The sequence below is a fragment of the Nicotiana tomentosiformis genome, chromosome 7 (assembly GCF_000390325.3).
Source record: "Nicotiana tomentosiformis chromosome 7, ASM39032v3, whole genome shotgun sequence".
NCBI classification, from domain to species: domain Eukaryota; kingdom Viridiplantae; phylum Streptophyta; class Magnoliopsida; order Solanales; family Solanaceae; genus Nicotiana; species Nicotiana tomentosiformis.
In genome coordinates, this window is record NC_090818.1 from 115,175,840 (window position 1) to 115,247,928 (window position 72,089).

The window sequence follows — 72,089 nt, forward strand, 5'->3', positions numbered from 1 at the left end:
TTCTCGTATTCAGGCATACGCTCAGGGTGTAGAGGAGCGTAAGCAGAAGCAGAGGGCCGATCGTGAGCATGATAGGGCCCAGAATAAGAGAGCGAGGTCTTCGGGTCCTTCTGGTGAGTTTCGAGGTGGTTAGAGACAACAATACTTGAGGTATCCAGCCCATCCATCGGCTAGCGCACCCCTTCAGATTGGCGGTAAGAGATTTGATCGTTCCATATATTCACGGCCTGGTCAGAATTTTAGGGCCTCAGGTTCTTAGTATAGGGTGAGTCAAGTCAGATCAGGCCGCCCTTGCCACGGTGTGCTTAGTGTGGTAAGCAACGTGCCGGGCAATGCCGTATGGGGTTGGGTGTTTGTTATACTTGTGGTTATCTGGGCCACGTTATGAGGGATTGTCCGATGAGAGGTGATGCAAGTATAGCTCAGCCAGCGGGATCTGTAGTTAGTTCGTCATTATCAGTACGCCCCCTGGGCAAGGTTCACAAGCACCAATGAGTCGTGGTAGAGGTAGAGGCGGAGTATCTACCTCGAGCGGTCCTCAGAACCGCATTTATGCATTAGCAGGACGACAGGATCAAGAATCATCACCCGATGTTGTTACAGGTATATTATCAGTCTTCTCATATGATGTATATGCACTGATTGACCCAGGTTCCACCTTATCATATGTTACTCTGTTGGTTGCTAGTAAGTTTGGAATAAAACCTGAATTGGTTAAACCTTTTAAGGTGTCTACACCTATTGGGGACTCAGTGATAGCTAAGCGAGTATATAGAGGTTGCATAATAGTAGTTCATAGTCGATCTACCGTAGCGGACATAATCGAGTTAGATATGGTAGAATTTGATGTTATAATGGGTGTGGATTGGTTGGCTTCTTGTCATGCCAACGTTGATTGTAGATCGAAGATAGCCCGATTTTAATTTTTAGGGGAGCCTATTTTGGAATGGAAAGGTAATACGACATCGCCGAGAGGTAAATTTATTTCCTATCTCAAGGCAAGGAAGATGATCAGAAATGGCTATATTTATCACTTAGTTCGGGTTCGGGATGTGGAAGTAGAGTCACCAACCATTCAGTCCATCCCCGTGGTTAATGAGTTTCCCGATGTTTTCCTGATAAGCTTCCAGGTCTTCCGCCAGAGCGAGAAATTGAGTTTACTATTGACCTACTACCAGGTACTCATCCAATATCTATTCCTCCCTATAGAATGCCCCCCGCAGAGCTGAAAGAGTTGAAGCAACAACTAAAGGACTTGCTTTAAAAAGGCTTTATCAGACCTAGTACATCACCGTGGGGAGCACCGGTGAGGAAGAAAGATGGTTCCTTACGAATGTGTATTGATTATAGACAATTGAATAAGTTGACGATCAAGAATAAGTACCCGCTCCCGAGGATTGGTGATTTATTTGATCAGTTGCAGGTGGCAAATGTTTTTCAAAGATAGACTTGAGGTTCGGGTACCATCAGGTAAGGGTTAAGGAGAAAGATATTCTGAATACATCATTCAGGACCAGATACGGGCACTTTGAGTTTCGTGTTATGTCGTTCGGTTTAACCAATGCCCTAGCAGTATTCATGGATTTGATGAACCTTGTGTTCAGACCCTTTTTAGACATGTTCGTAATTGTATTTATTAACGATATATTGGTGTATTCTCGTTCAGAGGCTGAGCATGCAGATCATTTATGTACTGTGCTCAGAGTTCTACAAAAAGGGAAGTTGTATGCAAAATTCTCTAAATGTGAATTCTGGTTGAACTCTGTAAGTTTCCTTGGGAATATCATTTCGGGTGAAGGTATCCGGGTTGATACACAAAAGATTGAAGCAGTAAAAACTTGGCCTAGACTCACAACACCGACGGAGGTTCGTAGCTTTCTCGGTTTGGCAGGTTATTACAGGAGATTTGTAGAGGGATTTTCTTCCCTTTCGGCACCTTTGACAAAGTTGACTCAGAAGGGAGCAAAGTTTCAATGGACTGATGCTTGCGAACAGAGTTTTCAAGCATTGAAGGACAAATTAACTTCACCACCAGTTCTAACGCTCCCAGAAGGGACCAATGGTTATGTTATCTACTGTGACGCCTCGTGCATTAGATTGGGTTGTGTACTGATGCAGCATGGTAATGTTATAGCTTATGCTTCTAGACAACTAAGAAAACACGAGAATAATTACCCAACCCATGATTTAGAGTTAGCCGCAGTGATTCATGCACTAAAGATGTGGAGGCACTACTTGTATGGCATTCATGTTGATATCTATACGGATCATAGGAGCCTCCAATATATCGTCAAGCAAAAAGAATTGAATTTACGACAAAGGAGGTGGTTGGAGCTACTTAAAAATTATGACGTTGATATTTTATACCTTCCGGGGAAGGCGAACGTGGTAGCCGATGCCCTCAGCCGTAGATATATGGGTAGCATGTCATATTTACAGCCAGAGAAGAAGGGAATAGACCTTGAGCTTCATCATCTAGCTAGTCTTGGAGTTCGGTTACTGGACTTAGGTGATATTGGAATTACTATTCATGATATGATAACATCCTCTTTAGTAACTGAAGTAAAGGAACGCCAGTGCGAGGATCCCGTGTTAGTTCATTATAGGGATACAACCCCACAGAAGGAGAAGACACCATTTGAGGTTACAGAAGATGGGGTCCTCATATATCGAGGACGATTATGTGTCCCTAATGTTGCAGGGCTGCGTCGGCAGGTCATGAAAGAAACTCACTATTCTCGTTATTCTATCCATCCAGGAGCAACAAAGATATATCATGATATCAGGAAAGTATATTGGTTGGAAAAAATGAAAAAGGATATAGCGGAGTTTGTTGCTCAGTGCCCTAACTGTCAGCAGGTTAAGATTGAGCATCAAAAACCCGGTGGATTATTGTAGGCTATGGAGATTCCAGCTTGGAAATGGGAAGTAGTTAATATGGATTTCATCGTAGGCTTACCTCGTACCTAGCGTAAGTTCGATTCGATATGGGTGATTGTTGATAGGCTTACAAAGTCAGCCCATTTTCTGCCCATTAGGACTACATATTCTGCAGAGGATTATGCAAGGCTTTATATTAAGGAGATAGTACGACTGCATGGTGTCCCTGTATCTATTATCTCGGATAGAGGAGCTCAGTTTGTAGCTAATTTACGGAGGTCCTTCCAAAAAAGATTGGGGACTCAGGTAAATCTTAGTACAACATTTCATCCCCAGACAGACGGATAGGTTGAGCGTACTATTCAGACACTTGAGGATATGTTACGAGCTTGTGTGATAGACTTCAAAGGTAGCTGGGATGATCATCTGCCGCTTATTGAGTTCGCATATAATAATAGCTACCATTCTAGTATTCAGATGTCTCCATATGAAGCTCTTTACGGACGAAAGTGTAGGTCGCCTATAAGGTGGTTCGATGTTGGGGAAGCTACGTTAGTAGGACCAGAATTGGTACAACAGGCAATCGAGAAAATTAAGCTTATACAGGAAAGGCTATTAGCAGCACAAAGTCATCAGAAGTTTTATGCGGATAATCGACGGCGAGACTTGGAGTTTCAGGTTGACGACTGGGTATTCCTAAAGGTATCACTGATGAAAGGTGTTATGAGGTTCGGTAAGAAAGGAAAACTTAGCCCTCGGTACATTGGACCATATAGGATCATACACAAGGTAGGCCATGTAGCATATGAGTTAGACTTACCTCCGGACTTGGAGTCTGTACATCCAATCTTTCATGTGTCTATGCTCCGTAAATGTATCAGAGATCCTTCCAGAATCGTGTCAGTTGACGACGTTCAGGTCACAGAGAAGCTATCATATGAAGAAACTCCCATTGCTATATTAGACGTACAGGTTCGGAGATTGAGAACTAAAGATGTAGCTTCGGTGAAAGTACTTTGGAGAAACAACAATGTGGAAGAAATGACTTGGGAGGCCGAGGAAGACATGAAGTCTAGATATCCCTACTTATTTCCTCCTCCAGAGAAGGGTCCGACTGAGACATCACAACCTTAAGGTACGTGTATGGATCCTTGTGTTAGTTATTGATGATTGTGGTTCTATGTGGCGTTGAATCATTGAGTTTCTAGAGGAAGAGTTGGTAGTAGTATTGTTACAAAGGCGACTCTGCCAAAGTTATATAGATCCCGGGGAGTTAAACATTTGAGGACGAATGTTTCTAGGGGGGGATGTTACATCTCGTATTTTCGTACGTTAAAGTTTCGTTTTCAGTTAATCGACGTAGATTCGGGATGAGATTATCTTGAGGTTAACGTATTTATGCTATTTATAACAAGCGATAAATTAGTGCCATGAAGGGTAAAGGGTACACGAATTAAAGAAAATGAGTTTCGATATGACCGTGATAGTATGATGTATAAAGTATATTAAAAATGAGTAGTATTTTAAGTAATTTGAGATAATTCTTAATTATGTGGGTAATTGGTTAATTATCGGGTAGAGAGATATTACCTAATTAATTAATTGATTATAGGATAAGATTAACACCCCTCCCCCACCCCACGTGGCGGCAAGACACTAACCAAATAAATGACTCTTGGTCATTTGTGATTAGGTGGCAACCTAATATATTAATTTCAAGACACTTCATTTCTAGGATTTTGAATACAAACAACATTTCATTCTCAACCACTACAATCAAATTCCTACAATTCCTTACACAACACTACAATCAAGAACGTGAGCTTTAGCATATTAGCAACATAATTTCTTACAAATTCCTACAATTCCTACAAGTTCCTACAAATACACTACAACGTGATTTCTTCAACCAACGAGATTTCTTAGCACAATAGCAACGTGAAATTTTGTGGTTCTAAAGGAGTACGGTGCAACCTTTTCCAAGAATATCATACGAATTTTTCCCTACTCCAGGTATGTTAAGGTTATTCCTTCTTTCTTTTGGCATGATCTATACGACACGAACGAAACGAGCAAATGCACAATTTCCATAAATGACTCTATTCATAGAAATATAAGGGGTGTCTATATTCTTGATTCCCCATGTGAATTATTATTATATCTTCTGTTCATGGGTCTCAGAAAAATATGTATTTGATAAAATTTATCCGACAAGCATATTATTTTTATGACATTATGAGAAAATCTTATTAACGTATTTCTTATGCATTTCATGTATTTATACATGTGCATTGACACATGACCAGATGATATTATATACGCGTATATTATATGTATATGGGATATGGAAAAGATTATGGCGTTATATACGCACCACTACCTGATCAGTTGGTATATGTTGATGATTTTGTCCACAGTGGCCGAGATGATATGATGGGATGACCTTAGAGGCTTGATGATATTATGTACACCTATACCTATGCATGACACGACATTTTATACGCACGTGGATGACATTATAAATGTTTCAGGATTTACAAAGTTATTTAGACTTACAGGTGGAATACTTTATTCCATGTTTCATCTATGTCTTTTATGTACTGATTTGTATGCCTTACATTATCAGTACATTATTCGTACTGAAGCACTATTTCCCGGGGCCTGCGTTTCATGCCCGCAGGTGCAGGTAGAAAAGCCGACAGTCCCCCTTCTTAGGATCCTTAATCAGCGAGAGTTGGCATGCTCTATTTGATCCATAGCTGCTTTTGATTTTGGTATGATATGTTTGTATACATGTATGGGTATGACGTGGCCCAATCCCGTCCTTGTATAGTTGTATATTCTATTAGAGGTCTGTAGACAATATGTATAGTTGGATAGTATGTGGCCTCGCCGACTTCCAGTTTTGGATATATAGTTGTCTATAGCAGCCTTGCCGGCTCGCCCCACTGTATTCCGCATGTTTATGTATATATGTCTTTTGGAAAGGTTTCCCTCACGTACACTAATCATGTTTATATCTTAGACGCATGCTTAAAAGTGTTCGACGGGTAGGACTCGGGCATCCGTCGCGGCCCATCGGTTTGGCTCGTGACAAAATCTCTCAACCTTCCAAACCTTCAAATTTTTAACTTTCGCCAAAATGCATCAAATCAACCTACGAACCTCCAAATCCAAATTCGGACATACTCATATGCCTAAAATCACCATACGGAGCTATTTGAATCATTAAAATACTATTCCGGAGTCGTGCACACAAAAGTCAAACTGCAATCAATTCTTTTCACTTTAGCTTCTAAAACAGGAATTATTTTTCCAAATCAATCTCGAAACATCCAAAAACCGAACTCGACCACACAAGCAAATCATAATGCATGATACGAATATGCTCGAGGCCTTAAACCACCAAATGGAATGCTAATTATCAAAAAGACCGGCAGGGTCATTATAGTAAGCTCACAACTTAACAAAAAAATGCACAAGGACATGATAATAACATCAGCGTAAGGAGGGGTGTTCAACAATAAAGCATGATTATGGATAAGTCGAATTTAACAATTATGATCGCGTAGTCACAAAGTGGTTTAAGCATATTTCATATAAGTACATTATTAAATTAAGGCATATTAATAGCCTATGTTCTAATCCAGTAATAAGTCACACATAGCACCTGTGTACACACTCGTCACCTTTATGTACATGTTGCTTTTCACATAACACGAATAAGCAATTAAGGCCTAATCCTAAGGGGTATTCTTCAACACGAGGTTATGCAAGAAACTTACCTCAAACAAGTCAAATCAATGCTCTAACGATTAATCGGGGTTCAAATCCCTATCTTTTTATTTTAGAAAAGTTTTGCCAAAATCCCTAATTTTCTTCACTTAGATTCATTATTCAAATGCTAAAATCAAGGATGGAATCGTGAATAATAACCAAATTCGAATCAAAAACTGTCATGACCCAAAATTCCAAATACGAGATCATGATGTCTAACATCCGTTTGCTAGGCAAGCTGTAACGACTCGGCCAGTCGTTTCGAGAGTTATAACCCTATTTTCCCCATTCCTACTTCTTTTTGTGTTATTCAGCTATATTATATTATATTGGGTTAGTTGGTTCGAGTCCGGAAGGGACTCGGGGTAAAATGAGACACTTAGTCTCATAATTGAAAATTTTAAGTTAGAAAAATGGACCGGATATGGACCTATATGTAAACGACCTCGGATTTGAATTTTGATGATTCCAATATCTCTGTATGGTGATTTTGGGCTTAGGAGCGTGTCCGGAATATTATTTGGAAGTCCGTAGAGGAATTAGGCTTGAAATGCCGAAAGTTTTATTTTGAGAAGTTTGACCGGGGGGTTGACTTTTTGATATCGGGGTCGGAATCTGATTCTAAAAATTGGAATACCCCTGTTATGTTATTTAGGACTTGTGTGCAAAATTTGAGGTCAATCAGACGTGATTTGATAGGTTTCGGAGTTGTTTGTCGAAATTAGAAATTTCAAAGTTCATTAGGCTTGAATTGGGGTGTAATTCATGGTTTTAGCGTTGTTTGAGGTGATTTGAGGATTCGACTAAGTTCGTATGATGTTTTAGGACTTATTGGTATATTTGGTTGAGGTCCCGAGGGCCTCGGGTGAGTTTCGGATGGTTAACGGATCAAAAATTAAACTAGAACAGCTGCTGCAATTTCCTTCTGTTGGAAATTGCTTCTGCCCAGAATCGAGCCCAGATCGAGCTCAAGGTCGAGGGCCACGATCGAGCCTAGGGTCGAGGGTCACGATCGAAGGCACGATCGAGCCCAGGGTCGAGGGTCACGATCAAAGGCATGATCGAGCCCAGGGTCGAGGGTCACGATCGAAGGCATGATCGAGCCCAGGGTCGAGGATCACGATCGAAGGCATGATCGAGCCCAGGGTCTAGAGTCACGATCGAAGGCATGATCGGGCCCAGGGTCGAGGGTCACGATCGAAGGCTGGGAAGAAGACATAATCGAGAACCAGGATCGAGGACCTCGATCGAAGGCCAAGATCGAGGCAGAACCGAGGATGTCTGGGTAGAATTATAAAAATGGGAGCTTCGTCCCATTTGCCGTTTTTGACAAATTGGAGCTTGGGGAGAGGCGATTTTTGTTATATTTTCAAGGAAAACTTTAGGTAAGTCCCTTGTGATCATTTCTACTCCATAATATTGAATTATCATCGAGTAATCCGACTAGATTTCATGATTTTGAGGTGTAAATAAGAGATTGAAACTTAGAAATTTGGAAATAAGATTTGTAGATTTGAGGGTCGAGTTGAGGTCGGATTTTGGTAAAATTGGTATGGGTAGACTTTTGGTTGGATGGGCTTTCGGATTTTATAACTTTTGTCGGGTTCCGAGACGTGGGCCCCACAGGCAATTTTTGAGCCAATTTCGGGTTTTGGTCTAATTTTGAAGCTTTTCTTGTGGAATTCATTCCATTAGCATATATTGATGGTATTATACTGATTGTGAATAGATTTGGAGCATTTGGAGGCCAAGTCCAGAGGCAAGAGCCTTGCGGGGTAGAGATTTGACCGGTTTGAGGTAAGTAACGATTGTAAATCTAGTTCTGAGGGTATGAAACCCCGGATTTCGTATCATTCTATTATTTTGAGGTGACGCACATGCTAGGTGACGGGCGTGTGGGCGTGCACTGTTGGAGATTTATGACTTGGTCCGCCCCGTAGCAACTGTAAAGTTGCATACTTTGTTGAAACCATTGATACTTATATGATTTAGAAAGATTTTATGTAAATTAGGCTGAATGCCATGTTTGGGCCTTGCGCCAATGCTGTTTGGGCCCTTAGGGGCTGTTTCGTATCATCCTCTCACTGTTTTCGATTGAAAAATCTATACTCAGTCATGTTTATACTTGTTTACTACATAACTCAGTTTTATAACTCTATTTTGATGCATATAAATGTTTTGGGCCGAATGCCCTGTTTTACTGAAATGCCCGAGTGGCTTGATTTGTGAGGATGAGTGTGGATCGGGACTGCCCGCCTGCAGCATACTTGTGACTGAGTGAGGCCGAGGGCCTGATTGGTGAGGATGAGTGTGGATCGGGGCTGCCCGCCTGCAGCATATTTTATTATTATCGCACGTGAGTTGTCCGTGCAGATTATAGCGCTTGGGCTGAAGGAGCCCCTCCGGAGTCTGTACACACCCCCAGTGAGCGCAGGTACCTACTGAGTGCGAGTGCCGAGTGCTGAGTGACTGGGAGGCATGAGTGATTGTGAGGTATGCCCGAGTGGCAAGAGTGATTGTGAGGTATGCCCGAGTGGCAAGAGTGACTGTGAGGTTTGCCCGAGGGGTTGTTTATGATTTCATCATTTTGCTCACCTTTGCATTGAGCCTTTGTTTGAAAAAATGTTGGAAAAATGTCTTTAAATAATTTTTTCTGGAACTGGGTTTAAACGAGATGTTTGATTCAAATCCTGATTTTTAAGAGCATGTGGTATTTTACTGAGATTTCCTGATATGAACGTTATATGCTTTATTGCTCGTCACTACTGCTCAGTCTTTATTTATTGTTGTTACTTACTGAGTTGGCGTACGCACGTTACTCCCTGCACCTTGTGTGCAGATTCAGGTGTAGCTGGACACGGTAGCGGTTATTGAGTGTTCTGGTTGCAGATTTTCTTGGAGATAGCAAGGTAGCTGTTTGGCGATCGCAGCCCCTGCTCTTCTCCCTCTTATCTTCCTCTAGTAGTATTTAGCTATTTTTCAGGCTGAGTTAGCCTTGATATTGTTAGACAGATTATAGTAGATACTCATGACTAGTGACACCCCAATGTCGGGCTTTTCTTTTCCGCACTTCTATTTTTTTTTTGATTTGAACTCTTTAAATGGAGGTTTTATGTTAAATAACCTTGAAATTTTCTTTGAAATGAAAATATCGTTTTGTTTTGGAAATTAGTCGGCTTGCCTAGTTCCACGATAGGCGCCATCACGACAGGGGTTAGTTTTGGGTCGTGACACAAGCCAACATTAGCTATACAATTAATCAATTGAACAATTTAAAAGCAACATTTTAAGAAACTAAGACTGACATACTATGAAATATATATAATAAATCCATATACAATGTTGTCTAGACTTAATCCTAGAAACTGGTGTCACAAGTACATGAGCTACTGGATTACTACAAACACAGTCTGAAATGAAATACAATTGTCTGATACAAAATAAGCAGTAATATAAATAGGAAGGCGATTTCAGGGTCGCTGAGTAGCTCTACCTCAAGTCTCTTGAAAGGACGGGTTCAAGCAATCTCCGCTATGCGCCGCTGGACCAATATTAGGATCTGCACAAGAAGTGTAGAAGTATAGTATGAGTACAACCGACCCCATGTATTCTATAAGTGCCGAGCCTAATCTCGACGAAGTTGTGACGAGGCTTTGATAAGACGCTTACTATAAACCTGTGCGAATATAAGCAGAAAAGCGATAACGAAGTAGAGCGATAGCTAATTAACATGATAACCGAAATAAGAATAACGACAGAGGCCCCCAAAATATCACCACTTCTCAGTCTCACAATACAATAAGGTAACGGAAACCAACAACCAAAATATAACTATAATACAACATCTCAGTTGGGCGCGTAACCCGATCTACATATATAATACCAATACCATTACAGTGTGCAACCCAATCCCCCCCATATATATATATATATATATATAGATCGGAATGCACGCCGCAACACTATATTATATATGTGGATTTGGTTACACGCCGCAATAGTATTATATATATGGTGGGAGGGGGGGAGATCGGATTGCACGTTGCAACAATATATTATATATGTGGATTGGGTTGCACGCTGCAACAATATATTATATATGTGGATCGGGTTGCACGCCGTAACAATAATATATATATATATATATATATATATATATATATACTATTACGGTGTGTAACCAAATCCACATATATAATATAGTGTTGCGGCATGTAATCCGATTCATATATATAATAATAATAACTACCGACTACGACGTATCTCCCAACGTATAAAAAAAAGGGAGCTAACACACATAAACTCTCTAAGACAATCCAATAAAACATATTAAAGTAAGATAAGAAGTAAGTAAAGGCAATTAATCAAGTAAATGCATGAGACGAGTAATAACATCTATCTAATAACATGTAAAGTATAGAACAAGTAAAGATGGACAATAAAAAAAAGGCATGAATACATGAAAGCATGTAGCAAATAGAGGCATGTATTTAACAAGTAGAGACATGTAGTGATTAAGGCATGTAACAAATAATAACATGCAATAAATGAAGGCATGATATAATTGAAGACATGCAATTAAGTAGTCCACCCCACATGCTTAAACCCATGACAACGCATATACACTCGTCACCTTGCATATACACCGTCCCCACACATAAATCACGTAGCAAATAGACCTATCAAGTCTTAATTCTCTCAGGTCAAGGTTAACCATGACACTTACCTCTTTCCGAAAATAGGTCCATAATCCAACGCGTCTTTTCCTTTAGAACAAGCCTCTAAATCAATCGAATCTAGTCAAATATTATTCAAAAACAACAAAACAAGATTTAAAAACTACCCTTGTACGATAAAGGCTCAATCTTTAACATAATTGAAAAAGTCAAAAAAAGTCAAACCGGACCCATGCTGTCAAAATCCGAGATTAAGATCAAATTTCGATTACCCCATTCATCCCCCGAGCCCGGATATGTGATTTATTTCGAAATCCAACCTCAATTCGAGGTCTAAATCTCCATTTACAAAATTTCTAAATTCTATCCAAAACTCCCAATTTTTACTTTGAAATTCATAGATTTGATGATAAAATTCATGAAAAAGTAATTGAAATTGATTGAAAACAATTTAAAGTTGCTTACCAATGAATTTGGAAAGAAATTACTCTTCAAAAATCGCCTATATGGAGTTTAGGATTCCACAATGGCGTAAAATAAGCTAAGTCTCGAAATCCCAACATTTTACCCAGCTGCAAATGTCGCAATTATGAACTCTTGTTCGCAATTACGACCATCGCAAAAGCAAACCACTGATCGCAAATGCAATCAGAGTCCCAACCACACAGTTGTCGCAAATGTCGCATTTGCGAAGGCCCTCCAGATCGCAAATGCGGACCCAGGCATCGCAAAAGCGAAGCAACGTCCAGCCTTCCAGTGTCGCAAATGTGAACCCCGTCCAGCTCGCAACTGCGACGCTTTCTTTGCAAAAGCGAAGTCCTAGCCCCCAACTCATTTTTGCATTTGCGAGCTTGATATCGCAAATGCGAGGCTCGCAATTGCGATCAGGTCTTCGCAGATGCGAGACCTGCAAGTTCAACACACCAGATTTTTAACAGCGGTCCAAAATATTCCAAAACACATCCGAAACCCACTCGAACCCTCGGGGCACCAATCCGAACATTTACACATGTGTAATAACATAATGCAAACTCGCTTACTATCTCAAATAATTAAAATAACATTAATTATCAAGAATCGACCATCAAAACTCGAAATATCATACGAACCTACCGGAATCCCAACCAAACATGCGTACAAGCCCAAAAATATCATACGAACCTACCAGAATCGTCAAAATACCGATCAGAAGTTGTTTAGCAAAAACATTGACCACTGTCAACTCTAACCTCATTTTAAGTCAAAAATCACATTTTCTTTTTTATTCTGTTTAGTTAGAGGAAACCTACGTTCCTCTCATATATTTTACTTGTCCAAATCACTAGGCCTAATCCCCAGCCACTTGATATCCAAACTAGTCAAAATAGTCGATCCATTAAAATACTTAAACCCAAGAGGATCACTATCCACCAACGCCAAAATAGGGGAAAATTTTAAAAATAGCCAGATTTACAAGTGGTAATTGAAAAATAACCACAGTTTCAAAAGTAATCAAAATTTAGCCACTTTTCATGTAAAGATAAATCTGAACGAAAACACTGTTTAAAATCCGAAAAATATTCCAGCATAATATACTGGAGTTCCGATATAATATACCGATCCAGCATAATATGCTGGAAGTTCATACACATGTACTCCAATCTCCCGTATATTATGTTGGAACTTTCCGCGTGTTGGAGTTCCAGCATAATATGCTGGAAGTTCATACATAGATGCACCAATCTCCAGTATATTATGCTGAATCGGTCCGTATTGCAGTAAAATAATAGCTACTTTTTAATAACTTTTCAAACGGTGGCTATTTTTGAATTACCGGTTCAAAAACTGACTAGCTCGCGCTACTTTTATCCAAAATAGGCAAATTCAGCTCATCTTCATCTTCCTAAAAAACAATTGGGTTTCCACATCTAGTTTTCCCTTTACAATATAACAAGTATACAAGGAAATCTATTATAAAACCGATCTTCAGCCAACCTCACATAAGCGGCATTCTTTTCAACCGAGAGAATTATAATGCATCACTCTCCATATTCTCAACCCTATCATTAATCCGAGGAACACATACTCCTAAAGTTCCATTTGCAAAATTAACCGTATTACCATCTGCGGTATAAGTTAAGCTGCCAACAATCAACCCATTCAATTGAGGGGAAGGGACGATGGAGAGGCCAACGTCGGCGAGGGTTAGGGTTTCGGAAGTGGAGGCGGCAACGGAGGCCTTGAGGGTTTTTAGGGTTTCAAGGATGACGGAGTCAGGTTCGAGTTTGGATTCCATCAAGTCGAAAATGGAATCGCCGTTGTTTGCTCGCCGGACCGACGTTTGACGAATGGATTTGAAGAAAATGATACACTGGTTGCAGGTTAAGGAGTAAAAAGAGGGCAAAGGAGAGAAGAGACATTCATAACACCACTGTGAGTGGCGAAAATTTGATTTTTTTTTTTTTGTTCGAAAAAACAACCAACAGAAACAAAGTTTGAAACACTAAAAAGACGAAAATGCACAAAAAAAAAAGTTTCAAACTATAAATATCGAGATACAACAACTCTATTTTCCTCAGTTCAAACAAAATTTTGTAGCATGGTCCACATGGAGATCAAAAGTAAAATAATGAGATGAATGGGTAGTGTATTATATCAGCAATAGTAATATAGTCAATAATTCTCTTTTTTTTTCGTGATTGTTTATAAACAGTGGCGGAGCGCATTTGCATTAACGGAAGTCAAAATATAAAGAAATAAACTTATCAAAAAGTCAAATGGTGTCATTATATAGTATATATACATTTTAAAAAAAAATTGCCAAGCTAAACAATATCTTTTGAATTATTAATTATTGTGACTAACAATACTTTTTACGTAATTTTTAAATATGTAAATTTTATTTAAGATTTTTAAAGATTCTATGTCGAAATCATAATCAAAATTTAACTATCGAAATCCGAACAATGCCAAATAAATTGTGACCCAGAAAGTTATATTACAGTATGGTCACTGTTATCATGTGAAAAAAGAAAGCTTAAAATTTAAATCTTACGGTCAAAAGATCCAGCTCTTCAGCAATTGACTGTAATGGAGTTGGATTTAGAATTCAACCAGTATTTAATTACATTAGGAGATAGTACGAGGTTTTCGATTTCATTCTATTCTAAGCACGCAAAGTATTTGCATTCATACACACATAGGAATTATACGAGAAGATGAATATTTTGTTTTTTCTCCCCCTTTAATTTTTGCTTTAGTCGTGTTGGGCTTTAAAGTGCTTACTGCAATTGTAACGGTGGTTAAAGAAATAAGAAAAGAACTTCTCTTTGGCTGCAGTACTATAACTTCACTTCCAAGTTCATTCAAAGGCACCAGTGAATTTTTGGTAAGCAGTATCAATATTTGAAAAAACGAACGAATAAATAAATCACTATAATAACAAGTGACGTCATTTTTTATATTTATACCTAACATTTTTATTTTGTATTACTATCTATATATACATATTTAATAAAAATTTTGACGAAACGGTGTCACGTGACACCACTCGTCGTAAGGTGTATTCGCCCACGAGTGACGAGCCATTACCGACTGTCTGATGCTTCTAGAGTTTGCTAATATCGAATTGTCCAAAAGCTCACAGAAAATATCAAAGATTGTATGTATATGTTCATATTTCAGTATCATATATTGTTTCAGAATACACACATGTGCTAGTTCATAAAATAATGACTATTGAGGATAACAAGCTTTGCTACTATCTTCATTGTTTCAACAAAATTTTGATGAAATGCTTGTGCTAGTTCAGCTTCTTCTATCCTAACTTGCAATCACTAATTACGCATTAATTACCTCATTTATTGTGGAGGGAGACCCTTGTCTTGTCTGAAGATCGTATAAAATTTACGTAAACACCAACTAAATCTCAGAAGAAGACTGGACGAGCATTAGGAGATGTTTAGGTTGAGTTTTGAACCATATTTTCCTGAAGCAATGTGAGTAAAAAATGTGATCACATCTGCTATGGCGGGACGTTTGGTAGGTTGCTCTTGAACACACATTCCTGCGACTGTAAGAGCTTGTTGTAAACCTTTTGCTGGATAATTGCCTTGAAGCGTTGGATCTGCCATTTCTGAGAATTTCTGATCTTTTATCAAGTGTCTTGCCTAACATGCAAAATATCAATGTGTACATCAGAAAACTAAAAGTAGCACAAATTTGTATAGCAGAAACCAAGTTGGTTAATTAAAAACAATTCTTTCTTATAGATATGTTGCTCAAACTCTCCAGAAATACAGTTGCACCTGTGTCAAATCTTCCAAATATGCACTACTTTTGAAGGACTCGACACATGCATTTTGGAGGATTCGATACGTACTCAACGACATTTTTAAAGGAAAAAGACAATCATCCCATTGAAGTTTTGAGGATTATTATAAGAGCAAAAATATCTTACCCATTCAACCAGATTGTACTCTTCTCCATCTGTTGAATTTTCTATTGCTTTTCGCCCAGTAAGGATCTCCAGAAGGACAACTCCAAAGCTGTAAATATCGGACTTTACACTCAACTCACTGGTCATGACATACTCAGGTGCACTATACCCAATCGTACCCTCGAATTTCACATGTACATGGCGTTTGCTTCCCATAGGTCCTAGTTTGGCCAAGCTAAAACCAGATAGCTTGGCTTGATATCCCTCATCAAGCAAGATGTTAGAGCAGTTGATATTACGGTGTATTACAGGTGGCTGTGCTATATCATGTAAGAATTCCAATCCCTTTGCTACTTCAATGGCAATTTTCATTCTAGTGTCCCAATCAAGTTGTTTCTTACCAGGTGAAGGATCTGCACATAAATCAATAAATTTTAAAACCATATCTTTATCTAAAATAGGACGGGGAGCCTTGGCGTAACCGGTAAAGTTGCTGTCATGTGACCAGGAGGTCAGGGATTCGAGCCGTGGAAACAGCTTCTTGCAGAAATGCAGGGTAAAGCTACGTCTATTGTGGTCCGGCTCATCCCGGACCCCGCGCATAGCGGGAGCTTAGTACACCGGGCTGCCCTATTATCTTTATCTGAAGTAGTGAAAATTTACCATGAAGATAGTCTTTCAATGATCCTAGCGGCATGTAATTGTAAACCAGAAGTCTATGATCTCCGTCAGCACAGTAGCCGATTAGATTTACAATATTAGGATGGTGTAACAGATTTAGCATCAGCACTTCAACAAGAAATTTTCTGCTGCCATTTTGATCAACCTGCTTGATTGCAACAACCTGCACTAAATGAAGGGTCAACATTCAAATCAATGAAGCCTATTCTACAAAGAAATAACTGAATTAACAAGTGATCCTGGTGAACTAAAGTATTAACTTACTCTGTTCCATCCAATTGTTAAGGGGAAAATCATGGTAAAGTGCATCATAGAAGCCAAATAGCCCCACACAGCTCAGCTATGTCAGAATCTACTACTTTTTGTTTGTATCCTGTGCACGGGTATAACTTTGTTCTTAAAAATATTTTTCGTTGGAATACTTTTAACTTGTAACATATATGAATACCATCAATATCAATAATTGCCACTATACATAGCTCTCATATCACTATTATACATGTCTGCATTTTCTCTAGTCATGCATACGTCAAGTTGTACCTGAAAAGTATCTTCTATCCTAACTTGCAATCACTAATTACGCATTAATTACCTCATTTATTGTGGAGGGAGACCCTTGTCTTGTCTGAAGATCGTATAAAATTTACGTAAACACCAACTAAATCTCAGAAGAAGACTGGACGAGCATTAGGAGATGTTTAGGTTGAGTTTTGAACCATATTTTCCTGAAGCAATGTGAGTAAAAAATGTGATCACATCTGCTATGGCGGGACGTTTGGTAGGTTGCTCTTGAACACACATTCCTGCGACTGTAAGAGCTTGTTGTAAACCTTTTGCTGGATAATTGCCTTGAAGCGTTGGATCTGCCATTTCTGAGAATTTCTGATCTTTTATCAAGTGTCTTGCCTAACATGCAAAATATCAATGTGTACATCAGAAAACTAAAAGTAGCACAAATTTGTATAGCAGAAACCAAGTTGGTTAATTAAAAACAATTCGTTCTTATAGATATGTTGCTCAAACTCTCCAGAAATACAGTTGCACCTGTGTCAAATCTTCCAAATATGCACTACTTTTGAAGGACTCGACACATGCATTTTGGAGGATTCGATACGTACTCAACGACATTTTTAAAGGAAAAAGACAATCATCCCATTGAAGTTTTGAGGATTATTATAAGAGCAAAAATATCTTACCCATTCAACCAGATTGTACTCTTCTCCATCTGTTGAATTTTCTATTGCTTTTCTCCCAGTAAGGATCTCCAGAAGGACAACTCCAAAGCTGTAAATATCGGACTTTACACTCAACTCACTGGTCATGACATACTCAGGTGCACTATACCCAATCGTACCCTCGAATTTCACATGTACATGGCGTTTGCTTCCCATAGGTCCTAGTTTGGCCAAGCTAAAACCAGATAGCTTGGCTTGATATCCCTCATCAAGCAAGATGTTAGAGCAGTTGATATTACGGTGTATTACAGGTGGCTGTGCTATATCATGTAAGAATTCCAATCCCTTTGCTACTTCAATGGCAATTTTCATTCTAGTGTCCCAATCAAGTTGTTTCTTACAAGGTGAAGGATTTGCACATAAATCAATAAATTTTAAAACCATATCTTTATCTAAAATAGGACGGGGAGCCTTGGCGTAACTAATAAAGTTGCTGCCAGGTGACCAAGAGGTCACGGGTTCGAGTCGTGGAAGCAACCTCTTGCAGAAATGCAGGGTAAAGCTACGTCTATTGTGGTCCGGCTCATCCCGGACCCCGCGCATAGCGGGAGCTTAGTACACCGGGCTGCCCTATTATCTTTATCTGAAGTAGTGAAAATTTACCATGAAGATAGTCTTTCAATGATCCTAGCGGCATGTAATTGTAAACCAGAAGTCTATGATCTCCGTCAGCACAGTAGCCGATTAGATTTACAATATTAGGATGGTGTAACAGATTTAGCATCAGCACTTCAACAAGAAATTTCCTGCTGCCATTTTGATCAACCTGCTTGATTGCAACAACCTGCACTAAATGAAGGGTCAACATTCAAATCAATGAAGCCTATTCTACAAAGAAATAACTGAATTAACAAGTGATCCTGGTGAACTAAAGTATTAACTTACTCTGTTCCATCCAATTGTTAAGGGGAAAATCATGGTAAAGTGCATCATAGAAGCCAAATAGCCCCACACAGCTCAGCTATGTCAGAATCTACTACTTTTTGTTTGTATCCTGTGCACGGGTATAACTTTGTTCTTAAAAATATTTTTCGTTGGAAAATTACACCATGCAAATAGGGTAAGAACCATTTTTTTTGTTACACGTGAGCTATTGAATTCCCTTGACATGAAGAAAAAGTTTAAGTATTGTAGTGAAGGGGGTTCAAAAGTTGCTTTAGATCATAGGTTTAAACCCCAACTGTAACATCCTAAAAGTTTTTTGAATCCCCTTTTATAAATTTCTGATTCTACCACTGCTTTGAGCTCAGCGAGGTAAAGATTGTAAAGAAACGAAAAACATAAAAACATAAAAACTTGAGAGACAAGTCTGACAAAGGAGTTTACAAATTCATCAAGGCTGAGAATGTTATTAATTCTAAGGATTAAGATATTTACGAAAAAACACTACTTTACCTGTTCGTCAAGGTGCCCCTTGTATACTCTTCTACTGCTTCCTTCTCCTAGAAGACAATCATCTCGAAAGTTTCTGGTTACATTGGCTAATTCCTCGAATGTAAAAGTCTTTGCAACAATGTTACTGGATCCTGCAATATCAACAGACTCCATAAGGTATATTATTGAGTTCTTAGCCTAATGTGACAAAGGGTTTTAACATGTCAAGAGTAGAAATACTAACAAAATGTCAAAATGACAACTATTTTCAGCATTCAGCTTCTCATTGGTCCAATTGTTGGAAGAAAGGTTACCTCTGAATGTGACATTTATCTTCCCTTTACTTTTTTGAACAGGTCCAACCGGTCCACTATTCCAAATTAGTCAAATCACAAATAGTGGTAGAGCCAAGAATCCTAACAAGGAAATTCAAGAAAATGCAAAAGTGCTATACAAAGAAGCTTCCCTTATTTTAATTGGATTAAACAATGTATATTTAACGTACTTACACAGTATAATTTAATACTAAGGGGATTCAATTGAACCATCTTCTTACTATCAGCTAAGACAATGGCCCCAAATTCTCATAAGACATACGTAGGGACTTTAACATACAATTGTCATTAAAAACATTTTTTTTAATCTCTGATGCTTCCGGTTCCGGAAAAAGGGATAGTTTTCAATCTATAATTTTTACAGACCATATTTTACCTTAGCAGAAAAATTAATAATATTTGGTTTTTACTGGTCCTTGCCAGTGAATTTTATTCAATCAACCAACCTGAGTTAATTAAAATAATATTCTTCTTTTTTTGTTAAACATTTCACGTCCAAGAATTTATGAAGTCCAAGTAGCATCTTCCTCCTAAAAAAAATTAACAGCCCTAAATATGAAATTATCTTCATGCGCAAATGCTTTCACCTCAAACAAATAAGGCAACATGTTAATATGTGATTCAACATAAAACAAGATTTCTAAGCATATGAAAAGAAAAACAAGTCAAATTAAGGGCAGGTTCAAGATCATCAGAATAGGTGAAATGACATAACTTTGCCATAAACACACATGTAAAATTGAAAGATCATGAAAAGCTGCTTCGTATTTATAGGTCGCTGCCCTAGGAATTGAGCCGCTATCCAATTAATTGCTATATACTTTTCTTTTATTTCCTCGAATTCGTACTCCTCTGACCATCCTTGGAGAAGAATCTCTTGACTTAGGAACACTTGAATCTATTCTTTCTGTGTCCCACATCCGTTTATGTTAAAATCGGTGAAAGAAAATGCTACACATGGATCAAAAAAGGAAAGCTAGTGCCTCGTCAAAAAGAATTAATTCGTCGAGTAAAGGCTTTTGCCCAAGATATTGGTTTTATGCGGGAAAGAAGAAAAAACAAAAAGGAGAATAAATTTAAATATGTAGGATTATTATATACCAGAAATGGTTTTTCTCTTCTTTGTCGTTTTCTTAAACAGTCCAGCGCATGACAAGCAATTCGCTAGCTTTGGACATAAATTTAATTAAAACTTGAAAAAAAAAAATTAAATTGTGTTGAACAATAATTTTTGAAAGTTAAAGTTGAGTTTGTATATGTATTTTATTTGAAGAAAAATTAAAATTTTGTGAGCGGAAGAAAAAAATTTCATCACAGTTTTTGGGAACTTGAAAAATTTTGAAGTTATTTTTCCCAAAACATGATCATATTTCATAAACAAATAATATTTTTAAAAAAAAATTAAAAAGATAAAGCCAAAATCTATGACCAAACGGGAGCGAATCATCTCAAGAAAAAAAAATGAGAAAAAGAGCGGCAAATAAAAAAGAAAAAAAGTACAGATTAATGCTTTTGCGTGGCAAATTAATAAATCATCGTCGTGTACTTTTTTTTTTCAATTTAGGTGTCAATCGTCAACGTCAACTACGTAGTAAGAGCTCGGTCTCATGATTAAAATATCACAAGTGTGTTTTCCATTGCATAATTGATTATATTCAGCAGAATATTTCTTATTTCCATGCCATCAATCCTTAAATGATGTTTCGCATGTCAAATTTCATGTCCAAATGGTTTGCATCTTCACTCCACAGTCGCAACCAAACACAATTGAGCAAAGTTTCAACAGGGATATAATTTGATACTCAATATTAAGCAAACGCAGGATAAACAGACAGCAATTAAGAGAGAACTAATATATTAAGACATTCAATAATCGTCAAAGTACCCGCCGCTCTAGAATGCATAGACACTATACATTTCTCTAAATCTAATTCTATCCTGCAAAACTGTTTTTTAATAACTGTGGTGCCTAGGCCAGTTAGAGCACACCTCGACTAATTCTACAGGATACCTGCTACCTCCCACCAGCAACTAGTACTAGATAACTCTATCCACCACCAAGGGTTGGATAGATGGGAAGAAATCATATCGTATTTTTTGTCTCCGCTGGAATTGAACCTGAGTTATCATGGTTCTAACCCACTTCATTGACCATTAGGCCACACCCTTGCAAAAAAAAAAAAAAAAAAAAAAGCACACGATCCTACTAAATTGTTACCGGTAGAATTCAAAAGAATTCGAGAGTGCCAGTTATAGTGACCGGTGGATTTATATCAATTCGAGTAGCCTTCCCTTGTGAAAGTAATTGTGGCAGTGTATTGGTTTCTCTGGCAGCAACTCCTTCGCGGGTCCATACTGTGACATGAGGCCATTGGTTTTCGGAATTGACCTTTTCACCTTCAACGGAGCCAGGCTCAGCTTCCAGTGCAGCTAGTTTTTCGGAGAACAACAAAGCAACCAACTCGACCGGCACCTTTTGGTCAAGAAAGGAAGCGTATAGGGCAACTGCAGTGACACCGTGATTTCTCTTGTGAGCCAAGGTCAAATGGGCCTTCTGAATGCAGCTCTCTAAGCTTTTGTCCTTCAAGAAAGCACCAACTTTCGAATCTTTCTGGGCTAGCTGTCCACAAAATAATGACAAGCATGAGATAACATAGTTGGGTCCTTTATGCGAATACTTTATTCATATGAAGGACTTTTATAGCTTGTTTGGCCAAGCTTTTAAAATCTGCTTATTTTGAGAAGTGTTTTTTTCAAAAGTGCTTTTCAAAAAAGTACTTTTGGTGAGAATCGGTTTGTGTTTGGCTAATTATATTGAAAAGGACTTTTGAGCAGTAATTAGTGTTTGGCCAAGTTTTTGAAAACTGCTTCTAAGTGTATTTTTCTCAAAAGTGCTTCTCAGAAAAGTGCTTTTGGAGAAAAACTACATTTTTCTGCTTCTCAAAATCTGCTTCTGCTTCTCCTCAAAAATACTTTTTTTTCCTTCTAAAAGCTTGGCCAAACACCTCAATTTTTGGCCAAAAGCACTTTTGGCCAAAAAGAAGTACTTTTGGCCCCCAAAAAAATCTTGGCCAAACAGGCTATTAAACGAAATGCAGAAATTTCAGATGAGATAGGAAATCACTAAGATTGAGAGGACAATAGAGCGGAAGCAGAATATTTGCTTTTCTCGGATAAAGAGATTATTAATTGAACGAAACAGAAGGCAACAATCAGATAAACAAGAAAGACTATCATTCTCTTCAACCTGCCAAGAAAACAATTTAGCCACAAGGAATAATATATTGTTTTGTGCACAAACCCTTAAGTATGATAAGAGCATAGACCACTAACTACAACTAGCAAGATAAAAAATTTCCAGCCATCAAAGACTCCATAAGTGCAACTTATAAGTTTGCAAATTTACTTACATCATTCAGAAGACCTAGAACTTCTGGAACTGGCAGGCTGACAGCAGCAAACACAATAGATCCTAGCTTCCTCTTCTCAGAGGTAGGTGCTGCATACTCGCCCCTTGCAATAGCTCTAAGTTGTTCCAAGACTTCTTTAACAGCAAATTCAAATGGAACCTGAAATAGAAGTTTGCAGAATCACTAGCCAAATATTTTCCTACCAAAATGTGGCCAATTTCTTTCGAACTGTCACTACTCTTCTGTGCCTTGGGGTTCACGGGGGACGGGGGGACGGGGGGGGTTGCTGATCATGGAATATTAAATCATCCAACTAACCCCAATAACAGAAAGGCATTGCTCATGCAGCATGTATGATCATCTTTGGCATACCAGCTCACTTTAAGGCAAGTAATTCATTCTTTTTCTACAGACATGGCTTCCTACCTAAGCCACTCTTTCCTCAAAATTCCTACTCCCTCCCCATGTCAAAGAAGAGTTACATAGAGAAAAAACACATATGTGCAAACAGTGCAGGTAAAGAAGCTTCTGTGCTTTGTCATTGGCTATGTTATATGGACTCGTTTACGGGTATATATATCCTATATGGGTGAGTCTAAGTATCTGGTATGGGCGCCAAATTTGTTGCTGATTTTTGGCGTATTTGAAGAACCCACACAAAGTACCCCCAATCTTTACCACACAATTCCTACACATGTACGTCAATTCAAATAAAGTATGCATGTAGTACATCTACGTGTCATGGGTAACATCTGAAGTGAAGGGCTTGAATAAAATTATAGCAATCATAATTTTATTTCCAGTAGAAGGTAAGATCAGAGAATTACGTGCCTTGAGAGATCTAACAGCACTGAGCTAAGCTGCACAAACTTACCTGTATTGAATTGAGATAGTCCGCATTTCCAAGTAGAATATCCCTCAATTGCTTCTCCCATTTCACCCACTCTTTTGCATATGTCCCTTTTGTAGACTCCAATCTACAGGATTGAATGTAAAAAGTCACACATAACGAGAAAAACTCATTAGTAACAATCAATCAACTCGAAACACCATTACCTTAGAACATTTTTAATCAAGAAAAAATTTGTATATATAGGATGGTGGGTGAACTTAGCTTTTGGTCATGAACGTATCACTCAAATACCCAAAATGAACTTTATCAATGTGTAACCAAACATCAGACTTTCTTGTCCTCCAACTACTAATATCGAGGATTCTACATGGTTGAGAAAACACATCTTATAGCCCCAAAAGAAAAAGCATATAAGTGGTCTTAAACCTACTGAAACATGCAGACAAAATGCAGGCTCATATTCATGTTGCAATTAATTTAGTGCACTATATTTGTGTATACATGCGTATGTGGTGTGTGTATACATACATAAATGTGGAATTTAAAGTTATCATTAGGCAATAGCAATACAACACAGGGAAAAGGGTCAAATATACCCCTATACTTTCGAATATTGTCTACATTTAACCTCCGTTATACTATCCGGTCAAATTTACCCCTATCGTTATACTATCTGGCCAAATTTACCCCTATCATCAGCAAACATTTAAAAATTACCCTTTGATGTGTCAAGTAATCCAAAATCTCCCAAATTCCTTTTATTTAAATCACTTGTTGTTCTTCTTGCTCCACTATTTTCAGAAATTACTATTGATGTGAATGCTAAAGTTACTAGACTATACAAATTATTCATGAATATTTTTAATTACCAATGCACCCACTTCTCTATTGTAATAATGGGATTGGAATTTGTTTAATTTTTTTATTTTTATTTTTCAACCATATACACACTGTAGAATTCAGTGGGTCTATTTATTGTGAATTATATGCAGCTGATCATTATGTATATACATGTATATTCAAATATATTTTGTCATTATCTGGTTAGTATAAAGTTCGATCGACTAACTTAAGAGTGCACAATGTGTAGGCATTTGATTAAAGCAAAGTTGAATTCGATAATGTAAAGTCTCCGAGGAACTTCAACTTCAATCACTAATACTTGCAAAGTCCCCATACATTTGGTGCAACGAATTCATTAAAATTGGGATGTTGTAAATACTTTTAGAATTTAGACAAGCTACCTAATTTAGATTTTTCAAATAACTATACTTCGTTTATTAACTGTTGTATTATTTAATATTTTTTTTCTCTTATTTTTTTCTCCAATTCAGAAAGCATGTAAATGCCAATTAATTCGAAAATAGTGGACCAAGAAGAAGAATCAGTAACTTAATTAAAATGATTTGGGAGATTCTAGGTCCCGGTCACCTGACGGACTGAGGGGTAATTTTTAAAAGTTTATTGATTGTAGGGGTAAATTTGGCCCGATAGTATAACGGTAGGGGTAAATTTGGCCGGATAGTATAACGGAGGTTAAATGTAGACAATATCTGAAAGTAGAGGGGTATATTTGACCCTTTTCCCTACAACAAAAGCAGAATCGTAAAAATGAGTTTCACAGCTCCGGATCATGCTCAGATTACTCAGTAGAGTCAGGACACTGGAAATCAATGAGCATATCAGATTTTCACTAATGCTTTTCCAGCCTATATAGCCCCCTGATATCCATCTTTTTCCTGGCCATATGACGCTGGAAACTTCCCAATGCCATTAAGAATCATAGAACCCTTAAGCCCTAAATTTCTGTTACCCCTGATCAACCCCAAATCTGTGCTGCTTTGAATCATACAAACCATCCTAAAGTTGACAGCAAAGCAATAATCAACAGTCAAACAACAAATGGAAGGGCTCACCATATTCAATCGACTAAAGGAATAAGAAAAGTATTTGCAGCCAAAGAAAGAGGGAATTAAGGTCCAATATTTGGACTGGCAGAATAATTGTTGTAAGCTGTAATATTTTTTTAATCTTCTCCACTGACCAGAATTATCAAGCTAACCATTAACTATCAAGACCTCTATGCATCATAACAGAACGTAGTCATCACAAAGTTAAAAGAGTTGAAGCCTCCCGTATGAAGAAGTTGGAAGAAAGTTATCACACATAATATCCTTACTTTTAATAAAGCATTCTGGAGAAAGAAGTGGAATTTTCAAAAGCAATTCATAATTGCTTCAACATAAACTTTTACTTTGAAAATATCTAAGCTGAGGATGTAATAGAGAGAGCTCCATATGGTGCAACATATAGGAAGGCATAATACTATTTCTCATCATGAACACTATAACTCAAATGCAAAAACGGGGAGAGGGTGTGGAGGAACTCATTAACTACACATTTTGACAGTATCTGAATGTAACACTTACCTTCGATGTTTGTTCTTGTGAAGCTTGTACAGATTGATTCCATCCTCAATAATAGACCTCACAGAATCTGGTAAAGGATACCTTCATATGATCATAACAATATCAACAGCAAGTAAAGAAAATGAACAAGGGAAGACCAACATGTCCTAGAATGGAAACAGTTTCAAACTATACAGGTCAAATACCAAATACCGCCGACAGCAATGCCAACAGAGCACAGACTTTAACGATATTAAGGAAGTCATCTGACATGATAGTAGAATATTATCAGATTCCACTGTTACCTGTGGTATTTTGTTGGTTGAATTGCTATAGATAAGTGCTGAAGACATATTTAAGAAAATAAAAGTGTGCTCTCTCTAGTAGCTTAAGCTTTTTGATGAGATGGTTAAACAACTCTAACATGGTATTAGAGCCAGAGGTCTTGGGTCCAACACCATCCATTATCAACAAGAATTTCCACGTGCTTGGCCCGTTCAAAAAGAATCAAGCCCGCACGTGAAGAAGCATGTTGAAGACATAATTAATAAAATAAAAGTGTGCTCCCTCTAACAGCATAAGCTATTCAATGAGATGGTGACACAACTTCATCAATAAGCTATATCACTGAAACTTCTAGTTGTGTCTAATATCCTCTAGGGTTGAACATTGTGGAACACACAGCTCGCTGTAATTAGCATACATGTATTCAAAACCCCAGCTTTATATAAAACAATTGGATTTATAGATATCACCCACTTTCATCTTTTTCTTTTCCTTAATCTTTGCTCTTTTTTCTTTTTGGTCGTGAAGAAAATACGGCGACGATATTGGAGTTTGTGTTCAAAGTTAGCAATCTCCTTCAAATTTTGGAAGGCTGTTTGATATATTGTATGAGTTAGAATTTAAGCTTAACTAAATTAGAGCTATATTCACTCCAGTAAATGAAAGTTAGTGATTAGGTGAAAGCACAGACAACCAGTTTGGCTACATTGTGAAACCGTACTTGATCATTGAATGCCAGTCAGAACTCAGATGCATGTCAAACATCAATATATGATGATACTATGCAGGACCTTTGAGTCATCATGTCTTATACAAAAACAATGGTTGTCCTTACCATCCGGCTGGAAAAATAAGAACAAATTCCATTTTCTTCTAAAATGAGTCTTATGACCAAGCAAATACTTCAATCGAACAACCTAGCCCTAAATTGGAAAAGACCTCACCAATAAATGTAGACATTCAATGTTTGGGGTTATATTAATTTCTCTGTTAGAATCACTTTAGATACTTTACAAATGTTCGTCATTGTTCTGAATGACTTTAGTTTGTTGTTTGTCAAGGAATATGAGAATTAACCTTTCAAGTCTTTTATTTGATAGGTATCATAATACTAAGACAAACTATGGAGAGATAAATTCGTAGAAAATTACAAGTACTTCCACTCAAGTTCAGCAACATTATGCACCCTTCCCCTAGCATAACAAATTACACCAAAACCCTCTTGTTCTAAATTGCATTACAAATATCACACTCGATAGCACGCAATCAAAAACGATTATGAAGAGGATTCACTTATAATATGAAATCAAATGTTATAGCCTTAATCAATTATTGACACTTCCCTTTTTTCTCAAATCATGCTGAAGAGGTCAACATCATTAAGGGGGTTCAGAAGAAAGAAATCTTACCAACCTTTCAGGTTTCAGTAGAGGCATTCTGACAAGTGAGCCAAAACGTTCAATAAGCTCACTCTCGAACTCCTGACGACTCTGAGTGAAAAGCGAACCAACAGAATCAGATACAGATCCCTTGTTTGTTTATTTATTTACTTCGTCAACTAACAGTTCGTACAGAGAAAGATCTCAGATAATCTTGTCAGCTGTTTAAGAATCTGTACCTTTCCCTCATAAAGGTGATAAAACATTAGCAGCACATATCCAGCATTTGGAGATGACTTGTCAAGATTTCCCTTCAGGATCAAGCATAACAGAGAGGTCTGAGGCATCAATATCCAAGTTGAATGGAGTAAATGGGCGAGAGCAGTATACAAGGACGGAGTAATGAAGAGTTAAGTACCGGTCCTACCGGATGATTAGCTCGGTGAAGTACTCGGAATATAAAAATCGCAAGTGCATCAACAGAGAATGGATTGATTTCAGTTCCTGCATGATTAGCCAGACAGTAACTAAGACTCCATGATACACATAGATTAGTATGACCCAAGAAAAAACAAATGAACTTGCCAACATGCAATTCTCTTACTACCACTACCAATATCACTAACTGTGAAGAAAGGTAATCTAGAACATCATTTTGTGCAAGCACCGTGAAGCATTTACCCAATAATTGTTCCCCAAGAAACAAAAACAATATAGCAAGATAATACCGAGTTTCACCAATCTAAGTTAAAGATAACACAACTGCAAAGCCAGGAGTGTAGGTGGGAAGTATCTGCCTCATCTCCAAGAAACAAAAGCATATAACAAGATGATAGAGAGTTCATAACTCTTAAGTTAAACAGACAAGAGAACTGCAAAGTCAGAGCTCAGAGGTCGGGAAGCATTTTCCATGCTTCCACCTGAGTCAGACATTAATTTTTCACTCACCAACAAACAAGAATTGTCAGTAACACAAATCTTAGGAAACATAGTAAGAAATGCAAAATGAAGCCACTAGACTGGGTGAATTACCAAATCAATTGACCCAGCTTTCCATAAACTAAAGCAAACTTGCACGAGAAGCAGCATAATAGGTTATTGAAAATGTATGCAACAGAAACTACAAAAGAACTATCTCTCAAGACCTTCTGAATCAAATACAACTGGAATAGCAGATGCTTTGGTGCTTAGACACATCTTCTCAATCTGCAAAGATGAGAATTACTACCCGGGAACAGTTTAGCAAATACAAAAAATTACCTGTCTCCATACTTCCTCATTTGGTGCATTCTTGTCCGCAAGCATGATTGAGTTAGGTTTTCGTCAGCATTCATCAGCAACTTTTTGCCAGTATCTACCTATTAATATGATGGACGTACAGAGATCAAACTTTGTTATCTGAGAAAAAGCTATCCTTCAAGCAAGGAAAGGAGAGAGAGATTATTAATGAAAGATTCAAGAAGCAGATGTTTGTGGCAAGAAAGAACCAGATCACAATGCAATTAGTTTCCACCTGTATTCAAAGTAAATGCTTGTCAGACAGCTAATAGATATTCCCTCTGTCTCAATTTATTCAAAACTCATAATGTTTAACGTCCTTCTACTTCTATACAACTTTTAAGAATTCAAATACCTTAAACTATTCAAACTTTTAAAATTTGATGTGGTTTTTTCTATCAACTAACTTTCAACCATTACTTTAAAGATATTCTTCCACCATTACTGCATCAATATATAAGGATAATTCACATCTCAAACCCCATGCTTGTCAAATACCATCATACAAGACGAGACGGAGGGAATATATGATATATTGATGACAACCTAACAGCACAAGATACATGGACATGCAAAATCAAATTCATTTATAAATAAGGAACATCCTCAAAAGATGTTGAAAATCACCTCATACCTTTAATAAGATCACCCATTAAACTATGAACTGGTCGATCATCTCCAAGCCCTGCTGAAGCATTCTGTATTTCCTCACAAAGAGCAGATTTAGCACAACCTGGTATTCCTGCAATTTAGCACTGCGTGTCAAAAAAATGCAATATTTAATAGTTGCAGCGTGTTTTATAAACAAAAGAGGTTCATTACGTACAAAACACATAAAGACTCCAGCGTTTATATCAGCAACTACAAGCCAACTAGTAGAGAACATGATAACACAAAACCACCATAAAGATTCAGATATTGTATATAGTCTGGAAATTCAAAACCAGTTCTATCTTACCTGGAAAGAAAACAATGAGACCCTCATTCTTCGCAACCAGGTCTTTGGTGGAAATATTAGGGCTTGGAGGTGCAATATTTTTCTCCGGTTCGAGATCACCCTCTTCATCTTGTCCTTCAACAATGGCCAAGAAATCTTCAACTTTGACATTTCCAGCAGATCCGATCAAAGTCTGATTTTGTGGACTACGTTTTGCATATTGTTCAAGGAAGGGCTCAGCTTCACTTAGGTATGATTTTTTTAATAAGGAAATGTTTACTAGACCAAGGCAAGTGTCAGCTTCACTTGGATATGTGGATGATGATAATGGTTTGTCCCCATATTTTCTGCCTATATATACTGCCCTGGAGAATGTAGTCCTCGTAAGATGCTATACTGGGAAAATAAAAGTGACTCACCATAGAAAATCATAACTTCATGTAATATTACCATTCATCAAGCATCTTGCTGAGTTCCCGTTGCTTGGCTTCTGAAGTATTCCAACTTTTCATTTGCCTAGATAGACCATATTGTTATAGAGATTAATATACATTACCATTTATCATTGAGGATTGATAAGACAGTACATCCAGAAAACATCATTGACATTTTTTTTTGTTAAGTAGAACAACTCTCTCTCTTTTTGAGAGGAAATGCACTTGAAAAATATCATTGTATCACTGAATCAAGTCGGCCATAAAAACACAAGCTTGAGATTGTAAAAATACAGGCTGGTAGTCCCAACACACGAACAAAGGGAAGAATTTGTTAGAGACACCCTAAAAAACTTGGGTTAAACACAACTATTACAAAAACAATGAAGTCTAGATTCACAGTAGTTACACTAGCCAGATTGGACATATAAGATCTTTTGAGAACGATTTTTTTTTTTTGAGAATGTGTTGGACATTTAAGATCTGAAAACTAGAAATTCAACAATAGTTTACCAGCCTGCTAGATTCAACAAAAATATGGCTGTAGAATACCATAAAGTGAAGGCTGATCATGACAAATCATATGAGCATCTTAGAAAATTTAGATAATTCATTAGAACTGTAGCACTTAATTATGTGACGATAAACACTCCTAAAAAGACCAATTAAGATGTGAATGGAACGACTTATAATTATTGAATTATGTCGACTACAATGTAGCAGCAGTTCTATATCCAACAAATTGAAATGCAGACAGAACACATATAAAGCCACTAAGGAATCCAAACCAGATGTTGACCATTGAAGAACAAAGGGCCAACAAGATGAACCTCACCTCAGGTAATAAGCCTTGTAAGCAGAGGGACCTTCTTTGACAAGAGTCGATAAGCCATTACGGATCAGAAAAGTTCTCAAACTGCCCAGTAAAGAAGCAAAAATAAAACGAAATTTCTTTGCTCAACATATGATAACTTTCAATGCAACATAGCATGCTAACCAATTATGTTCAGAATTTTGATCTTATTAATGGACAGCAGAACCGAGTATCATATTACTTTACAAAAAATTAAATTTGAGTTTCCACTACTGTCACTTTCACTATTTCAATTCACTTCGCGGGCTCAACATATAAAGAACCCCATAGCGAAATGGTTAGGCACATCCTGCTTCCAGCTATATGATCTTAACCACGAACTCTGTATCCAACCCCTTCCTCGCCTTTACGTCATTTCGTTGGAAAAAAGTGGTGTTTAAAGCAACTTGTGTGTACCTCTATATTCCATTAGTACTAGCATTCTCCCACAAGTACAAATACCGTGAAACTCTACTCACAAACATTTAAGATGGAAATCACTTAACTTGTTTTTATTTTTGCCTCCACTGAAATTTGAGCCTTGGTCTATGTGGTCGGCCTCCAACTTCATCAACATCTGGCGCACCTTTAAGTGCTCGTACTCACATCATTTCTTTATCCTTCATTTACAACCCAAGAGTCTTTGTCAATACCAGCTAGGAAATATAGTATGATATACATTTAGGTCAGAAGGCCCAAAAAAGCATATGTGGTACCAGAAACCCAGTACACAAGCAGCTCCTCTTTTGGGAAGTCAACAAGCATGTGTGAGTATATGCCATTACTTCTCCATCGTTCTACTTCACCTCTTCTTTTTTTTTGGAAACTGTTATATAGTAATTCTATAAATGATAACAGCCAAGCACTAAGATAATGCTTGTGAGTTACCAGTTCTGGGATTCCTTCCACAAGAACGAAAAGAAGGGATCACATCTGTACACAAAAAGAAACTCTAATCCCGTAGTGAGCTGATGAACTCTAACAGCTGTCTTCATCACTTACATCTCGAATGCTGCACTACAAAGACAAAAACTACAAATATCTGTACCTTCGCAACTTTACCAGGTTGTCTTTCCCTTCAAAACACCTGATATTCCTCTCTCCACGTGACCAAAAGACACAAGCTGGCACTCTGTTCCATTTTCTTTTCAGAGACTTTCTAATACCACCACAGCCCTGACCTAACAGCAAATGTTTCAGATAACAAGGCATCACAAATGGCAGACTGAACAGGTTGAAGAAAAGGTTCCATAGTTGTTTCGCTACTGTGCAGCTGTTCAAAAGATGATTGTTGCTCTCTTCCTCCTTGTTACACAAATAGCATCTGCCACATCATCATTCCCTGTCGATTCAAGTCTCTTTGAGTAAGACAAGCATCGTGAGTGCGCCGCCACATCAAACATGCTACCTTGTGAGGGGCATATGGTTTTCCATAACTGTTTGTGGCAACTGAGATTACTGGGCAGCTCTTTGTTCCACCGTCTACAGCATGAGACACTGAAAAGGAAAAAAATTCTGTTGCCACCTCCATCTAAGATGATCTTCTTCTGCATTTACCAGTGTTGTAAATAGCGAGCACTACGTCGCTAATAGTGTGTGGCGAGGCGAGGCGAGGCAGCTGCGCTTTTTTGGTCTGTTGCGAATCAGAAAAGGCGAGCGCCTCTGCCTGTGTAGCCAGAGGCGCTGCGAGGCGACGCTATTTGAAAAAAACAGAAGAAAAGGCAGCGATTTAGATTAAAACACAAAATTAGGGCTTGGGTTTCACTTCTTCTCCTTCAGCGACGAGCAGCGACCAATTCTCAACAGAAAAATTAGGGCTTCATCATCTTCTTCTTCTTCCATCATAAGCCATCAGCACACTAACTCAAGTATGTTATTTTCTTCAGCACACTAACTCAGGTATGTTACTTTCTTTTCTTTCCTTTCTTCTTGTACTTTCTTCTTCTTCTATTTCAGCTGTCTTTTTTTTTTTTCTTCGCTCCGGTCGACTTCACCATTGATGTCTTCATCTTTTTTCTTTTTCTTCTTCTTTCTTCTTTCTTCAGTGATCAACTCTTTCTTCTTTCTTTGCTCTGTTTTTCTTCTTCCTTCTTTGCTCTGTTTTTCGACCAGAGCTCTGTTTTTTTTTTGGGTTCTGTTTTTCGACCAGAGGCAGAGCAGAGGCAGTAGCCCTTTTTTTGTTTGCTCTGTTTTTTCAATTATAGACTTATAGTCTTATAGAGTATAATTAATTGCATATTGACTTGATAATTTTTTTTCTATAAAACAACATTTAAATGGCGTCATCCGATAGTAATATAATGCTAACATTCATGAAGTTGTAGAATTTGAAAATCTTGAATAAAAATAGATGTTGCTTGTTATAGACTATTATTAGACTTTAGTTTATGAATCTACTATGACTATCTATTGAGTCTTTAATTTTTGAATTGATATATTTATTAATATATTATTGTTATTGAGTTTTTAGTTATATGTATATAAAACTTTATGTTTTTGTATAAATTGTCGCTTCACATCAAAAAGGCGAGCGCTTCGCTGCGCGCCTCAGTGAAGCGGGCCCTGGTCGCTATTTGTCGCCGCACGCTATCCAAAACACTGGCATTTACTGACACCTGCTTCAGCACTATTAATAAAAGGGCCGTCCTTTGTACTTCCCAGTCAAAACAAAGTCTTCTAAAGTTTATGCGCCAACTGCTTCCATTCCAAGATTCAGAAACAAAGCTTTGAGAAGCTAAAAAGATCATTACATGCTATCATAAGAGAGTATGACCATTCCAGGAATCCTACCAGAATCTTGTATTCCTGCCATATTCAACATTAATTTTTGTATAAGCTTCGAACACTGGCCATAAACTGCAAATGTGTTTCCATAGACACAAAGCATGTGAATCGATAGTGCGTGTAATCAAACTCTCTGTTTAGTGTTTACAATACTTAGGAGAGATCACTCTTCTCCACAACCCCCTAATCTCCTTGTCATATCTCCACAACCATTTCATTGGTTGATTATGTACATTCATGTTTTCAATTTCGAGTCCACCTTTTCTTTTATCTTGAAGCACCCTATCCCATTTCACCAGATGAAAGGCTCTCTTTTCTTTGTTTCCATTCCACAAAAAATTCCTTCTGACCTTGTCAAAATTCTTTCACACTTACTGTCATGGGATACAAGGAGATAAGATAAATGAAAAACTGAACAGGTTTGAAAAAAAAGCCCCATGGATGTCTTGCTATTGTGTCCATAAGAAAATATTCCTTCATGCTTTTAAGATCATGGAGCTTCGTTATTTGAATCCTACTTTCACACACCATCTTTCTGCAATTTCTTTATAATTGATACCATATTTGTCACGACCCAAACCCATGGCACGTATTGTCCGCTTTGGGCCTAGGCCCGCACGGGTTTGTCTTTCGGGTTACGCCACCTCAAGCCCCAAAAGCGCGCATACCATGTGAACTTAACTCATGCCTTATATAGCTCTTCACTTTCCTCTCCCATTCTGAGGTGAGATTCGCCTAAGGTGACATGTGCACCCCTTCTTCAGAAGCTTGCCAGCCTAGAAGCCTGTCAGTCCTGCTTGACCCGCCCTCATTAGTCCGCCCTCTGTCATGGGCATCACATTCACCTCTTGGGACTCAGCGTCCTCGCTGAAGTTTGCCTCACCAACATACTGAGGGAGATTCGACTCTGATACCATATTTGTCACGACCCAAGCACATGGCACGAATTGTCCGCTTTGGGCCTAGGCCTGCACAAATTTGTCTTTTTGGGCTACGCCACCTCGAGCCCCAAAAGCGCGCGTACCATATGAATAAAGTTCTTCACTTTCCTCTCCCATTCTGACGTGGGATTTGCCTAAGGTGACATGTGCACCATTTCTTCAGAAGCTTGCTAGCCTAGAAGCCTGCCGATTCTGCTTGACCCGCCCTCATCAGTCCGCCCTCCGTCAAGGGCATCAAGTTACAAAACCAGAAGATTACCCTGCAGTGACATGATTAATGCAGTATCACCTAAGCTTTTTAAAAAAATTAAGTAGCAGGTTCCACATCTGGAGGTGCCCCTTCGTCATTTCCTTTAAGTTTTAGCCTTGAGACATACTCCGCCCTGGAACCCACAAACTCTGATTTCTCATATTGTCAATCCCTGGTCAGCATCATTTGTGGTTGAGACTAGGAAGGTATCTAACCATCTCCGAGCGGCCAACTTTGGTTCCAGTATCATATATGTAATTGTTTTGGTTATAGTTGGTATCACAAAATATTGGAAACCTATTTCATCCACTGCTCTATTCTGCATGAGCCATGCATTCTGATATAACAATTGAATAAAAAGATAACTACAACTTGAAAAAATATGCCCCTAGTAGCAGCAGAACGACCAGTTTCAACTCGCAAACAGCAAGAGTGACATCAACTCATTGTTAATGAACTGCATTACCTTGTAAGTAAGAAAATTCAACTTGACCATCAGATTTGCATCTTCTTCTTCATCAGCTAAACTAATGACCTCTTCTTCATTTTTTACCATATGATTGCTACATCGTACCATTTCAGCAGCTTTCTCCTCATTGTCCTTGAATAAATCCAGGTCAACGAAAAAACCTGTGAAAAGCTACATCAGCAACTCACAGTGCAAAAGGTGATGCTATGAGTCAGAGGAGGGGACTCTCACTGAGTGGAGACTACCCTACCCTTCTAATGAACATAAAAGAAGATAGGTGGTGAAGAACTGGAAAAAATGAATGAAGATATCAACCATGAAGCAGGAAACAGAGGGAGCGGGAGGGATAAAATAGAGCTCTAAAGCAGATAATTTTCTGCAAACTGCTACTTTCAAGGTTCATGACCTAGAAGACCAGAAAGGTATGAGCATTGGCAATTTAACTTTCTACTTCTTTATATCTCCACAGAAATAATCATGAATTTTCTGAGAGCAAATATTCAGCTAGCTTTTCTACTTTTTTTTTTTTGATAAGGTAAAGATTTTATTGATAAAAGTACCAAGATGGTACATAAGATTACACCAAGATCAGACAACACTTATAATAGCATACTTCCAGTTACAAGTTGCTTAGCACATCCAAAAACTCCATATATTGATCTAGACTTTCAACTAATTCTTACACCAAAAAAATAAATTTTGAAGACAAGTATTGTGCATTCTAGCAATGTGATTCCTCTTGCCCTCAAAGCAAACATTGTTCCTTTCTTCCCAGATGGTCCAGAAAATGCATAGAGGGATGCCACCAATTCGCAGAATAGGTCATAAACTATATTTACTTTTGGAATGAAACACAAAAATCAAATGCAGATCACTGATGAATTGGTTGATGTCCTAATAGATCGTTCAGACATGATGACTATGCAGGTCTTTGTTCCCCTAGAGGAGAGTCTTAAAATTGTCCTTGCATTAGAATTTTATATGCCTTTTCTAATACTACAACTTTGTTCTTAAATTGGACTAACAGAAAGTTTCACGTCATCTCAAGCACCAGCAATGAGACTGCTCATTTACTACCAGAAGAGAAAGAAGCATCCTCTTAACTCTATGGAGAATGAATAGTTTTGGCCAAATCCCTGACAAGTCCTCTTAGTAAACTAAGACAGAAAACAGTGTCTCATTTCAAATGAACGCTTTACACGTTAGCAACATCAAAAGGCTTTACAGGTTAGCAACTATAACAGCTAGCAGATCAGTTAAAGTTTTGGCTGAGAAGAATAAAAGAACAAACATTACCTCGATACAAAGGCCACAATCCTGGATTGTCCCTGACATGACAAGAATTTCTTTAATCAAGAAAATCACACGAGATATGCAGCAGTATCCAAAAGGTAAACATTATTTTGCTGGAATATGAGAAAAAGCGGGGTGGGGTGAGAAATTTATGTTGAAATAGTTCAAAATAGACCTCATCTCTTTCTGGTAAAGGCGGAAACCTGAATCGCTATGTACATGAATCAACATTTTGAAAGGCAGGTTGCCACTTGATAAATCATTAACTTTATGGAAGTTATAGTAACACTTGAAAGCAACAGGAAAGCGCTTTTCGCTCATCAAACAAACCATTTCCTGAAGGAAGTGAATATATACCAAATAATGGTTAACAACATTGAGACTAAATAGATAACTAGAATCTTATAACAATCAATCAGGTTTTTGGGATAAAAAAGGGTGACAAAGAAGTTAAGCCACACACCATGACACTAAGACCAATTCACGTAGTTCCATGAGCTTAACCAAAATGTCAGTAATTTATTTCTAACAATAAGAGAAAAGAAGAACAACCAGTGTATGCTGAATGAGAATATATTAAGTGATGATAAAAGAATGGACCAGTTTAAGAGAGAGAGAGAGGAAGAAACCAAAAAATATGTATGAAATAAGAGATGCATAAAATTAGTGAACAGCACTATTCCTGTCCCTGAACCATGCTCAACCTCATGAAGGATGAGAGGATGGTGTGAAGAGGGAGACGGATTCATTTATTTAAGATATAAGATAGAGAATCAGACATACACATAGATTTAAAAGTCACACTAAATTAGAGAGCAAAAGTAAAGCAAGATTAAAATATCAACGCCAAATTTAAAAGAAAATAGTACTCCTCCCTTAGTTAAATTGATTGCCGTGCTTTTCTTTTTGAATTGTAATCGAAGTTCTTAGATTTCTATTATTACTTGTTGTTTCTTTCGCTTCGGTTTTCTGATTGGTTTACCGGTGTTGTTGCTTGTTGTTACTCCTTCCTTTTTATGTGTCCTGAGCCGAGGGTCTACCGGAAACGGCCTCTCTATCTTCTTAAGTTAGGGGTAAGGTTTGCGTACACACTATCCTCCCCATCCCCCACTTGTAGGATTAAACTAGGTTTGTTGTTCAAAGTTCACTTCCGAATGGAACACCCACCAAAATACAATGAAAACCTGCATATTCCACTTTGCACCTTAGAGAAACCCAAAAACACTAATGACTCATCATCTCACTCTGGGAACCACAACCATAGAATGGTTTCCAAATTAAAATTCATGTCACACCAAACATAACATAATTAAAAAGGGAGAGAATATAGGAGTAATGCTACGAGATTGTAACAGGAAAATATGAAATATGTAGTTGAGTATTTGAAATCCATGGAGTGTGCCAAAAACGCCAAGCCAGCTCAATGTCCAAGTTACAAAACATTTTCTTTGAGAGAGCAGTTTTCTCACTTTCTGATGTCTCCAAAATTACTAGAATTGCAATGTTTTTCCACTACTGTTTTTGAGCACCGCAAAAATGCATGGAACCAAGCAAAAGTTGCAGTATGATTTTATCCTCTCACACCGATACAAAAATGCAAGGGTATTCTATGAGTGTAATTAGATTCAGGTATTCACATGTTAATCCAGAATACCGGAACCTCCTTAAACTTGATACTTCCACTATTATACCTTCCACTATCATCTCCTTCACTATTTTTACAAGTGAAATCACCTTCATTGATAAACTTTGGTGAATTTTCCTCTCATATATCTTCCCTTTTGGATGAGTTATCTCCTTTACTATATTTTAGTTCTCCTACATTACCGATTGTGTTCCATACAAGGACAGTACCCACCACGATTTCTATGTTCCATACTTCACCTGCTTTAGTGAAAAGACGCACAACCATCAACATGAAGCAATTAGCAATCATCGTGAAAGCAATTATGCTAAATTGTGGTTTTTTGAACATGCTATAAGAAGAAAGTGATCTGATAAGCCGATTTCTAGGGAAGACCAACTAGGGTCAATATACAAATACTAGCAAGCTATCTCTTGTTCTGAAAACCGGTATTGCTATAGTCTGATTGTGATAACATATGTAAGAAGAGACTATCAAGAATTACATAACCAACAAGCAAGAAATTGATTAGGAGATACATTCAATTGATTCATGTCAGAGATTTTTCCGGACCTTTAATATTCTGGTAGAAAGATCAGCAGAATGTGCTTGTAAGAACTTTGAGACAACAGATCCATCAGCATCTCTTGAATGCAAACCAGATTCTTCATCTCCAAACCAGTCCAAATAATTTGGGCAGAAAGCCGTGCCAGCACTCTGAAGAAGTGCCTTTATCTGCTGCATATGTAGAGTTTAGTACTATGGTTACGAACCTACTCTTTAGCTGCTGAACTGGTACATCATGTGACCAGTGTTGTCAAAGGCTCATTTGGCACGCTTAAGCCCTGAAGCTCAGAGAAGTCCAGGTACGCGCTACGGCTCGCTTAGGTTGTGCTTCAGTGTAGGCAAGGCACTAAGACGTTCACCTCACGGCCCGTAAGCCGTAAGTTTTATCTTAAATAGGGTGATACTAAACAATATGATTGGCAAAAAGATGTTCTACTGTTATGGAAATCGTTTTAGTAAAGTTTCTTGCATTACATGTATAATTTTATTGTTTTTCTTCGTCGTGCATTTTAACTAAACCCACACTTAGATTGTGCTTTGGGCTTAAAACCCTGATAGACCTGAAGCGCTTTTTAATGTTTTTCGCCTTTGACAGCACACTGCATGTGTCCTCATAGAATACATCCATTACCTGCTTTTCTGGTCCATTTGCAGCACATATTGCACGTAGCGTAGGCCCTAGGTCCAAGCCCTCTGGAAAAAAGAAAAACATTTATGCACATGAAAACAAGAAATAAAACCAAATGTCTAGCAACAACAACTACTATGCCTCAAACCCAAGCAACTTGAGGTTGGCTATCTGAATCTTCATTAACTAAGTCGCTCCATTTAGTCTCACCTCAGACCAATATTATACAAAATAAAAGAAAAAAAACACAAGGAATTCTCTATATTATTTAAATCTTTGGGAGGATTATCTACTGATTCCATCAGCTTTCCAGTCAAAGGACCTATGTTCCAAATACCTAGCAAAGTATTCAAAAAAGATTGATTCACATTAAGGACACATAAAAGTAGAGAAAGATAAGAAGCACACAAAACCAAAGAAAATTAAAAGTCTGGATTTGTGGTAACTGCCTCACGTGAATTGTTCGAGAGGGGATATTTCTATTTAGATTGGGCCATGACAAAGTTAGTTCCTCTTCTTTCTGTTTAGTTTATCTGATGTCTGAGTCCTACTTGAGCCACTTCAACATTGAATCCTCATGGCTTTGTTCGTATGATTGATTGAAATAAACTCCAGATGTACTTGAATTTTTAAAATGTTCAAAGTTGTTTCTATTTTCTAAAATTTTTGCACTAAAATACAAAATCAGTCTGAGACTTCTATTCACATTCATTCTGGAGATAATACCTTGGAATATGTAATGTTTTAACAATTTATAAACTCCAACGAAAGTATTCATCAAAGATCTAACTATCCAAGATGTACTTAGAATCTTTCTAGTGTACTACAAGCACAACTTTCTGTACTAAAATTATCAGTCTAATTTTGCCCTCTCAAACTCAACAAACTAAAAGCAACTTTGTTAACAACAACAACAACCCTCCCACAAGTGGGGTCTGGGGAGGATAGTGTGTACGCAGACCTTACCCCTACTCGGAGGAGTAGAGAGGCTGTTTCCGATAGACCCTCGGCACAAGAAGATGGAACGAGACTATGCAGCAGTAACAATAAAAGAAACCAGAAAAATAAAACCAGCAACACAATAACCAGGAAATAGAGAGGAAAGCAATAACACTAAGCAGTAATAATGGCACAGTACTACAGACGCAATGGAGTAATATGGATACAACAAGAGCCACTAACATCCTAAGGCAAATCACTACCAGACTAGCTTCCTACAATCTAACCTACAACCCTAATGAAGTACTAAGGACACAATTGGAGCCACTAGCAGCATAGAACAAAACACTATCAGACTAGCCTCCTATCTCCTAACTTACAGCCCTGATACTCGACCTCCACAACTTCCTATCAAGGGCCATGTCCTCGGAAATCTGCAGCCGCCTCATGTCCTGCCTGATCACCTCTCCCCAATATTTTTTAGGCCGCCCTCTAACTTTTCTCATACCCCTCAAGGCCAGCAGTTCACACCTCCTTACCGAGGCATCCAGGCTTCTCCTCCGCACGTGCCCGAACCATCTAAGCCTAGCTTCCCGCATCTTGTCTTCCAAGGGAGCCACGCCCACCTTCACCCGGATATCTTCATTCCTAATCTTATCCAGCATAGTGTGCTCGCACATCTATCTCAACATACTCATTTCTGCAACTTTCATCTTCTGGATATGAGAATTCTTGACTGGCTAACACTCTGCACCATACAACATGGTTGGTCTAACCACCACTCTATAGAACTTGCCTTTAAGTTACGGAGGCACCTTCCTGTCACACAAGACGCCAGACGCTAGTCTCCATTTCATCCACCCCACCCCAATACGGTGTGTGACATCCTCGTCAATCTCCCCATCCCCCTGGATAACCGACCCCAGGTACTTGAAGCTCACGTCTATGTCCGCTTCTCCCGACCCGCCGCTCAACTTGCACTCCACGTATTCTGTCTTAGTCCTGCTCAACTTGAAACCTTTAGACTCAAGGGTCCGTCTCCAAACCTCCAACCTCTCGTTAACACCGCTTCGCGTCTCATCAATCATAACAATATCATCAGCAGTAAAATATACTCTTTATCCTATTAAATTTTGGAATTAGGTTGGGTAATGGAATTGAAGATTGTGGTTGTACAAAGTCTTACTTCTTAATAGAAAAGTATCTAAATGTTCATCTTAAGATTAACTAGTATAGCACCAGCGTGATGCACGGAAAATATAAATCATGTTGTGTGATCTAATTTGTTTGACCACATTATATCATATTGCTTGAATTAAATTTTAATTTCCTTTTTTTTATCCAGTGAAATATGCCCAATAAGAAAATTTTATGAAATCAGAAAAAGATTCATGTGGTTATCAAATAACTTTTCAGTTCCTCACTTTTCTTTATTACATAATCTACTATATTTAATATTATTTCATTTGCTACTATGATATTATATTAGCCTGTTACTTGACTTAATATTTTTGTTAATTCTCTCTTTTTAATATAATGTAGATATAGAACTTTTCAATGAAACTTTTTTTCCATTGTACATCTTCATTTGAATTCGTCCAAAATATAAATTAATTTTTTCTTTATTAGTTATAAATCTATCAATTTTTTTAATAACTGTTATTTTGTATTATATGCCTAGAAGTGAAGTTTTCTCCTTTGACTTTTTATTAAAACTATGATTTTTAAGATTTAATTATTAAAGTCAACTATCTTTTAAATTATGCTTTATTGCTTGGTATTCTTTCATTGCCTATATTTTAAATTTTTGACTTTATCTATTAAGATTTAAGTTACGTGGTGTTTTACATATGTATGATTTTTGTCATTATAACTCAAAAACGCTTTCTGATTTGAAATTCTAATACATCTTATCATATTATATTTTATACCATTTTTCCTCCTTTTGTTCCTCGATTATCGTTATTACTTTATTCGTTGCTCAGTATGATTGCACTATCATGTGAACTTTTTTATTAGTTTGCCTTTGGATTTAATGTCCTTGCTTATTATCTTCTTTAATATAACATAGATAATATAGATTTCTTACTCCTGAGAAAGTTGATTATTAATTTATTACTCATTTACTTGAAATTCATTCATTGTTCTATATCTTTTTATTTTTGACTTTATCTATTATGGTTTTAGTTATGTTTTATTATTTGTATGAATTTTCTCAACATCATTCAAAAGATACTTTCTAATCTCAAATTCAAATAAGTTTTATCTCTATAATTTTATACTAAAAATAAGTTTTATTTTTCTTATCAGTAAGTTTATTTATTTGTTACTTGAAAATCTTTCAATATTCAATATTATTTAATTTTGATTTTATTAATATTTTAATTACATGGTATTATATGTCATCTCAAATTTAAATAAGTCTCATCATTCTATTTTGTTTTTTACTTTTTCTCAATACGCCACTTGGCTTCATATCAAGCTCGGTTACCATTCTTTTAATATAATTTAGATAACTTTTAATATATTATCTTCATATCAAGCTTGACTACCACTTGGCTTCAATTTCAAGCTTGCTTAATTCTTCAATTGTCTAAATTTATCAATAATATATTGAGTATTATTTACTTACTTTCTTTTATTTCTTAAACTTAGTATTTTATGTATAATCTATAACCGAAATAATTTCATAGTTAATACTAATTTTGATTTTTTACTTCGTCCAAAATATATGTTCTTTTATTATTTTGTATAAAATGTATCAATATTATTAATGTTTTTTCTACATTATATGGAATAAGCAATTAGACTTTTCTTCTATTTTATTTTTAATATAAAGTTTGGATTTTTACACTTTTTACTATGTTGCTTGTAATTGTTTCATTATTATATATCTTTTATTTTGTGTGAATTGATAATGACATGCAGGCTGCGAGGCCAATATAAATAGGGGAAGAGAGAGGAATGTATTTTATTTTTTAAATTAGCTCAATTTATTTTGTCTCCCGATTAAAATTTATAAGCTTTATCTCAATTCAAATATTTTTGTATGTCAATTCAAATACATACAAAATGTCGAAATGATATAATCTAATAAGAATATTAAAAATTGTGTATTTTAGCTTTCAATTTCAAGTACATTCTTAGCATTACAAATTGTCTATACAAATCTATAATATAGATATGAATTATTTATCGACATAAAATCTAGTTATATTTTGCTTTTAAAGTGTGAAGTAGCATTTTCTCTATATGATACTTGGCTCGACATCATGCTTCACTATCGTTCTTTTAATATAATAAATGAAGTAATACTATGTGTTGGCAACTTCCCAATTCAAAATAGAATAGGTTTCAGAATAAATAATTTTCAAATAATAATAATTATTGTTTCCGTAAAAAAAAATAGTTAAGTATGTTTAATTTCAAATTCAAAAAAGAGTAACTAATTAGTAACAACACATAATGCATAATTTAATTTTTTAAAAATTTAAATTCAAAAAGAAACTAATTATTACCTAACCTAACTAACTTGGTCCTCAATTGCCAAGTGGCCTATTGTGAGGCTGCCACTTGACTTAATGTGGAGGCTTTTTCCTCTCCTTTTAATAATATATAGATTGTGCTCCTCTTAAATAATTAAAAACACGTGGAGTGAAACAAGTGTCACAAACACGTTTAGATATATTAAGCAGTAAGCTTAATTCGAGGTTCAACTTGGGTGTATTACAGGAGTCTCATACGACTAGGAGATGAATAGAAGATACACGTTAAAAATGGCCACAAGGTGATGTGGGTCACTCTACTTATCATTTAGGCTTCTCTATCCCTTCAAATGAGAATTGCACCACATAACAAAACAATCTTCACACTGCTTCATTTAAGCATGCAAATAAACATCTTAACCCACAGTAAATATCGGTATAGAGTATTTAGTAAGACCATATAGGAAATGATCAGCTTACCACCCTCTAATGGTTGAGGAGGCCACTCTCTCAGTACTCGTTCCATGTGCTCTGAGCTCTCACGCTTTACAATGCGAGCCACAAGGCCCTCCAAAATTTCACCTTGCACTTTTATGTGGTCCTTTGATCCTGCACATTAAACCGAAGTATGAAGGAGGACAACACAACGTAAAAACAAGCGCAAACAACATAAACAAATAACACAGACGTAAGTGAACAGATTAGAAAGAAAACTAATACAAGATTTCCAAAAGTCAATTGCAAAGGTACAGACAATCGCATGAAGATTTACATTTCACTTGCAAAAAGGATGTAAATCTTTTGCAGCAATGAAAATTTAAAAGCATATGAAGCATTGTATGTTAAGCGACTCCATCAAGCTCTAATTAAAATGCTTTTAGAGATCCATAAAAGAACCAGACAAATCAAAATGCATACTGCAAGAAGTAAACAGCAAGATGCCATGAGACGTGGCAATTTTCTGTAGCAGGAGAATGAATCGGACGACGCATGCAAAGGGTAAGAATTGAAGATAGATAAGGCCTTTGATGAGCATAAGAGAGTGAAGAGAAGCTAAGAAGGCAATAGGAAAATCCAAGGGTAAGACCTTAGACGAGTTGTGCCAAAAGCAAAGGCCTGAAGGATTGGAAAAAAGAAATGTATGAGCTAGCATGATAAAGAGATAAGCTCACATTAAATCTTCTTTTTCCTTTCGCTTTTTCTCTTTTGATAAGGTGACAGTTGTAATAAAACATTCATCTATACAAGTTATATACAACAGTAGAAAATCTAGACAGAAATATGATTCTCTAGAAACAGTATCCAATCATCTAGACTATACCTTTCTCAGCCTTTTGGCTAAGATCAAGTATCCAATTATATAGACTAATTGGAAACCCACAGGTGCTATCAAAATTCACAAAAACAAGAAATATCTTGTAGTTTCTACAGAAATAAGTTCCGTACTTCTCCTTCTCTCCCTTCTGAAAGTCCAGTAAAGAATCAAACATTAGAAGGTGTTTGGCATGCTCCATTGCACACCTAAAGACAAGTTATATTCCACAATCTCCACATTACTTGGTAATTGATAAACAAATGACCTAAATCTTCCTCCCACCTCTTACACATATACCATCTGTATATGCTATCTTCTCTTTACTCATATACTCATACGTAAGAAGAGACCCCAACGTTATATAAAATCCTCCATTTTCCTTGGCGTACTTGTTTCTAGTAGGTGTGACAAGATTATAGGTCTTGAAAAAACACGAAAGCTTAACAAATATTTTAAGTACCCGCCACATAACTACACACCCAACACAACAGAGGACTTCATAAGGTGAATGCAACATACAAGATTCTGAATCACATTGGTTTACAGATAACTAATTGGCCATGGAAGCATATATGGAAAATCAAGATTCCCTATAAGGTAGCTTGTTTCACTTGGCTACTAGCAAAGGAGGCTATTTTGACCCAGGATAATCTCGTAAAGAGAGGGATTCCACTGTGCTCAAGATGCTTTCTATGTGGGAAACTGCTGACAGTTGGCCATCTATTTTTATATTGCAGGATAACAGACCAGCTATGGAAGATCTTTATTAGTCTGATTACTGAAGTTCTTCTCAGTTGGGATGAAGCTGCAGCAGAAGCAATAGACAGAGATAGATGGAGGACTGTCCCAGCATGTATTTGGTGGACAATCTGGAAAGAGAGGAATTCCATATGTTTTGAGGACAGAACCAACTCATTGCATAAGATCAAGCTTAATTGTGTCCTGCTTTTTATTTTTGGTGTAATCAGATTTACACAGAAGATACTGCATCAATCCTAGATATTCTTGGGTCTTGCTGGATTCTAGTACAACCTATGTACTGGTTTTATTAATACATACAAAATGTTATCTCAAAAAAAAAAAAAGACATCTATAGACGAATCCATAAACATTAAAGAACATCTCAGTATGCAGCTAGCCAAGTTCAGAAAATATGACGAGATAAACGTGATACAAGGAGATAAGGTAGGCCCAAAATCAAATACAAGACAAGTTATATCAGTAGAACTAAAATCTCTCAGAGATCGATGCAACAAGACTACATCACAACGGAAGCAAAGAACGCCTATAGGCGATAAAACTAGATGGAGTTGAACTAGATATTTGAGTAAGATAAAGTGTGAGATTTTAGAACCTCTAATCTGTACTAGAAAGAACAAGATTTGAATAGAGAAATTTAGGAAACTCATTTGTCGAACCCCAAGTATTTTGAGATTAAGTTTTAGTTGATTGATAGACTTTGAAGGAAACTCTGAAAATGTTCAAATGTAATATTATGTTCTAATTTCACCTTATAAACTGCTTCCAGATATAGGTCATTAGTCTACTTTTTAGAAGTCAAGGGAATTTTCGAAATTGAAAATTTAGGCCATTTTGCTTAATTTTCGTAGTCAAGGAAAATTTGGTAATTTCGCTTTGCAGTAAATTTGCACAGTATTTCTTAAATCTTTATTAGGTCATGTGACCCAGCTACTCACAACAGTGATTTGCTTTGTAGATTATATGACACCATCACAGCGTTATGATATATTGAGGGGTTTAGAATATGCATGCCACTGCATCTAACCAAACTCTTCCTCCATCATACTACTTAAACCTTAAAGTCACTTCTTAAAATACTTTTCCTTCTCCCAAGGTGCAGTGACATACAATAAGTATAATTACAACTTTATATCCTGATGATCATCCCTACTCCACTTTTTTCAAGTCCATACTAACGTTCCAAGCAGTTCTGCACCCAACTCTTAGTCAAACTACATCATCTCAGCAAAGGGAGGCTAGAACTAGAACAGAATACACTCATACAGTGACCTCCTACCAGAAAAAGTTAAAGAGTCGCACCGAACTAGAATGAGACTGCATTAAATAAGGCATAGAAATGCCACAAAAGATGACCAATCAAATGAAATCAGCTAAACAATTTAAAGAAAATGTTGAACTTACCAGGTACAGAAATATCAGCAACTTCGTCAAGAGCCTGGCAAACGGGTGTTGCTGTGCCTTCCTCGCAGAGTGCATCAAACGCAGCAAAGAAGGAAGTTACTGATTTCCTTCATGTGGAAACCAAAGGATCTTTCAGAAATAGACCGTTACTCATACATTTAACAAGACAGAAACAGGCCCATAGTTTTTTTTTCTTTTAATGAGAAAATGTGAAACAACAAGGCTGTGAAATTGACACTCAGAGCAAATAAAAAACATGAAGAGCCGTCCATATACGAGAGACATTATCTTCCAATAATGGGATAAGAAACCATTTTAAGTTAGTAAGAAAGCGATTTACAATTGGGAATACAGTCGCACATGACCTAGCTTTTCATGGTAGCCAACCAGAAACAGTCTTTGTTTTTTGCAGCTATTAGATAGCTTTCAATGTCCTATTACCTTTTCTACAATATTTCAGCCACAAGTCAGTTCTAAATCGCTATACTTTCACTGCCAAACTAAAGGTCATAAACCCAATGGTGGTGTTAGATAAAATTTTTTTTTTTCTGTTAAGCCATCATCAAGGCAGAATGCCGTTGATGTGGGGGGTCCGTTGATGTGGGGGGTTTGGCCTGACCCCTACCTTGTCCATACAAAAGCTGCAAAGTACAAAGAGAGGAGGGGGGCATAGACCTGACCTCCAAAGCATTACTTACAAGACTGTGACATACAGTCTTCAAAAGAAAATATGAAAGAGACTTCACTATACAAGAACACTTCCATAATAATTCAACTAACAAAAAAGTAGCTTTGTCATATCTTCTTCTTATGTTACCTAACTGCCATTTGTCAAGTTGAAAAATTCCTTTCACCTCTTTCAGAAGCTGTTGAAAAGAGTGATAAAAGTTACTAGTTCCACTTGATAAAGCTTAGCAAGAAAGTCTGCCACTTGATTTGCTTCTATGCAACAGTGAGAAATTATCACCTCTGCTTTTTGAATGATCTTAGAAGTATCTCTGATCAGTTTCCTGAGCTTAAGGTTACTAGTATCCATATTAAGGAGCATATCAGTGATGATCAAAGAGTCCATCTCCAAGTTGAATCTATTGAACCCATTTTGTATGCACCATTCTCCTCCATATTTGGCTGCAGCAGCCTCTGCTAGATTGTTGCTTTTGGATTGAACAGAGACTTAGAAGGTCATGATTAGATCTCCATTCTCATTTCTGACCACACCTCCTATACCAGCTCTGCTAGATAGTTTATATATATAGTAGGTTGAGTGTCCTACATTGGAATATGTATGTTATGTATGGTGTAGAGTATAAATATTTTTTTTTGATAAGGTAAATTGTATTAATCAAAAGGGAGAAAAAACTCCCGCATACAAGAAGTATACAAAAAGTAGAGAATTTACATCAGAACATGACTCCCTACAAATGACGCCCAATCTTCTACACAAGTAGGGGCTATATGTGTGCACCAAAAAGCGATCAGAGATAAAAGACTATTCTTAAGATGTGAAAACGAAGACTCAATCCCCTCAAAAACTCTCCTATTTCTCTCTCCCCAGACTAACCACATGAGAGCTAACGGGGCGAACTTCCACGCCTTTTGCTTGCTTCTTCTACAGAAACCGGCCCAGCTATATAGCATTTCCTTTACAGTGTTTGGCATCACCCATTGAACACCAAAGAGATTCAGGATTGCCCTCCATAGACCCCAGGACACAGGGCAATGCAGCATAAGATGATCAACTTCTTCCCCTGAGCTTTTACACATGTAGCACCAACTAACATGTGTAATTCCTCTCTTTCGCAGATTTTCAGATGTCAAGATCACTCCCCTCGCTGCTAGCCACGCGAAGAAACACACCTTCGTGGGCGCCTTAGGAATCCAGATCGATGAGTATGGGAAAGTAGCCTCCTGTCTCACCAACATACTCTGGTAGAAGGACTTTACGGTGAACAAGCCATCATCACGCAACCCCCATCTCCAAGAATCATAAGATGGATGGGGCATATCTTGCCCGTATAGCAGTGCCAATAAATTTTGGAGCTCCGCAATCTCCCAATCTTACATGTCCCTTCTAAAAGAGAGGTCCCAAACTATCCCCTTCATGCTCCTTGCGTATTTGTTGGACCATCAATTCCTTCTGGTTTGAAGCTCTGTAGACGTGTGGGAAAGAGACCCTCAGAGTAGCCTCTCCACACCACCTGTGATTCCAAAAGCTGATTCTCCTTCCATCTCCCACCTTGTAAGTGATGTTGCCATAGAAAGCTTCCCAGTTCTTCATGATGTTCCTCCACATGCCACACTCGAACGGTGTTGTGATTGCCTTGGTCCTCCAACCCCCTCCCGTGGAATCATACTTTTCTGCTATGACCTCCCTCCATAGAGCATGCTCTTCTACCCCGAATCTCCACAGCCACTTCCCCAGCAAAGCTCTGTTGAATACCCTGAGATCTTTTACTCCAAGTCCACCCCACTTCTTTGGGGAAGTGACTGTCTGCCAATTCACTAGATGAAACTTTCTAGTTCCATCTGCCGCATCCCAGAGAAAATTCCTTTGAAGTCGCTCCAGTTTTTCTGTGATGCTCACAGGTGCTTGCAACAGGGATAAGTAATAGGTAGGGATACTTGACAAAGTGCTTTTAATAAGCACTTCCTTACCGCCTTTTGACAAATACCGTTTCTGCCAGCCTGCTAATCGTTTTTCAACCCTTTCAATGACTGGATTCCAAACAGTAGTATCCTTTTTCAAAGCACCCAACGGTAGACCCAGGTAAGTAGTGGGGAGAGAGCCCATCTTGCATCCGAGAACATGCGACAAAGCATCAATGTTAGCAACCTCACCCACCGGGAAAATCTCACACTTGCCGAGGTTGATTTTGAGTCCTGATATTATCTGAAACCACTGCAGTACCTGCTTCAGGCAGGTCAACTGATCCATATCGGCATCACAGAAAACTAGGGTGTCATCCGCAAAAAGCAAATGAGAGACCCTTCGGGCACTGAGCACCCCGATCGGAGCTGAGAAACCTCTCAAAAAGCCTCCACTCGCCGCACGATCCATCATTTTACTCAGAGCATCCATCACTAAAATGAATAGCATGGGGGATAGGGGGTCACCTTGCCTGAGCCCCCTGGAGCTGCCAAAGAAACCACATGGGCTATCATTAACCAGGACAGAGAATCAGACTGTTGAAATGCAAAACTTGATCCATCCCCTCCATCTTTCCCCAAACCCCATCCGTTTCATAATGAAGTCCAGGAACTCCCAATTGACATGATCGAAAGCCTTCTCAAGGTCCAACTTACACAGTAATCCGGATTCTCTATTTTTCCTTCTGGAGTCTACAAGTTCATTTGCCACAAGAGCAGCATCCAGGATCTGCCTACCTTCCACAAACGCATTCTGGGAGGACGAAACGGACACGTCAAGAATCTTCTTTAGTCTGTTGGAAAGCACTTTAGAAATAATCTTGTAAATGCTCCCCACTAGACTGATAGGCCTATAGTCTCTGATACAAGATGCGCCTTCTTTCTTAGGCACAATGGTAATAAAAGAAGCATTGATGCTTCTCTCGAAAGCACCATTCACGTGGAAGTATTCGATGGCTTCCATCAACTCCCCTTAACAGTGTCCCAACAGAGCTGGAAGAAAGCCAAGGAGAAACCATCAGGCCCAGGGGCCTTATCACCAGCACAACTCGATACAGCATCGTGCACCTCCTCCTCCTCGAAAGCTCTTTCTAGCCACTCATTGTCTCCCTCCCCTATGTGGTTGAACTCTATTCCCCCCAAAGTAGGCCTCCAGGTAACTTCCTCTTTGTATAAGTTCTCATAAAACCCCACTATCGCCCATTTTACCTCTTCCTCTCCCTCGATCCTTACCCCATCTACAACTAAGGACTCTATGAAGTTTCTCCTTCGATTTGCAATCGCAACCCTGTGGAAAAACTTAGTATTCGAATCCCCCTCCTTTAACCAGAGCGCCCTTGATTTTTGTCGCCAACTAGTCTCCTGAGCTATTGCTAGCTCGACTATTTCACTTTTAACCTCCCCCAATCTCACTTTCTCAGTTTCATCTAGCTTCCTCGCCCCTTCCCCTCTCTCTAATTCCCCCAATTCATGCATAAGCTCCCTCATTTTGACCTCAACCCTCCCGAAGACCTCCTTGTTCCACCTAATAATATCTCCCTTGAGCAATTTGAGTTTCTTCGACAGACGGAATGAAGGTGACCCTGATACCCCGTAGTTGGTCCACCATTCTTTCACTTTGTCACAAAATCCTGGCACTTTCAACCACATGTTCTCGAACCGGAAGGGAGCACGGACCCCCCTCCCTCTGCATCCATCTAGCAAGATAGGCAAGTGATCCGAAGTCAGCCTAGGTAAAGGGATCTGCAACACATTCGGCACCAGCTCATCCCAAGAGGACGATATCAGAAATCTATCGAGTCTGGACCTTGAGTTTGAATCCTCCGCCCTGGCCCAAGTAAACCTTTCCCCTGACAGAGGAAGATCAATGAGAAAGTGATCATTGATGAAGTCAGAAAACTCCTCCATGGCCCTCGAAATCACATTGCACCCTAATCTCTCCTCCGGGAATCTAATTATGTTAAAGTCTCCACCTATAACCCATGGAATGTCCCATTCCCCCATAATATTAGCAAGTTCCTCCCAGAGCATACTTAGACAGTACCTTGGCTCTGATACCAATTATTGCGGAAGCCAAATGTATATAGTGTGAATGAGTCACAACTACTATACCAAAAATTATGACAACCACTAAATAATAAACAAGACAATAAGACAACAATAAAAGAACACCAGAATTTACGAGGTTCGGCCAATTTTGCCTACTTCCTCGGACACAATCAATATTTTATTCCACTCCAAAATTACAAGTGAAATAATACTAAAGAGAGAAGATACAAATGCCTTAAGAAGATAAAAAGACAAATGAGAGGTGTACATAAATCCTAAACATTAGGCCTCCTTTTATAGGGTGAAATTCCCATTCAAAATTGTCATCCACCGATGTGGGACTTTTGACAATTTCAACAAATCTCCACCTTGGCAAAATTCCACATCTTCAATTTTCTCTCAATAACAAATTTTGGTTGTGTCTTCATCTTCAATCTTTAGTGTTCAACAATGTTGATCAAATCCAAACAATGTTGAAACTTGACCGCAGTCACCACTTTTGTCAGCATATCAGCAGGGTTCTCCGTAGTATGAATTTTCTTCACCGTGACTCCACCTTCTTCTATGATTTCTCGTACGAAATGATACCGAACATCAATGTGTTTCGTCCTTGCATGATAAACTTGGTTCTTCGCTAATTGAATAGCACTTTGACTATCACAAAAAATTGTAATATTTTTTGTTCAATACCAAGCTCCTTTAGCAACCCCTGAAGCCAAATTGCCTCCTTCACAGCCTCTGTAATAGCCATGTACTCTGCCTCTGTTGTAGACAAAGCAACTGTTGACTGCAAAGTAGACTTCCAACTAACTGGTGCCTTTGCAAAAGTAAACACATAACCAGTAGTTGACCTTCGTTTGTCCAGATCACCCGCAAAATCTGAGTCACAATATCCAACTACAGACCGATTGCCTTCCTGCTCAAAAACTAACCCAACATCTACAGTACTATGAATATACCGTAGAATCCATTTCACAGCTTGCCAATGCTCCTTTCCTGGATTATGCATATATCTGCTAATAACTCCAACGGCTTGTGAAATGTCAGGTCTCGTACAAACCATTGCATACATCAAGCTACCAACAACATTTGCGTATGGTACCCTTGACATATACTCCTGTTCAGTTTCATCCTTTGGCGACATAGTAGTACTTAGCTTAAAATGGGGAGCAAGTGGCGTACTAATTGGCTTAGTCTTCTTATCTATGCCAAAACGCTGTAGTACTCTCTTCAAATATTCTTTCTGAGATAAACAGAGTTTCTTTGAACGTCTATCTCTTATTATTTCCATGCCAAGAATTTTCTTTGGCTCACCCAGATCCTTCATCTCGAACTCCTCCTTCAGTTGAATCTTCAACTTATCAATTTCTTCCGAATTCTTGAAAGTTATCAACATATCATCAACATATAAGAGAAGATATACAAAGGAACCATCATTAAGTTTGCGCAAATACACACAATGATTGTATTTGCTTCTCTTGTACCCTTGCCGCAACATAAACTTGTCAAATCGCTTGTACCATTGTCTAGAAGATTGTTTCAATCCGTACAACGATTTTTCAAGTTTGCATACCATATTTTCTTTTCCAGCAACTTTGAATCCTTCTGGTTGATTCATGTAGATTTCCTCCTCCAAGTTTCCATGTAAAAACGCAGTTTTTACATCCATCTGAACTAGTTCCAAATCCAACTGTGCTACCAAAGCCAACATAATTCTAATGGAGGAATGTTTTACAACTGGAGAAAATACTTCATTGTAATCAATTTCCCTCCTTCTGAGCATATCCTTTGGCCACCAATCTTGCTTTGTAGCGAACATCTTCTTGGTTAGGAAATCCTTTTTTCTTTGCAAATACCCATTTGCACCCAATTGTTTTCTTTCCCTTCGGGAGATTGGTCAATTTCCATGTATGATTCTGATGAAGGGACTGCATTTCTTCATTCATGGCAATCCTCCACTTATCTTCTTCTGAACATTGGATTGCGTCTTTATAAGTGGTAGGAACACCATCGGCTACAATTGAGGTTGCACAAGCAACCGTCTCTATGAGACGAACAGGTTTCGTTATTGTCATTTTTGGCCTACTGGTTGCTATTGATTCAAGTTGTTGTCGAGGTTCCTGAGTTGGAATCTCTCTCTCTACTGGCTCTTCTTCCAGAGGGTAATCTTCATGAGTTTCCTCCTCTGCTTCTTGTGTAGGAAAAATAAATTTTCCCTCAAACTCCACCTGCTTTGATGCACCACCAGTTTGTTTGACATCTTCAACTGTCACCTTATCTGTTATGGCAGATTCATCAAAGGTAACATCTCTGCTGAATATAATATTCCTTGTCTCTGGACACCATAAGCGGTATCCTTTGACTCCAGAAGTAATCCCCATAAATATAGCCTTCTTTGCTCTCGGATCCAATTTTGACTCTTTCACATGATAGTATGCAATTGAGCCAAACACGTGCAAAGAGTCATAATCTACAGCAGGTTTTCCATACCATTTTTCAAATGGTGTCTTGCCATCAATAGCAGCAGATGGTAGACGATTAATGAGGTGGCATGCATATGTAATTGCCTCAGCCCAAAATTCTTTGCCCAAGCCAGCATTGGACAACATACACCGTACCTTCTCCAGTAAAGTCCGGTTCATACGTTCTGCCACTCCATTCTGTTGTGGTGTATGTCTGACAGTGAAGTGTCGGACGATGCCATCATTTTCACAGACCTTATTGAAATGATCATTTTTGTATTCACCTCTATTGTCTGTGCGAATACACTTGATCCTCCTGCCTGTTTGATTCTCCACCATCATCTTCCATTTGAGAAAAATTCCCAACACTTCATCTTTCCTCTTCATTGTATGCACCCACACTCTTCGGGAAAAATCATCAACAAAGGTTACAAAATAGTGCTTCCCACCCAATGAAGGTGTTTTGGAAGAACCCCAAACATCAGAGTGTACATAATCCAAAATGCCTTTAGTATTATGGATCGTTGTACCAAATTTAACCCTTGTCTGTTTCCCTTTGACACAATGCTCGCAAAACTCCAAGTTGCAAGTCTTTACGCCTTTTAACAATCCTTGATTAGATAAAGCTTTCAAGGATTTTCCTCCAGCATGTCCCAAGCGCATGTGCCATAGCCTGGTTGCTTCTGCCTCTTTGTCATCACTGGATGTCACTGTTGCTGTCCCAATAACTGTGCTACCACGATAGCAGTACATGTTATTGTTCTTCCGATTGGCCTTCATTACCACTAGTGCACCGGAGCATATTCTCATCACTCCATTTTCTGCAATGATTTTGAACCCTTTTGATTCTAGGGCTCCCACAGAGATGAGATTCTTCTTCAAACCCGGTACATATCGAACATCTGTTAATGTTCTGATCATTCCATCATGGCTCCTTAATCTTATTGAACCAATGCCATATGAGGAAGATCAGACTAAGCTGCAACCACAGAGCATACTCAGACAGAACCTTGACTCAGTTACCAAGATAGATCTTTTCTGATGTGGAAGATCAGACTATGCTGCAACCACAGAGCATACTTAGACAGTACCTTGGCTCTGATACCAATTGTTGCGGAAGCCAAATGTATATAGTGTGAATGAGTCACAACTACTATACCAAAAATTATGACAACCACTAAATAATAAACAAGACAATAAGACAACAATAAAAGAACACCAGAATTTACGAGGTTCGGCCAATTTTGCCTACTTCCTCGGACACAATCAATATTTTATTCCACTCCAAAATTACAAGTGAAATAATACTAAAGAGAGAAGATACAAATGCCTTAAGAAGATAAAAGGCAAATGAGAGGTGTATTTAAATCCTAAACATTAGGCCTCCTTTTATAGGGTGAAATTCTCATTCAAAATTGTCATCCACCGATGTGGTACTTTTGCCAATTTCAACAAATCTCCACCTTGGCAAAATTCCACATCTTCAATTTTCTCTCAATAACAAATTTTGGTTGTGTCTTCATCTTCAATCTTTAGTGTTCAACAATGTTGATCAAATCCAAACAATGTTGAAACTTGACCGCAGTCACCACTTTTGTCAGCATATCAGCAGGGTTCTCCGTAGTATGAATTTTCTTCACCGTGACTCCACCTTCTTCTATGATTTCTCGTACGAAATGATACCGAACATCAATGTGCTTCGTCCTTGCATGATAAACTTGGTTCTTCGCTAATTGAATAGCACTTTGACTATCACAAAAAATTGTAATATTTTTTTGTTCAATACCAAGCTCCTTTAGCAACCCCTGAAGCCAAATTGCCTCCTTCACAGCCTCCGTAATAGCCATGTACTCTGCCTCTGTTGTAGACAAAGCAACTGTTGACTGCAAAGTAGACTTCCAACTAACTGGTGCCTTTGCAAAAGTAAACACATAACCAGTAGTTGACCTTCGTTTGTCCAGATCACCCGCAAAATCTGAGTCACAATATCCAACTACAGACCGATTGCCTTCCTGCTCAAAAACTAACCCAACATCTACAGTACTATGAATATACCGTAGAATCCATTTCACAGCTTGCCAATGCTCCTTTCCTGGATTATGCATATATCTGCTAATAACTCCAACGGCTTGTGAAATGTCAGGTCTCGTACAAACCATTGCATACATCAAGCTACCAACAACATTTGCGTATGGTACCCTTGACATATACTCCTGTTCAGTTTCAACAATCCGTTTATTCACTTTTCTTTTGTTTGTGGTGCTTTAAATTACTAAATTATTGTTTTTATATACTGACTAAGAAAGAAAAACACAAAATTTAGAATTGAAGATTCTAGGTAGACATTAGAGTTAAATAAATTGTTAAACTTGTTATATATTACTAGTTAATTAAGTAATTACAGTTTTTGCATATTGACCCGGTGTGAGCTTAGTGCAATGGGTTGTTACTTTTTTTAATCAAATTTTTAGTGGAGAAGTGTAAAATTTATAATTCTGGTTTCCTTAGTTCTGAGACTTTGGTCCCTTTATTATGTGTTATGTCCGTCACCCGGCCATTTATGATTTTATTGAGCACATTTTACCTTTACTTTCTTTTGCTTCTGACACTTCTAGTCCATTTTTAGTCTTTGAGATGCAAATTATCATTTTCTCTAGATATGTATATGTATGTTTTTTTCATCAATTCCTTGCACTTCAGGTCTTGCCCATACGATTAGGTGCACCCTGCTTTTAATATTATCAATCCAAAATTTGTGTAAAAATTTACTAAAATTGTAAAAGGTTTAATGCTAAGAGCATTTAAAATTGAACCCATAAAGTTTACATCATGTATCCATCTTCAGAGGTCGAGAGAACAACTTTATCTATCCGATGGCTCAATGCAAGGTTGAAATTCTATTCATTCCCTCCTGGGATGCGGCCCTTCCCCAGAACCTGCATGAATGCGGAGTGTTTTGTGCACCAGGTTGTCCTTTTCTCATATGCGATATAGTTATTCGTCAAAGTTTCATTTATTCAACGACTAGAATTCAATTGATCAAGTACGCCTCAAGCCAAAGTAGTTTGAGTCAACGGTATGAATCCTGTATATTTCATTCAGCTCTATTCAACCCATTTCATTTCAATACTCAATAATGTCTTTGATCGCAAAGATATGGCTAAAAAGAATACAACTACAATCCCCATTCTGTAATTATACATCATAATTTGCTGTTTCACAATAGAATACTTGCACACCATATAGCATGCCTGTACAAAAGGACACTTCGCCAAGAAATGACCAAAACCATAAAGTGCAGTAACACGCATCAACTATGTACTCAAACGATTAAAAGGGGAAAACAAACATGCTCTATAACAAGGGAAGATAAGCGTAGCTGGTCTGATTTCTGAGCTACAAAATTGTTCCTTTTGATTGAGCTTGTATTTGAGGCACCTTTGATTGTCGTTTGTACTGAACTAGCTTCAACTAGCTGCTATCCAATAGGTCACTCGTCTTGAACTCTTGATATTTTGTACTTGTTCCTAGAGCAAAACTTGTTTAGTCTATTATTCACCATCTAGCTTCAGAACTTCCACCCTTTTGTCGCTTATCACCATCTCGTTTCGTTCTAGGTGGAGTAGCAGGTGTCCAGCGCGAGTTTTGAACTCCCTGAGTACTATCACTGTCAAATCTTTGTGCAGCAAGGTAAGACAAGGCTGTGACAACATCTGCTATGACTGGACGCATGTTAGGTTGCTCGTGAACACACATTGCTGCAACTGCTAGAGCTTGATACAAACCTCTAACGGGATATTGGCCTTGAAGTACAGGATCAGCCATCTGTGAGAATTTCCTCCGCTCTTTGAACAAGGGTCTTGCCTGGTAAGGAGCGCACGATTAACTTCTTCGAACTTGGTTCACTACATTGGGTGTGCTAATAGCAAAAAGAATATACACCCCCTTCCACCCCAGTACAAACACAATAAAAAAAAGGGCTTATAATTAAAGGCGGTAGCCCAAATATACAAACACATGCATGGTTTTACAATTTCATACGTAATAGTGTATTTTTTTAAGGAATAAAAGAAGGAATTTTTTTAATCTGCCAGAAAATTCTTACGGTTTTCAACAATCAAGTCAAAATCATATTACATCAGCTATGGATTGTCAGGGAGAGCTAATGCTTGTTGGGTATTTTGGTTTGACACTGCTTTACCCCCCCCCCCCCCCCCCAAAAAAAAAAAAAAAGGGAGCTACGTCTGAGTTAAACTTGGAGATGGAAGTCTTCTTTCCCTTCTCGACGGTGAAGTAAGACCAAGCTCATGAGGTTATTACATCTCCATGTTCCCCTGTGTGGCGACATGGGGGCGAAAAAAGAAAATAGAGGATGGGGTTTCTCTCGCTTTTGGCATAGCCGGCCCCCACCTTTAACTCAATTTGTTTAAGAAAATTTTAACATTGCATACTGATTTGATTATTTCATTTACAGAAATTAACAGGCAACAACGGAAACAACAAGATGAAGGTAATATAATAAGCAAATATCTTACCCATGCAACCAGATTGTGCTCTCCTCCAGTTTTTGAATTTTCAATTGCTTTCCTGCCAGTTATGATCTCCAAGAGGACAACCCCAAAGCTGTAAACATCCGACTTTAAAGTCAACTGACCAGTCATAGCATACTCCGGAGCGCAGTACCCATAAGTACCCATAACTCTTGTCGAGACATGGGTGTTATCTCCAACGGGCCCCAACTTGGCCAATCCGAAGTCGGATAGCTTTGGATGATACCCCTCACCAAGCAAAATATTAGAGCATTTTAAATCGCGGTATATTACGGGCGGGCTTGCCTTGTCATGTAAATATTCCAAGCCCTTTGCTGCTCCAGCTGCAATTTTCATTCTCGTGTTCCAATCGAGCACTTTCTTAGCGGGCGTAAGATCTGCATAGCACTTAAATTTAAATCAAAATTTTATACGAAAAAATATAGACAGGAGGAAAGAGGTTATTGACTAAAAGAGATATTACCATGAAGATGGTCATCCAATGATCCTAGTGGCATATATTCGTAAACCAGAAGTCTCTGATCTCCGTCAGCACAATAGCCAATTAAATTTACCAGGTTAGGATGGTGTAACAAACTTAGCATTAGCACTTCAACAAGAAATTCCCTGTTCCCTTGCAATCCATTACGATCGAGTTGCTTGATGGCAACAATCTACAGCAAATAAATGAGAGAAGATGTCACAACGATAAAATTTAATAACAGCAATAGTGATAACAATAAAAATATTACTCCCTCCGTTCCATTTTATGTGAACCTTTTCAGAGTATGAAGGTCAAAGTGACTAATTCTCATTGCGAATTCGGACACAGAATTTTTAAATTTTTAAAATAAAATTTATATATTTAGAAACTACACAAAAAGTATTATAAATCACAATAGCTAACAATTCAAAATAATTAAAAAACTATTTGCAAAAAAACATGGTCAAAAGAAAACTTTGTTCGACTCCCCAAACAGTAATAGGTTCACTTAAAGTGGCACAGAGGGAGTAATATAATAAACAAAAAGGAAGTGATAAACGGCCAAGTTCAATTCCATTTTTTCATAAAGAAGAATTTTTTTGAACCTAATCCACAATCTAATCAACGTAAAAGGCATAATCGAAACAATGCATCAGATGACGTATAGCTCATATTCTGCAGTCTAATACGGAAACCGAAGCATTTTCATAAAAGAATAATGCAAGTTTCCTAGACTTTATTATTGCTAACAGAACAGGAATGACCTTTTTTTTCATTTCCGCCCTGTTTGTGACAAAGGTTCAAGTGATAAACACAGTGTCTGACTTGTCACAACTGATATTCAAGAACGAAGCTAGTCCCTGCCCATAAATAAGCCGACTACTTATAACATTATGAAATAACATGAGCCCATCAAATATGATGCAAGTGTCCAAACTTGGGACAGTTAAAGCAAGAACAAAGGAAATAAAATAGTGAAAACAATTCTAATTTCCCTCAGGAACACTATGCGAGAAAATAGTGAGCTCAACCAAAATCTGGTGGATTGAGACACAACCAGACTGTGGAGACAGAAAACGGAACTCCGTTTCATTGTTGAAAAGAGTTCCATCATTGAAAAAAAAAAGTAACAGAAGAAAACCTGATTGGAATCGAGCCGCCCTTTGTATACTCTTCCAAAACCTCCCTCTCCAAGAAGACAATCACCTCGAAAGTTTCTTGCTGCAGCTGCTAATTCACGAAATGTGAAAGTCTTGGCTGCAATTTGACTAGACTCTCCATCCTTAACATCGTCCTTTGAGCCTAACAGATTCTTTGCCTTCAACTTTTCTGAACACGAAACCACAACAGAAATAAAAAAAGGAAAGAAAACACAGAACTGACACCAAACAATTATGGTTCAAAAACATCATATACAGCCAGCTGCCTGATCAAGAAACTGGTCAAAGGATTTAGTCCACTCATGGGAAATGCATGATACCCAGACCCCACTTGTGGATTACACTGGGTTTTTTGTTGTTGTTGTTGTTGTGGGATATGCATGATACCAAACTTGATACAATCACTTGATGTACTGGGAAATTGTGCACCGAGTCCTACAAATTTTCTAATATGATAGTCATGCAAGATACAATAAAAACAGAATGGTTGGACTAGCTAACTCAGTGAACATCGCCAAGAATTCATTTCTACAAGATCTTTATGCGACACTCATTATTATTTCCTATCATTGGGTACCTACATGTCTGGTCTGGGTCCATTTAGAAATGAAAATTGTCCAGACAGACACCTGATGGTACATTGAAAAAAAAAAGTTAAAATTTGTACAACAAACTAATTTCCTGAAACTTGGATGGTAAAATAAAACGTTGAAACTCTTGGATGTCCAATAGAAAGCCCCTCATTTTTCTTGAAGAAATTTTGCACAATTGACTAAAGTTTGAGAGCTCTTGTTTTCATTTTTAGTATATCTCATCTTTTTTTACAGCTATAAACGTCAACACTCGCATAAAAGTCTAACACAAAATGTTTCTCTTGAAGTGAATCAAGTGAAAATGACAACAGTGAGAATCCCACAAGTGGGGTCTGGGGAGGGTAGGATGTACGCAGACCTTACCCCTACACCAAAGGGATATTAAATGAATGGAATTGAGATATGGATGGAATATAATGAAATAGAGCCACTTTGAGGTTCCCTCTGAAATGAGGCATGTGAGGGAGCCACTACGAAGAAGTTCCAGGAGTTATGAAGGAAGCTTCGAGCTCATATTGGTCAGTTCATTTACCCCATTCAGAAAGTCTTTTCCGCCGAACGACTCGTAAGAGGTGAGAAGGGCCCTTACTCCGTCCCACACAGTGTATTACTATCGGCCCTACCAGGCAACATCTACCTACACAAGCTCGATCAGGAGATAGGGAGGATCTGACAAAAGTACGGAATTCCGATAGTTCAGAGAATAAGATCGGTGACCTTTGGCATAAAGAATATGAGGAAGAAGCAATAGCAGCAAGCAGTACCAACAACATAATATTAAATAAACCGAAGGAAAGAGACAATAATGTGTATAGAAGTAAGAAACTGAACAGCCTATAGTCAAAAACTAAGCCTAAAGGAACGCAAAAGCAATCCCTTACCTAAACAATGGTAAACAGGTGATATCCAAGAATCAGAAGCAATAATATAAAACTGAAGCTCCAGATCATCTTTTTTTTTTTAAAGCTCCAGATCATCTAAAGACCAGAAATTTAACAAAAATTACAAGAAACAAATTTCACATAATCATTAAAAGATGAAGCTCCAAACCATTTAAAAACAAGAAATTTGTCAGAAAATTACAACTAACCCATTTCACAGAATCATTAAAAGTTGAAAACTTGAAGCTTCAAATCATTTAAAGACTAGCAATTTGGCAAAAATAAAACAAACCCATCTCAAAAAATCATTAAAATTTGAAAACTTGAATCTCCAAATGACCTAAAGACTAGAAATTTGACCAAAATAAAACAAACCCATTTCACAGATTCATTAAAAGTTGAAAACTTGAAGCTTTAAATTGCATAAAAACCTAGAACTTTGACAATAATACAACAAACCCGTCTCAGAGAATCATCAAATTAGTCTGCTTATATGATAAATATGCAGATTTATTAATTACCAGAACCAAGTTGGACCGAATTGGTCGAGTCTTTCTTCTTTTTCCTCTTCTTTGAGGTCTGCTTCGATGATCCAGAACATGGAAACCAACCCATTTCTCCCTCTTCTTCTACTTCTCTATGTATATATATTCTGTGTATACATATATATACCTTGTGAATAAAATGAAAATTGAAAGAGTGGCTACATACAGAGAGAAATAGAATTTCACAGCTTACTGAGAAAAAGGTGACAAGTTTTTGGGTGACTGTAATAATTCAGTAAATTGTTGAAATTTGCATATTTTGTTGTTAACTGTACCTTTAGGGCTCCTTTTGTACGGGCATAATCTCGATATTAAATTTCTGATTAGTTTATATAATATTTGGTTGGCATAAAATCATTGTATAATTAATTTTGGAATTATAGTGTATTTTTATCCCAAAATATGAGGGTGTGATAACTAATCACAACAATCCCTTAGTTTTTTAGAAAATAATAAATAAACGATGTAATTTATGAAGTTACCATATTAAAGTATGTTTTGAGGAGCAGCTTTAAAAATAATTACTACTAACAAATTTAATCTTATTTTGAGATAATTTTTTTAAGCTAAAGCGATTAGGGGTGGGCATAATTTGGGCAACTAGGAAGTCAAACCGAAATTCGAAATTTTTGGATTTTTAGTTCGGATTTTCGGATTACGAATTGGATTTCAAATTTAATTTTTTATATTTTTTTGAATTTTGGATTGATGTTGGATTTGGTACTTCAGATTTTTGGATATCCTAAATTTAAAAAAATTATATTTTATATTTCGTTCATTATCCATATGCAAATAGTAATAAGTCTAATACCCTACCCATTAGACATAGCTCAAATATTCAATATTAATTACTAAGTTACTGTCATAATACTTTTTATATGGACATGGTTTTACTATTGCTAATACTTATCGACCTTATTTATGTCTCTGTTGCATTTTTGTGATGATGATTTTATTACTTAAATATTTTATTTGGATGGTTGTTGTGAAAATGAGAAATATTTTAGGCAATTTAACATGAATACTTCATTTGGAAATTACACTATTAAAGAGAACTATTACTAACAAATTTAATCTTAAATTTTTAAAGTAATAATTATTTTGAGATTATTTTATCGAGCTAAATAGCTTATTAATTTGGGATAGAGAGAAATAGATTATTAATTTGAGCTAAATAGATTGTAGTTATTTGTTACTGCTAAAAAATTAATTATTTCTTGGTTGACTAAGAGTAAACAAACTATTTAATTCACCTCTTTTTCTCTTTTCTGGTTCTTTTTTCTTCTTTTGGGCGGAGAATTCAGAAATAGTAAGCATCCAAATTCACAGTAGTCTTTCTTTCTTCCCTTTAATTTGTTTTATTTTTAAAATTCAGACTTTTACAATATCGAATTATGGAATTGGACGTTTTGTTATGGCAGCACTTTGTGATTCGATTCAAAAAATTCAATTTTGAAAATCCAAAGAATTCTGATAATAGTTTAGAAAACTCTTGATTTTAAACTCTTACCTTTGAATTAGTTCATGTCACGACCCAAAATCCCACCACGGGCATCGTGATGGCACCTAATCTCTAAGACTAGTTAAGCCGATTTCCATTACATTTTTGAAGCCTTTTTTTTTTTTTGGAAACTAACAACGGAAATAATTACAATATACAACCTCCCAAGACTGGTAGTACTGAGTCACGAACTTTAACTGAATACATAGAATGATCACGAGGACCGAATATACAATATTGTTTGATTACAAATTAACAGTAAAATGAAATGAAAAGACTCCAAGGGACTGCGACGACTAAGCAGCTCTACCTTGAATCCTTACGATCCCGCTTTAACTCTGCTCAAGTCCGATATTTCTAATACCTGGCTCTGCACAAAAATGTGCAGAAGTGTAGTATGAGTACGCCACGGTCGGTACCTAGTAAGTATCAAGACTAACCTCAATGGAGTAGAGACGAGGTACAGTCAAGACCTCACTAGTTTATAACCTGTGCAATATAATATACAAAATAATGAAAAACAAATAATATCAAGGTAACATAAAACAACCAATGATATGCACAATAAGACAATAAGATCACCTTTTAGTATCGCTCAACAATTAATAAATACAATTACACTCAGTTAAATCAAGTTCTTCAATTAAATATCCTTCACATATAATTCTACCAATTAACTCTCTTTCAAATATAATTTTTCTCAAATAAATATCTTTCAAATACAATTCTTTCATATAATACTTTCTAAATAAAAAAATCCTTCAAAATAAATATTTTGAATATAATGCTTCAATTAAAAGGTCACCATGTGACACCTCATTTCATAATCATAAAAATACGGGTCTCAACCCTTTTTCATATTTTTCATAAACATGGGTCTCAGCACATTTTTTCATATCTCCACGGCATTTCGTTCCCATAATTAAATCATCATATTATTTCGGCATCTCGTGCCCTTATTTCATATCTCAACTGCACGGACAATTCACGTGCTAATATCCTCAATGTATATAAGATCCACATGATCAATTTATTTTTCAATAAAGTAAGGTTAAAATCTTTAAATCAAGTAAGAAATCAATAAATGAATGAATTTTTTTTAGAATCATTTGAGTGGAGAAATAATATTTTAATTAAAATGAAACATCAGATAAACTACTGATTTGGATATAAAATTTATTAAATTAAAATATAATAGATTTTTTATTTAAAAAAAATAACTCAATCATCAAAAACAAGTACAACCCAAAAATACAAATCCTCAAAGTCTCGTACGAAAAAGTCGAGGTCAACACAATACATCAAGAAATACAAAATACTTAATATTAAATCAAATAATACATCACAAAAAGCACAAATATTTACAAATTACGGAAAAAAAATAACCAAGGGCAAGTGCAAACATAGTCCCGAAGTAAGTGCTCAACAGTGGATCTCCCGAGGTACCGCCTCGTAGTCCCAAAATAAATATGCAACAACAATAATGCCCCCAGGCCATCACAAATCAATCTCTGACATAGCCCTCTTGTCTCGCCACATTTGCAATAGTAAAGTAAATGCCCGCCTTGTCTCGCCACACGTGCATAATAATGTTCTCAACTTGTCTCGCCACATGCGCAAACCCACACACACACACACACATATATATATATATATATATATATAGCCTGCTTTGTCACGCCGCATGTGCATAAATCAATAGTAATAATAGCACGGCAGAAATCTCGTGCAAACACCCGAACATAAATCTCACAAATATAATGTGCCAATATCACATCTCATAAACTGCACCTCAAGTGTTCAAATATTACAACATAGCATAGATTGCACATCAAATGCTCAATTATTATAACTTATCACAGATTGCACATCAAGTACTCAAATATTACAACTTATCACAAATTGCACATCAAGTGCTCAAATATTACAAATTATCACAGATTGCACATCAAGTGCTCAAATATTATAACTTATCACAGATTGCACATCAACTGCTCAAATATCACAACTTGCCACAAAAATCAACAATACCTTATTTTTCATAATAAGGAGCCCATGGCTCGACCATAATGTGCACAAAGAATCTTAACAAAATATTCGAAAGTGAACAACTCAACAAAATAGTATTCACATAAAAATCAAGGTGGCAATCACATCAAATCATCATGTAAAAATAATTTCAATAAATAAGGATCTAGGCATGACAAATAGAGGATTTAATGAGTGCCAATAATTTTCAATTTAATACATAAGGACGTCTAAGGATTGTTAATCAATGAAATTTGCACATATAAACCAAGTACGTACTCGTCACCTCGCGCACATGGTTTTCAATTACACAAATTGCACATAAGACTCAATGTCTAAGGGGTAATTCCCCCACTCGAGGTTAAGCAAGATACTTACCTTTTTTAAGTTAGGCCGATATTCCAAAATAGCCTTCTTACTTGAATTGACCTCCGGACAGCTCAAATCTATCTAAATTAATTGTATAACTTCGTTAAAATTCATCGAAAATAATTCCGGATAATAATACGTCGACTTAAAATTTTATTCCAAAAAGTCAACAAAAGTCAACGCGGGACGCGCCTCTCAGAACCCGACATAATTTTCATAAAATCCGAACACCCATTCCGATACGAGTTTAACCATATCAATTTTATCGAATTCCAATAACAACTCAACCTCCAAATCTTAAATTTTCATTTTTGGAAGATTTTACAAAAATCTTGATTTCTTCCACTTAAATCCAAATTAAATGATGAATATAATCATAGATTCATGAAATATAAACACTTTAGGATATAGAATACTTACCCCAACCAAGCTTGTGAAAAATCCCTCCAAAATCGCCCAAATCCGAGCTCCAAAAATCCAAAACGAAAAATAGCAAAATGACCATTTTTGGTCCTAAATGTTCTGCCCAGATTCCGCACCTGCAGACAATTTAGTCGCACCAGCGAGCTCGCTTTTGCGAGAAAATTCTCGCTTCTGCGATGTCCAGACCACTTCCCTCGCACCTGCGGAAGAGCTTCCGCTTCTGCGCTCACACAGGTGCGGAAAATGCTTCGCACCTGCGACCTTTGCCCTTCTCGCTCCAGGCCGCATCTGCGACCAGTTTTTCGCTTTTGCGGTCGCGCAACAGCGACCATTTCTATCGCAGGTGCGATGGTACCAGAACTGGAAAAATTTCAGAATTCCTTCAAGCATAATTTTGGTCCGTTTAACTATCCGAAACTCGTCCGAGGCCCCCGGGACCCCGTCCAATCATACCAACTTACCTCATAACATAACACGAACCTGTTTAAAGCCTCAAATCACATTATACAACATCAAAACGACGAATCGCACCCCAAATCAAAATCTATGAACTTTAAACTTTCAAATTATATAACTTGTGCCGAAACACATCAAATCAATCCGGAATGACTTCAAATTTTGCACACAAGTCATAAATGACATAACATGCCTATTCAAATTTCCATAATCGGATTCCGACATCGATATCAAAAAGTCAACCCCCCGATCAAACTTTCCAAAAATTCAACTTTCGGCATTTCAAGCTTACTTCCATTACGGACCTCCAAATAATTTTTCGGACACGCTCCTAAGTCCAAAATCACCATATGGAGCTATTTACATCATCAAAATTCTATTCCGGAGTCGTTTGCTCATAAGTCAATTCTACGGTTAACTCTTTCCATTTAAGCTTCAAATTAAAGATTGTTCTTTTAATTTAATTCTGAATCTTTAGTAAATCAAACTCGACCACACCCGCGGGTCATAATACATATTGCGAAACTGCTCGAGACCTTAAGTCACTAAACTGGGCGTAAATTCTTAAAACGACAAGTCGGGTCGTTACAGTTCAGTTCCCAAATACTAGATTAATTCATTTTATTTATTGAGCTAATTCAGTATATACATATATTTATTTTGGTATCTCATTACAAATGAAGAATTTAGAAAAAATAAGATATATATAATTCGTATGTATATATGAATGATTTATTTGAAAAAATGGATAAAATGGTTTTATTTTTCAGATCAAATTTTGATTTCTTGATATTGATGTTAAAGTTATAATAATCAAAAGTTCTAATTCATTAAATAGTGTTGCAATTTAATTTAAGAATTCCCCACAACCCTTCCCCAAATTCAGACAAACATCTTCATAACAACTTCATTAGTTCTAATATTTTTTTACTTTTGTAGTGAATAATTGTTATATATCTATAATAATATTTGACATTTAAATATTATTTGACTATTATATATAAAATTATCCAAAAATTAATTTTTTTTTACATATAAAAATTAAAATTTGTCTTTATTTGGCACAATGTTACCTTTATTTCTAAAGTAATAGCTCGACGTTTAGACCATATGGCATGAATTATATTAATTAAGGAACCAATAGCCTTACATAAATACTTTAACACGCTATAAGAAATATTGAGTCCAATGAAAAACTTAAACTTTAGTAGATATTATTCAAATCTAAAACTTATACATGACAGAGATTTTGTCCAATGAAAAAGATATGTGCAGATTTTCAAATCATAAACATTATGCATGATTGAAACTTTGTCCATTGGAAAAGGTATGTGCAGGTCTTCGTATATTAGAAATTATGCACGATGAAAATTCTTGTTTAATGGAATAAAAATATACTAGCAGATCTTTTTAATGTAATTAAATAATATTTTGTTTATGAAAATATGTATTAACATAATATTTTTTATAAAATGGTGCATTAGAGTTTCAAAATATTTGGTCAAAATCGTTTGACTTATTATTGACAATATTATAGAGACGCAAAATATAACATAAAAAATCGATTCCGAAAAAATCTATCTTTATAATAAAGTATTATTATATAGTTATGTTATTATAAAGAGTTGTGACTATATTAACTTCTATAAATCTATCATCTAGTGGCTTTCTAGATTCAACTTTAAATACCTATGCAAAGAATTTTGAATGCATGCTTCATACAAAAATCAAAAGAACTTAAAGTTTTCATTTTCATATTATCCGGTGGGCTAAGCATAAATTATTTTAGTCACATACTCACATTACAAGACTACACAGATTCTCATTCATGCCAAAATCAAAAGAACTTAGGGTGTGTTTGGTACGAAGAAAAATATTTTTCAATATGTTTGGTTGACTTAAATGTTTTGAAAAATATTTTCCTTATGAACTCATTAAAATGTTTTCCCTATCAAAATAAGGAAAAATATTTTCTAAAATTCTTTTTTAATATTCTCCACCTTATTCCCTATCCACCCACCCCTACCCCGCATCACATTCCACTCACCCCACCCACCCCAACCTCACCTACCACGCACCTTAAATAAAACTATAATTAAGAGTACTTTCTTTTTATATTTTAGATAGAGTACTTTTCTTCTTCTTCAACAAACTGAGTATATTCTTTTCATGATGTAGTAAAAGTATTTTCTTTCATTTCAACAAAATGAGTACTTTCTTTTCATAACGTATAAAAAGTATTTTCTTTTATTTCAACAAACTAAGTATAATCTTTTCCTGAAATAGAAAAAAGTATTTTTTGAGTACTTTCTTTTCATGATGTAGAAAAAGTATTTTCTTTCATTTCAACAAACTAAGTATTTTTTTCATCAAGTAGAAAAATTATTTTTTTCCATTCAACAAAATGAGTAATTTCTTTTCATGTTTTTCCTTTCTTTTTTAACAAAATAAAGTATTTTATTTTTAGTTATCGAGCTCAAATTTCAACATTGTCCTTGTGTAAAAAAGTAAAGTAGCACATTAGTTTCTTTGGTTTTGTGTAATTTTTAAAAGAATAAAATTTTTGAAGAAAATAGAGTATTGGGGTGGGGGTGGGGTGGGGGGAGTATAGGAAATCTGGGGATTTTGGAGAAGGTGGGTTGAGGACATACAAAATTATTTTCCTAAAAATATTTTATACTCTCTAACCAAATACTAGAAAATATTTTATTTTTCACTAATTGCAGCTAGAGCCACCTAATGACAAAATAAAATAATTATTTATTCTTATTTAAAATGTAAGGCATACACAAATAAAAATAGGGTTGCCATTGTATGGCATGCTTCTTCTGAATAATAGGCGGTTCTCCTTCCTCAAAAGACTTTTAACTATTCAATTATCTGAAAAAGTACATAAAAACTGTTTAAAGCAGAGTATTTCATATGCAATACATTAAAAGGGGAAAAAATAGATATTAAAAATTATCTGTACGCATGCATGAATAGTTTAGGAATAAAAAAAAGAAATGAATGAAATGGTTTTATTTTTCATATTAAATTTTTATTTATTGAGAATTGATGCTAATGTTGTAGGGTGTATTTGGTATCACGGAAAATGTTTTCCGTGAAAAATATTTTCCAAGAAAATATTTTCTTGGAAAACAAATAGTAATCTTATTCATTTTCCGGTGTTTGGTACGCAAATTAACGAAAATAACTTCTCAAGATTATTCATAAATAATTTAGATACAATAAACATAAAGGGTGTGTTTGGTATGAAGGAAAACATTTTTCGGAAAATGTTTTCTAATTTTTCCATGTTTGGTTGGCTTAAATGTTTAGGAAAACATTTTCCTTATGAACTCATTTTCCTCCAAAAATATTTTCCTTATCAAGAGAAGGGAAAACATTTTCCAAAACTCCTTCTCAACATCACCCACCCACCCCACACCCTCACACTCACCCACCTAATCCCCACCCCTCTCTCCAAAAAAGTTTTTTTTTCAAATTTCAGTTTCTTTTTCCGTCACCACCCACCCTGCCCCCTACCCCTCCCCCTCCCCCCAAAAAAACTAGTTTTTTGGGACACAAACACATAAACATAAAAGGTGTCATGAACCTTCCTCAGAAAATGGGACACAAACACACAAAATAGAATATAGGGGACTGTACTCAACATCATACTGTTGCGGCGTGCAACCCGATCCACACATGATACCGTTGCGGCGTGCAACCCGATCCAAACAACATATTCGTGGCGGCATGCCACCCGATCCGCACAAAAAGAATCTATAAGAAAATACTTACCGAGCTAGAATGCTCATTACTACAAAATATCCGAATATCAGACACAAGCACGCTCAATGCATAATATCATTCTTGGAAGGACCGACAGCGCCATACGCTACAAAACTCAAGCACAACTAAGGTGCGATATATGATCTGAAACTCGAGAGCCATCCTGCTCACATAACACCATCGCTACGCGGAACCTCATCACATAAGAAACTTATCAAGCCGTTTCATAACTCACACAACACAATATAGTATTACATGAAATAACTGACGACGAAACGACATCCAACGTCCAAATACTCCTCCATAGGGAGCTTTTATGCTGAAATGAATACATCCGTCCTGATATAAAGCCCGTATTCATATTTAAATCCATCAACAAACCTCAAGCTGATTCTGATCACACCGTACTAGGCTAATAACCTTTCAAGGATCCATAATACCTTTTTTCCCATAACACACAATAATAGCCATTATAATCGGAACAAACTTCCACAGTCCACAACCAAATGAACTGAG

General features: G+C 37.0%; 3 protein-coding genes and 1 pseudogene across 4 annotated transcripts; all 4 read right to left on the minus strand.

Annotated features, from left to right (window-relative positions):
* Window positions 1–14,962: 14,962 nt before the first annotated feature.
* On the minus strand, window positions 14,963–17,121 carry LOC104103348 (probable serine/threonine-protein kinase PBL7). 2 transcript variants are annotated; one of them, XM_070181864.1, is made up of 5 exons: window positions 17,024–17,121; window positions 16,696–16,804; window positions 16,414–16,594; window positions 15,772–16,163; window positions 14,963–15,481 (listed from the first exon to the last, which is right to left on the minus strand). In XM_070181864.1, the coding sequence occupies exons 2-5, from the start codon at window positions 16,741–16,743 to the stop codon at window positions 15,263–15,265; spliced, it is 840 nt and encodes a 279-aa protein (XP_070037965.1). In that variant the 5' UTR covers window positions 16,744–16,804; window positions 17,024–17,121; the 3' UTR covers window positions 14,963–15,262. The 2 variants fall into 2 exon arrangements, with proteins under 2 accessions (XP_070037965.1, XP_070037966.1); XM_070181865.1 differs by having other exon boundaries at window positions 16,414–16,599.
* On the minus strand, window positions 16,888–19,720 carry LOC104096006 (probable serine/threonine-protein kinase PBL7). Its single transcript, XM_070181030.1, has 4 exons — window positions 19,062–19,720; window positions 18,270–18,450; window positions 17,231–17,337; window positions 16,888–16,971 (listed from the first exon to the last, which is right to left on the minus strand). Exons 1-4 carry the CDS (start codon window positions 19,212–19,214, stop codon window positions 16,888–16,890), a joined length of 525 nt encoding a protein of 174 aa, XP_070037131.1. The 5' UTR covers window positions 19,215–19,720.
* A 1,493-nt stretch (window positions 19,721–21,213) lies between these two features.
* LOC104096007 (tRNA ligase 1-like) lies at window positions 21,214–48,612 on the minus strand (annotated as a pseudogene).
* Window positions 48,613–57,919: 9,307 nt separating this feature from the next.
* LOC104096005 (probable serine/threonine-protein kinase PBL7) lies at window positions 57,920–63,261 on the minus strand. Its single transcript, XM_009602281.4, has 5 exons — window positions 62,996–63,261; window positions 60,982–61,169; window positions 59,841–60,030; window positions 59,363–59,754; window positions 57,920–58,691 (listed from the first exon to the last, which is right to left on the minus strand). The coding sequence occupies exons 1-5, from the start codon at window positions 63,087–63,089 to the stop codon at window positions 58,383–58,385; spliced, it is 1,173 nt and encodes a 390-aa protein (XP_009600576.1). The 5' UTR covers window positions 63,090–63,261; the 3' UTR covers window positions 57,920–58,382.
* Between the last annotated feature and the right edge of the window lie 8,828 nt (window positions 63,262–72,089).

Coding starts and splice junctions, on each gene's coding strand:
- LOC104103348 (XM_070181864.1), bottom strand. CDS start 16,743: ATGATGCACTTTACCATGATTTTCCCCTTAACAATTGGATGGAACAGA. Junction 16,164..16,413: donor ATTGAAAGACTATCTTCATG/GTAAATTTTCAC, acceptor ATTTATGTGCAG/ATCCTTCACCTGGTAAGAAA. Junction 15,482..15,771: donor AGTACAATCTGGTTGAATGG/GTAAGATATTTT, acceptor TTTGCATGTTAG/GCAAGACACTTGATAAAAGA.
- LOC104096006 (XM_070181030.1), bottom strand. CDS start 19,214: ATGGAGTCTGTTGATATTGCAGGATCCAGTAACATTGTTGCAAAGACT. Junction 17,338..18,269: donor ATTGAAAGACTATCTTCATG/GTAAATTTTCAC, acceptor TTTGCATGTTAG/GCAAGACACTTGATAAAAGA. Junction 16,972..17,230: donor GCTCTTACAGTCGCAGGAAT/GTGTGTTCAAGA, acceptor GATACTTTTCAG/GTACAACTTGACGTATGCAT.
- LOC104096005 (XM_009602281.4), bottom strand. CDS start 63,089: ATGGGTTGGTTTCCATGTTCTGGATCATCGAAGCAGACCTCAAAGAAG. Junction 60,031..60,981: donor GGCGGCTCGATTCCAATCAG/GTTTTCTTCTGT, acceptor TATTTGCTGTAG/ATTGTTGCCATCAAGCAACT. Junction 59,755..59,840: donor ATTGGATGACCATCTTCATG/GTAATATCTCTT, acceptor AGTGCTATGCAG/ATCTTACGCCCGCTAAGAAA.